The 72,089-nt window shown below is 26.8% G+C and overlaps 2 protein-coding genes and 1 long non-coding RNA gene across 8 annotated transcripts in view; 1 reads left to right on the forward strand and 2 right to left on the reverse strand.

Moving 5' to 3' along the window:
- Positions 1 to 8,185: 8,185 nt before the first annotated feature.
- On the reverse strand, positions 8,186 to 36,687 carry LOC135925012 (mitogen-activated protein kinase-binding protein 1-like). 6 transcript variants are annotated; one of them, XM_065460144.1, is made up of 28 exons: positions 34,985 to 35,054; positions 34,750 to 34,793; positions 24,880 to 24,971; positions 24,311 to 24,431; positions 15,549 to 15,641; positions 15,248 to 15,499; positions 15,004 to 15,192; positions 14,676 to 14,924; positions 14,450 to 14,569; positions 14,229 to 14,406; positions 12,279 to 12,405; positions 12,151 to 12,239; positions 11,870 to 12,108; positions 11,679 to 11,821; positions 11,562 to 11,637; positions 11,333 to 11,508; positions 11,149 to 11,280; positions 11,001 to 11,085; positions 10,875 to 10,950; positions 10,749 to 10,833; positions 10,293 to 10,701; positions 9,886 to 9,954; positions 9,758 to 9,836; positions 9,644 to 9,712; positions 9,137 to 9,601; positions 8,932 to 9,096; positions 8,815 to 8,879; positions 8,186 to 8,773 (listed from the first exon to the last, which is right to left on the reverse strand). In XM_065460144.1, coding segments are annotated over exons 1-28 (4,191 nt in total). In that variant the 5' UTR covers positions 34,986 to 35,054; the 3' UTR covers positions 8,186 to 8,470. The 6 variants fall into 6 exon arrangements, with proteins under 6 accessions (XP_065316216.1, XP_065316215.1, XP_065316214.1 ...); XM_065460145.1 differs by lacking the exons at positions 34,750 to 34,793; positions 34,985 to 35,054 and adding an exon at positions 36,532 to 36,687 and having other exon boundaries at positions 8,426 to 8,673; positions 8,714 to 8,773; XM_065460143.1 differs by lacking the exons at positions 34,750 to 34,793; positions 34,985 to 35,054 and adding an exon at positions 36,532 to 36,687 and having other exon boundaries at positions 11,007 to 11,085.
- Positions 36,688 to 38,706: 2,019 nt separating this feature from the next.
- Positions 38,707 to 51,912, forward strand: LOC135925014 (uncharacterized). Its single transcript, XR_010571495.1, has 5 exons — positions 38,707 to 38,793; positions 43,505 to 43,750; positions 46,408 to 46,545; positions 51,649 to 51,727; positions 51,778 to 51,912. It is a non-coding gene; the product is annotated as an uncharacterized LOC135925014 (long non-coding RNA).
- Positions 51,913 to 69,403: 17,491 nt separating this feature from the next.
- The window catches only part of LOC135925013 (elongation factor G, mitochondrial-like), a 24,608-nt gene continuing 21,922 nt past the window's right edge, over positions 69,404 to 72,089 (reverse strand). The window contains exon 17 of the mRNA XM_065460148.1: positions 69,404 to 69,728. Coding sequence (XP_065316220.1) covers positions 69,549 to 69,728 — 180 coding nt within the window. The 3' untranslated portion in view covers positions 69,404 to 69,548. The remainder of the gene's footprint in view (positions 69,729 to 72,089) is intronic.

Below are 72,089 nucleotides of genomic sequence, written 5' to 3' on the forward strand. Positions count from 1 at the left end.
TTACAAGATATGGACGTTCTAAAATTTTGAAGAGAAAAAAAGAGTGAACTTCATAATTTTTCCAGGCTCGCCAAAAAATTCTTTGCATTCGGGTAATTAGGACACCTAGTGAAAGAGTTTTCTCTACCGCTGGATTGACGTTAAATTCAAGTGGATGATTATTATCTCGAAAATTTAAATAAAATAATTTTTATACATGATAATTATAAAATTACGAAATCGATTTTGGATTTATAATGAGTTTTCTATTAAATAAATATTAAAAAATATGCCGAGATATCTGTAGAGTAGTGTATATTCGTTTTTTTTAAATAATGAGCAATTAAAAAATTTATTTTATAAAAATTTATAACTGCGCCGATATTATTGACGGCGGCTAAAAATCGGCGCGCCGCCGGCCGTCGATAAGATTTTTTGAAAATTGCGCCGGCCGCCGATAGTTTCGTCGGCGCACAGGTCTAAATATATCTAAATTTATCAATTTTATGTTGAATTTTTTATGTAAAATAAAAATATGTGATTTTATTTATAGAAAGTAGACGCCATATAACATATATCGTTTATTTTGAGTAATTATAAGAATTAATTTTTATATTTAAATAAATTCGGGCCTGGGCAAAACATTATAAAAAAAATTTCGGGTTCGGGCCAGGCCGGGCAAAACATTAAAAAATTTCGGGCCGGGTTTGAAAAATTAGGCCCGATGCAGATCACTACTATGTGGCCCTCTCATAATAAAGGAATAATTTTATTCAAATTTCAAAATATCAACCTTACAAAAAATCACACAAATGTAGTTTATAATACTTCTAACTCTAAAGAATCGGGTGAAATTAGTGGGAATGATTTTCAAATTGACATGCCTTGTGACTGAGGAGAATTTGATCCCATTATCATTGATCACTCTACAAGCAAGGCGATTAAATATAAATTTCAATCTTGTTTAACATGTTTCATAGATAGAATGAATCCCAAAGAAAAAAATAAGTTCTGTCAATTGTTTACAAAGTGTATATGCGAGCAATTTACTATTCTACACCACTGAAAATCCCTACATCCAAGAATTTTAATTTTTTTTTTCTATTTACACTTAACCCAGGCGAAGGCAGCTGGCTGGATATCTTCTAGACAAAGCTTCAGGAGATGGCGAGAGTTGCATATATAATAGATAAAGCTCCTCACTTATCAATTGTATCAGAAGGCTGGAGTAACATCAGAAACGAGAGTATTATTAATTTTATGGTGATGAACCCTGTTCCAGTTTTCTACAAATTTTTAAATATTGAGGTAAATCGCCATACGGCAGATTATATTGCCCAGGAATTTAAAAATATAATTCATGAATTGAATCCGGTAAAAGTATATTCTTTAGTTACTGATAATGCCGCTAACATGAAAGCAGCCTGGAGAATTCTAAAATCTGAATCTATTTATAATCATATACAATGTTATGGTTGTGCAGCGAATACATTGTAATAATTCTTTCCCGATTTTGAACAATTGAACGACTTCAGTTACCATGTTTCAATTTTTCAAGAATAAACACATACCAGCTGCAGTATTTTCCAATGTAATAAGAATCAACATGGTATACCATCTACATTAAGTACAATTAGCCAAACAAGATGGGAATCACCTATAAAATGTATAGAGAAAATACAAATATGTAAGATAGCTCTGAAAGCATCAGTTGTTGAAGAAGCTGTATGTGGGAAATTTGCCGGTCTATAAGTATTCACTCTTCTCTTGGATGATATATACCCCCCCCCCCTTTTTTAAATATATATATTTTTTTATAGTCCTTTTTAATGTCTTCATAGATTATATATATATATTTTTTTTATATTTAATTTTTTAATCCTCTGTAATTTAATGATTATGAATAAATAATAAAGTTTAAAAAAAAAATTAATATATTAAATGGAAAAATATTTTGAACGAAAAATTTAAAATTTTTAGCAATTTTACAATCTTTAGCTACCTCATTGTTGAAAATGCAAGGAATGTACTTTGTGGCCTAAGTAAAAAACGAGATTCTTAATTTGGATAACCACATAATACAATCATGTCATGATTCTATATTTCTCCATCTGAAGAAAAAAAAATTAATGTTATGTTTGTAAAGAGAAAAAATGATCTAAATACATGTGCTCACAAAGCTGTTTATTTATTGGACTCCCAATATCAAGGGGAGCATCTTACTAGTACTGAATTCGATGAAGCATGTGATATAATACAAGAATTAGGTATTTTACAAGGTGGTGATATTCAAAATATTTTAAGTGATAAAAGCGACATATCCACAATATGTGGAAAGTGGTAACTTCCATAAGAAACAATCAGATTTCGGCCTTAAGTTGGTGGAATGCACTTTGCCCATTAAAAGAAGTAGCTAATATTTTACTAACATTTCCTAGCTCGACTTATTCTTCAGAAAGAAATTGGTCGGTTTGGGGCGATATTCATATGAAAAACAGAAATCGATTGAAGCCTTCTACATCAGGTAAATTGGTAACGGTATATCATAACTTAAGATTGATTAAAAATATTAAAGAAAATAATTATATTGAATATTAATCGGAACAAGACTGGCACGGAGGGTACATTAACTATGGAAGGAGATTTCATTATAATATTATATATATATAGAATAAAGTTAATATTGGCGTAAAAAATATTTATTTGAATTTGACTGGTCATATATCAGTCAATTGACTGGAATCGTATTTGACCGGTCAAATGCACAACCCTGCCTATAACTATTTTCAAAAGGCCATGTTTTTCTTGAAAATTTAAAATATTTTAAGAGGCTTAGTTTGGTATAAAATTTAGCTAGTTATAAATTTTATGAGGGATTTACAAAATTCTGTCAGATGGTACAGTCTTGCCCTACCTCATCAATACCACGATTAATATTTCAAAAATAGCTCCTCCTTTCGCTATGCATTAAAATTATATTTTAAACTTTATCTTTCCTTAAGTCATCAGCGTCTACATGAGCGGGAGGGGTAGGAACATTTCGCATCCTATTTTTTTGAGGGGGGTAGAGGGTAAGCTGCTTTAATGGGGGTAGGATAAATTTTTTGGGGGGTTATCTATTAAATTTTGAGATAAAATAGGACAAAATTTATTACTGTAAAAATTAATACTTTTATTATAGTATTATTATAATACAATTCATCGACCAAATCTATATATTGCAAACAATCATACACATTGTTTTACAAATAAACTATCCTTTTAAATGTAATTTAAAAGGTTTAGATATATTTCAGCAAGCTCATAATGCCATAATAATTAATTCATTGTAAATAATGGAGGTTTTAATTGAATTTATTATCTAAAAAATAAATTCTTTTTTATATTCACAAAATATCGATAGTTGGTAGTAGAGATAGATTAATTTAAGTTATCCTTTATAAATTCTTTGAAAAGAGTATCAATAAATAAATAGGTGAAAATAATGTAGGGGGATAGGCAAAGGTTTTTGAATGGGGGTTTGCATCCAGTGAAAATCCTGTTATGTAGACGCTGAGTCATATAGTTTTTTCCCTAATAAATATGATCAATTTTGACGAGGAACATTAATAGTAAAATTTTATTACAAAATAATTCTCATGAATTACACTATTAGACAATAAGCGTAAATAAATTTGCGACAGAATCAAGAAATTCGCCTATCGTCGGATCAAAAGTATAGAATAAATTATTCTAATTATACAGGGTTCCCCATTCAAAAAAGGAAAAGTCCCGAAAAAAGGAAAAGGGTCAATCATAAAAGGTTCAATCATAAAAGGAAAGGGTCCAAACAAAAAAGAAAAAGTGTCAATCAAAAAAGGAAAATTCCCAAAAAGAAAGGAAAAAGTCCGATCAAAAAAGGAAAAGTGTCAAACAGAAAAGGAACAATCAAAAAAGGAAAATTCCCAAAAGGAAAGAAAAAGTGTCAATCAAAAAAGGAAAATCGTAATTTTTTTAAATTTCTTGTCAATTTTTCTTAAATTTTTATTTATTTGTTATTCCTTCTTATTTTCTAACTTTTTACGATTTCTTTACGTTATTTTTCTTACTGTATCTTTTCTCAATTTATTTCTAACCTTTTACGATTTTCTTTATTTTTCTTACTATATCTTTCAATTTATTTTTCTTCGCAGTTTTGATAATTCTTTTGCATTTTTAAATATAATTTATAAATTTTGGTCCATTTTTTTAACAATTCTTTATGTTTTTATTTCATCATACATAGAATATTCTTTATGATTTTTTCTTTTACATACATTTCTGACCTTTTCAATCTCTTCATTTTTAATCTTTATTTTTTTTGAGCTTTTCTCAATTTTTTTTCTTCTCATTTTAAAAATAAGAATTTAAAAATAATTATATTTTATTAATTTACATATCGTTTGGTATTACAGTTTAAACTTATTTAATTTAAAAAAAAGGTACATTATAACCAAACGATTAATTTATAATTTAGCAATTGTAATTAAATACAATAATCATTCTAAATTTTTATTTTTAAAATTATCAAAAATGAGAAGAAAAAAATAGAGAAAAGATCAAAAAAATAAAAATGAAGAGATTGAAAAGGGTTAGAAATGTATGTAAAAGATTACAATAAAAAATCAAAAAAAGAATATTGTATGTTGATGGAAAAAAACATAAAGAATTGTTAAAAAAATGGACCTAAATTTATAAATAAAAATACAAAAGAATTATCAAAAATGAGAAGAAAAAAAATTGAAAAAAGATATAGTAAGAGAAATAAATTGAGAAAAGATACAATAAGAAATAAAACGTAAAGAAATCGCAAAAATTTAGAAATAAAAATTAAAAAAAATTACGATTTTCCTTTTTTGAATAGGAATTTTCCTTTTTTGATTGACACTTTTCCTTTCCTTTTTCGATTGACACTTTTCCTTTTATGATTGACCCTTTTCCTTTTATGATTGAAACTTTTCCTTTTTTGATTGGGACTTTCCCTTTTTTGAATGGGAAACCCTGTATATACCCGTTCAAAACACATTAAATTTTTTTGTATAATTGGGGTATTTTTGTCCAGGACATTTTTGTCAGTAATTCGTTTAAAACATTTATTATTACACCTCTGCCTGTTATATATTTAGCAAATAAACTTTATTGATTTAGATTATATGATCTCTATACTCTTCTTTTTCATTCACAATTCAATAAAAAAAATCATTTTTCGTTCACAATTCAATAAAAAAAATCATTTTTTAATATTTTGATTATGAAATTTATTTAATGATACTTATTCTCTATATAAATTAGATTTAAAAAATGTGGCCTAAAATAATTAATTCTAGTAAAAAAGTTAATACTTTGCTATACCATTCCTATTTTAACTTTTACAAGGACTTGTAAAGAATTTAATGTATTCACTTTAACAGGGACTTATACACCTATGCCAATGATATCAACCACCTCAAAAATTTTAACTTCTTTCTACCAAATCGAAATAATAAAAAAAAAGAAAATTCAAATTAAAACTACTTCATCCTTCTCCAATTTTATTCATAATGATAACTACTGCATAACTAACTACCCCTTCTAATTTCAATGACGATCTTGACTGATCTCCCCACCCCGCAGTGGAAGTCCCTGCATTCTAATGAGTTCACAGTTTAAGTAAAGCGCTCTTGTCTTCTCTATAAAAGTTTAGTGGGGAAAAATTGGCGGAATTAATTTCGTTCTAAAATTGCTTCGCGATAAACGACATCTATTGTAAAGAAAATTAAAAAGTGTTTCGGAATTGTAATTGGTTTAAGTAATAGCTTTTTTTTCTAAATGGGATATAATAAGGGGGGGGGGAGGCGTTAAAGGTTCATAATTTATGTATTGGCGTTTGGTTACTAGTATTGTTAAATAGCGCACTATTTTTCAGAAGCGGTAGCTTTAGCACGCTAAATTTTTAAAAAGATAGCGGTAGCTCGTCTAATTTTTAAGGAAGTGAAGTATCGCGCTATTTGGCTACTTTCAAATTTATATAATACATATCAAAATTATTAAAATATATTTATAATTAATTCTAAAATCATATTCTTTTCTTTGAAATTTCAAAATATGCATTATAAATCTAGTTTTCAAAATAATTTAAAATGTCGACAGGTATTTATAATTTTGATACAGATCATATCAACATTTTCCTAATTTTTCAAATATTTCAATCTTGATAAAAAAAATTAATACAGGGTTAAAACTTTGTTGTAAGATGTGCCAGAGGTTTTATCATCAAACAAAACTAATAGCTTCAACTTGAGAAAACATTTAAAAGTAATATAATAAATTTAATATCACAATCCTTAATCTTTAAAATAAAATTTGAATCAAAGGTACTATAATAGTCTTCGAGCTTAATGAGTTTATGTGAAAGTTGAATTTCTGGCCTAGTCCAAACATGATAAATTTCAACTGGACATAAGATATTAGGTTCCCGTTCTAAATCGCTAAAACAAAAATCGCTAAAAATTGGGAACATGGCTTATATCTCCTAGAAAATTTTTAAAGTAAATTTGAAATTAATATTAATAGATACTAGGGGATTAAATACTTGTATTTAAATTGAAAATTTAAAAAAAATAGCTAAAATGTAAGAAATATCATCCATATTCCCAATTTGATTCCCAAAACTGGGATTTTGGATGATATTTTTTCCATTTTATTTTAGCTATTTTTTTTAAATTTTCAATTTAAATACAAGTATTTAATCCCCTAGTATCTATTAATATTTAATTTCAAATTTACTTTAAAAATTTTCTAGGAGATAGAAGCCATGTTCCCAATTTTTAGCGATTTTTGTTTTAGCGATTTAGAACCTATCCCAGATATTATTTAAGAAGTTTATTATAAATTAAAAAATAAATAATTAATATTAACATCTCCCTTTATTATCATTCATCTGTTTATTTATAATATTCTATTAAATTATTATCTGAATGCTCTACTCCTTAGGGCTCGCATTGTTGTGCTTAGGAATCACGAGCTAGTAAGCATCAAAAACAAATGCTCTTTTATTTTACATTCTTGATATATTGATAATGGGTTGATTTTAAATGATGAGGAAGTTTAAAAAGTGATAAATATTAAACGCCTCCGAGGAAATTGAATCATATATTTCAATTGGGATCTTTGATTAGCAATGAGTAGTAATCTAAAATTGGATTTTTGGCTTGGCCTGATCTAAGGCGGGTGGTAAAAAAGTTTAGGCCCATGTTTTCTGTGATCTACACCTTTATAATTAAGAAATATATCTTAAAAATTTATTATTTTCTCTATAGAATAAAATAAATTCTTAGTTATTCATAAATCAGGTCCAAGGATATTGTTTGATATCATGTCACACTGTCACTCAGATGTGATCTTAGTTTAAGCAACATTATCCATCCCAATCTATACTTTTATCGAAAGCAATTTGCGATCATGTCCTCGGTCAGTTTTATGGTTAAAAATTAGTTGAAAAAATTTCGTAAGAAAGAAATACTTGGATAAACTGCTGGTCAAAAAATTCGGACTTAGTTCGAGTTTACATAAGGTTAGATCCATATTTAATATCAGGAACGAGGATATAGTTAGAAGTTGTACCATCCAGAAATCATAAATTGTTATTATATAACCAAGAATTCAGTTATGCGCTATAGTTAATGTAATAACCGGCTTAATATACCTCTTTGTTCACCATAGAGTAGATGCAGCAAATTTAGAATTGATGATGACAGTTTGGCATTCACTCTTAATCTGTTATCGTAATCCCTTTTCCCAAACCTGTATTTTAAATGAAATAAAATATTAGTGCTCAAGGAAATCAGTTGGCTTTCATACTACATTTCCTATTTAATGACAAAAGATATCCTGGTAAAGGTAGACGAATTGAAAAAGGAAATATAGGATTTTTAAACAAGGATGCTATAAATAAAGCTCAAACAGAACTCATAAATTGCCAAATATTCAGCCGACTCTTAACTATATAATAGGAAATCTTAATATAATATAGAAATGAATGACTGATATGTATGTATATAATTAGATTATATATTTACCAAACGTTAATAAAATATAAAGTTGTGATTTAGAATATTTATGTGCATTAGAAACTTTGGATATAATTATTTTAAATCTGTCTATGCATATGGTCATAATAATTAACTTTTATTAAAATAATAGAGTTCATAAATAAATAAATAGGAAAAAAACTTCGTAGACATATCTACAAATAAAAATCTCTAAGTTTATAATAATAATTTGGATTTTGTCTATAGATTAGATTTGTTAAGTTTAAAAATACATTTATTAAGAGAATTAAAACTACCAGATAGGACTGATAATTCTATATAGATTTATTTATCCAATATTAAACAATTGTATAAAGTTACCTTCATAAAAAATATATATGCATAAAAATAATACAAATGATTTTATAGGAATGCACGTCCCTGAGTATAACTATAAAATTTTTTTAATCGAATATATTATCGCATGTGTTGAGAATGGATTGATTTAGAGTTTTGAGTTCATTCATATATGATCGGATTAATTTTATTGTACTATCACATGATTCACTTGATAAATGAGTAGAAAAGGGGATTGTTGAAGAGTATGCACATCCCTTACATAACATTTCCAAAATATCAAAAACAGCCTTGAAATGAGATTTAGCTTCTAATTCAATCATTAATAAAGATTGGATCAATATAAGTACATTGTCGTGTATACATTTATTCTGGTGGTTGTTATAGATTTTATCGTGTATCAAGGACATCTTAAATAAATTAAATTATTATTAATTTTAGAATAATTAACTTGGCTTTCAACATTTTTGATAATTTTAGTGCAATTAATAGTTTTACCCAATTCTTTTAAGGGATCTGCAAATGTTAAATTTTTCGTAAAATAGACTAATGATATTTTAAATGTTACGTTTGATTTGTAAAAGCATTTGTATTAATTGATGGTTTTCATGAATTTGAATTTTGCAGGGTTCTTCAATGGCGCTCATTATACCATCAGGACTTGTTCGATTATTTAAATTTGGTAAGGAAGTGTGAAAATCGGAAATCTCATTCCCATTATCACAATTTAAATCTTTAAAAATAATCATTATTAAAATTTCAGGCATAATTACTTAAATCTTGATTTTGTTTATTTAAATTAAAAATTGAGGTATATCTGTTAGGATCGAAGTTGGGAGGTATATTATAGTCCCTCTTGTCATTTTTGTTTATTAAACATGCAATATTGGGAGATAAATTGGTAGCTATATGTAACAAATCTTTAAAAGATGGCGACTTATTCAAACATTTAGTGCGGGATAATAGAGGAGCATGTAGAGTGCTATGAAGGGATTGGTGAGATTTATAACGATCTAAGTGGGTATGGCTTTGTTCCAAATCGCAATGATGATTATCAGACCTCATCAAGGATACCATACTTTTCCATTTGTTATGATCGCTCATGATAATCCCATCTTCTTGATCCAAGGCTTCTAATCGTGGTGACATATGAACTTTAGATGATCGACGTGATGTGCATAAATATTCTAGCCGTTTGGTATTTATTAAAGCAGCCGAACTAGAAACTAATACTTGACCTTAAAATATTAAGAATAAGATATATTATTTTTTAAACCTACTATATAAAGGTTGGGAGTATCGTCTTGCTGTAGAATGACTGCAATGATTAAGAGATTTATCTTCATCACCTAAATAATGTATTTTAACAATTGTAGTGTATTCATTTTACTTACATGTATTAATCCCAATCGAGTGTATTGGTAAGGAAAAATTATGGCGTGATTGCTTTTCTGGGGTTAAAACTAAACTTTGCTATATAAAATATATATTAAACATGAATATAATTCAAATATACTACTACCATTGAATTTAACAAATTTTTTGTCCGATCGAGGGCTAAGGACAAATTAGCTTTATTGCGCTTCATTACCTTTTATAATATAATATTTTTATATATTAATTGTTTTATGCAATTAAATTAATAGACAGATGCATGTAAACCAAGTCGAAACAAGTCTATAGTAACGAAATTGATATCTTGAATGTATGTACTTTACAAAAATATTATAGTTTATATAATAATTTTAATATAAAAAAATTAAAGAAATCAAAATTTCGCACTTTATACAAAGTATTTCACTCTATGTGATATTAAATATACATTTTGCCTTATTTACGTAAGTCCGCCGAACGTTAATTTGGTTTCATAATATGAATAAAATTGTATTGAAACTTATTAATTAATTTAATAGAAATTAAGTAATAAACTGTAATATTGTCATTTGATTGTTGGTTAAAATATTTTTTGAAATTCAGATCATCGAAATTGCCAAGATGATTATTGGTCCCATTTTCATAACTAATTTTAATATTGTTTAAATGAGATACGGATTGACTCATCTTAAAATCCCTGATTTTCTCAGTCAATAGATAAGATTTAGTAGTATTGTTGCCTATGATAGTTAATTTATTCATATTTATAGCACCACTTTGGGAATGGGGGGTATCGGATTTTGTAAAATTGATATTTGAGGAACATTTCAAAAAAAATTTTGATGACAAACTCTCCCTTGTGTTTTCAAATATTGGTGGTATCGCATCTGGACTTGTGTAATTTAGTCTACCATTATTATCTTTTGGTAAGAGGGGTAAGTGGTTAGATATTTGGAAATTAATTCTTAAATGATAATCAAAATAAATTATCCCATTAATTATAATTAAAACCTATTAAGGAATTGAGATTCTTTGTTTACTGTTAAATGTGATGAATAAGAAGACAAACTTTCCATATCATCTGAACTTAAGTTATCTATACATGTAAATAGATTGTTACTAATAAAATTGATGTACCGTATTTAACAAAAGGATTTAACTTAGAAAAAGTTGATGGTAAAAGGACAGGTTTTATTTGATCTGTCTCTGTCAACTTGTTTGAATAAATATGGTAATGTTTAATTTACATTAAATTTAATATACCAGTACTTGTTTTTGAGCCCAAGAAGGCAAGTGATTAATATTGAAATTATATGGCGAGGATGCTTTCTCGGAAGCATATTTTTTGCTAATAGATTATAGAATGTAATTTTTTTTATAAAATGATAAATATATAAAAGTATTTTAATACTTCTCTTTGTGTTTATTGAGTAAAATTGAGGAATAAATAGGACTGATAAATAAATTCATATCTTGACACTCTGATAAATTTAATTGTATTCTTTTTATCAACTCTGATGATAATTTCCATGCATATATAGACCTAAGAAGTAAGAGATATATTGGTAAAAAAAAATCATTAAGGATTAAATCACCCATCAAAAGTAGCAGTGTAAATTTTAGATCCATCTATGGAAAATTTGAAACATACCACAATTTCAGAATGGCCATTTATATTAGCCATAATTTCACCCGTCTTGAAATCGATAATGTTTACAGATTTATCAGAACAACTAACAGCGACAAATTGAGATGATGGATCGAACACAGTCTATTTTTGTTATGTTTATATGTTAAACGAGTTGTTGATTAAACAAAGCAAACCTTTATCAATATGCCTTCTTCATTTGGAGAGCCCTTACATATGTATTTTAACTTCCCATCTAACACATCATATATCCTATTAAGAGATATGATAAAATAAATCAGAAATTTTAAAACCGTATATTTCTATCCTGGCAAGCTGTAACAATAAATTTACCGTGTGCATCTATATCCAAATCATATAAATAACAGGAAATGTTGGTTATTTGATATAATAGAACAAAGTTGATGGCCTTTTGTTTTAAGTCATCCCTATTTCCCTATATTAAAATGATAATATAATAATTAAAAATATTTAATATTTATACAGTGATAGCTTCCCTAACCAAAATGGATTTATCGGCAGCGCAGCTTAACAACAACAGAACTTTAATATTTTGGTAAGATTCCGAGTTGATGCAAATAAATTTGACGCAACATATAGGAGCCGAATGATCGTTTAAAGTTTGAGATATAACAAAATTAATGTCGGCATATTTTTGGTAAATATGTATTAATCTATCTTTGCTGCCTGAAGCCAACAATTGTGAATATTCTTCATACTCACCTAAATAAATATCATGTTTGTAAATATATGAATTCAATAAACTATTTAAAGATGAGAAATCAAGAGTCACAATTTCCCCATCATGTGCTTCTATAAAATTAACTTCTTTTAAACCATTCGTTTCAAATATTCTACAAAATATTAGCTAACACATATTTTAAATATTCAACCTTATATTTCCAATTTTGTCTCCGCACGCTAGGTAATTTCCATCTTTACTTAAAGTTAAAGAACGAGCTCCGTAGTCGGAATTGTAATGGCTATTACTCACAACATTGTTTGGTATTTCCATTTTGTCTAAAATTAAGAAAATTTAATATTGATTTTAATACATAATATAATAAATTATAAGGACATAGAAAATATTTTTTGATGGTGTTCCTATTTAAATATTTTTACCTTAATATTAGAATAAAAAGTCATATTTTTGAAAAAGTATAATGAATTTTCGTTATAATAAATGAAATTCCAAATTCCTGACACCTTTTGACATAATGTTAAAAACAAACAGTACAGTAAGAATTAATCAAGGCGAGCAAAGAGATCAAACGAGTTTACTATTAGCTTCTACTTTGAATAAATCTAATTCACTTGACAACGATATTACTAAATCATACTATGATTTTTATTTATTAGTGAAGCAAAATAAAAATTGTTTAAATTGGGTTAACAAATATACACATCCTTAGGAAATACAAATATAGAAGTGAAGAAAGATATTGGAGATAGAAATATTTGCGGGATGCAGTTTATGGGATTTAAATCTTAGTTAATTCATTGTATGCATAAATAAGCTAATCAAGAATTAATTAAAACCCTGAATCAAGTTTCAAATTGACAGGCATTAACGATACTAATAAGACAGTGCTGATATAAATAGAATGTTATTAGCAGGAATTCTTAAAATACTTCCCATATTGACACAGAGATAACGAAGTTTAGCTCTAGAAAGAAAGATATATGCCAATCGATGACCGGTTAGGCAGTAACATGAATATATGTATATTATATAAGCGATAATTTGTATCTTAAATTTTCTGACATTTATAAGTATTTGGAACTGCTTGAATTTTTAAAAATTATATTGTATCTTAATTTAGCGAAAAAACTATAAGGATGTTTCTAATATTTAAAATTTATACCCCTTCCCCCCACACATTTTATTAACTCGTTGGCAACTGATGCCTAATCGAGTTTATATTTTTACCGACCGCGGTTAGGGTCAAGAAATTGTGATTATTTTTTTATTTCGTGTTGAATTGGGTCAGGAAATATATTTTTTTCATGTAAGTCGGGTTAGGTCAGGGTTGGAAGTATTTTATTTTTATAATTTTGAATTAAATTAGTGATATAAATAACTCATGGATTGAATATTATTTTACAATTTTGCTCATTTTATATTTTCTTATAAAATACTGAAAAGTAAATAAATTTTAGAGTAAATTTATTTATATCTTGATTTTAGGGTCGGGAACCTGTAATTAATTATATGTCTGAGTTGGGTCGGAAAAAATACTTTATGAGCATCGAGTCGAAAAAATGTTCTCTTGTTCTATCCATTTTTTTTTCAACCACTTTCAATCTGTTAAGCTTAATTTTGATTGATGTTTATTATCGCAAAAATGATAGAATTTTAAAAAATAAATGATAAAATTTGAATAAGTGGACAAAATTTTATTTGCGTTGAAATTTTGTAACATAAAATATAGTCATTCATGAGAAAATCTTTTTAAATTTTCACTATAGATTTTAACTCACCATTCGACTCGCTCTGTCAAACTCTATTTCACATATACTACGATCCGTGTCAGAGAGCAGTGTGAATATTAACTAACAGTGTATTTGTATTATGATTATAAATGTTATTCACAGTTTAATTACTGTTCACACCAACGTGTTGCCAACGAATAGTAATCTCTGTAAATTCAGATGTATCGGATTTCAAAAGAAATAATTTATTAAAATTTAAACTTACCTAAAATATGGAAGAGTTCACCTTCGCCCCCCCCCAAGATTTTTTTTAAATATTAAACTCTGTTGACAAAACAAGATAAGAATATCAGATAAAATATTTACATAATTAATCGGAGCTAAATTTTATCATTTATCAAAAAGTATACTATTTGTGGAAGAGTAAACTGTTGAATGTGCATATTTTGCATGGAGATAGATTATAAATGTTAGAATTGGCTTATCGGTAGAGTCCATGGTCCAAAACCGAATGGTTGCATCATATGAACATGTAATCATTAGGGGAGTTATTTGATTTAAATCATCTTTCAGCGAGAGAGATGAAAGCTAAAAAATTTTTATGATTATTGTAAAAGTGATTTAATCGAACCAATATTTCCCATACACAGCAACTATGGTAAAAAAAATTCCAACTAGGCCGAATGTCATCCAATATTTCATTTGACATATCCCAAATATAAATTCCATGATCATTATACATTGAGATCGCCTTTAAGAATAAAATATATATATGCTCTTATATAAAGAAAGGCGTGTAGTTTAATAGCTTATGATCTTATATTAATAAATATTTAATGAGAACTTGTCGTGAATACTTGATTTGTGCCAGTATCTATAGCACATGCGATGCAATCTGGGAAAGTAAGATCAAGATGGCTTTTTGGGGATATATTTAAACTAAAAGGTGTCGGGTCAAGAAGAGAACGACTGATGCCTAAGGCGTAAGGTTTTGGAAAATTTGTCATTAATTCCAAAGTACTTGCATCGTATATTCGAATAACGCCATTGGAACAGCCACATATAACTTTAAGCTCACTCACGGATATACAATTACCAGTTTCACACTTTATCAAATATAAATATAAAAAATAAGCCAATCTCAAACTTTACATTTGAAAAAGGTCAAAATATTTATGTACATACCTCGACATCGACAGTTATCTCTAGTTGTCTAGAAGGAGGCCTCGAAAACAAACATAAAATACCATTATTAGTGATAGCATATACTTTGTCCATATTACCTAATATGCCGCATTTTATATCGTTAAATATTTCATTTCTCAAATCCCCTAATATGGCAGATCTACCTATTAAGGGAATGGGTTCCGTCGTCTAAAAATTTATATATTAACAATTTGTAATAAATGTTTAAAAAAATCAATTATACATGTGAATTGATGCTATCCAAGGTAGAATGGCTATTCGAAATATTGAGATTAAATGTGAGAGACCAAAATTTAACGTGCTTATTTCCCGAAGTAACAAAATACTGGGAATCTTGACTTATAGACAAGGCTTTTACTTGTGAAGAAATTTTGTTACAGCCAATTTTGAATTTATTTTTCCAATCCCAAACATTCACCGACATGTCATGATGAGACCCAATTGATATCAAATATTTCATATCGGGAGTAAAAGCCTATATTATAACCAATTTAGATTTTTTCATTGAATATGAGTTAACTTACCACACATGCCACTTCATATTTATGACTGTAGAATTGGGCTAATTCTATTTTATCTCTGATATCCCAAACCCTTATAGCGGGCTGATGTCCACACTATTAATGTATTAAATTAAATAAAAGTGAAAAAAATAATCACACAAAATCAAAACTAATTGGTGCTTTAATTTTTTAAGAAATTATAATATTTAAAAAATGTGTATATTATTCAATAAAACTCGTTAGATTTTCATTCCAAATATTTAATTTATCATTTATAGAGATATTTTAAACTTGACAGGTGTTTACAGCATTGAAATTTAGTATTCACACTTTATAAAATCAACCAATATATTAACTTCAACTCAGTGGCCCCAACAACGGGAGGGGGGGGGGTCCGAAGCAACTGCTTCAGTAAATTTAAGTGGGGGTACTTTTTTTAAAAATTTTTTTTTATTATTTAATTCTTTTACTGTTTTGTTACATCCATCATGATCAAGTGATTTCTGGTTTATAAATGTAATAATAAGACACCCCCCCCCCCCCAACTTAATATTTTTTGGTCGATGTTTAGTAAATTAGGTTGTTATCCGAGATTTCTTTTCATAAATTATTTTTCCAATTTTAAAATATGCCTAAAAATATTAACCAAAAAAAATACAAATGCCTAATTAAAAATTGCAAATCGCACAATATAAGAGATGATAAATGGATAGATCACATTAGAAAAAGACATGGTAGGCATTTTAACGATATAAAGAAAAACTTTAATAGTAGCTTTTAAGAATGTTACTTAAAATTGGACAAATAGCAAAGTAATTTTTTTATTAAATATTTAATTATTTATACTTATCTTATTATAAAGGGTATTAAATCGCAATTTAAGAAAAAAGAAGAATTGGGAATTCAATGCTGTTGGTATAATAAATATTTTTAATTAATATAATTATCTTTTAAAAGTGTCCTAATAATAAAGAAAATGTGTTAGAAGAAAATATAATATCTGATGATTCTGATAATGATCATGAAATTAGTGAACCTGAGGTCATTTAATTACTCTTATTTTTTATCTCTCTATATTTTTTATAGGCAGACACAGAGCAGAGATTTGATAAAGTAGAACAAGAAATTCCTATTATCTCTCTACTTTTAATAAATATTAATATAGCTTTATTAAATTTTAATGAATACAACATATGCAGTTTAATGAAAGATTTAATAATGATTCGATTACATCAAACATCATTTTTTACGCCAAAGGGAATGGCAGAAAGATCAATTATTAAAGGAGATATCGAGGATATCTGTGAATTTTACAATTTAAATTCAAGTCAAATTTTCGAAGAAATGTTGAAGTTTAGAAATATTTATAAGATGGCCAAAATGGGGAATATAATTATTACTCATGATCTATAGGTTCAAGAATCTAAAGATTTATCAGATTCTGATAATTGTAAATTTATTTATTAAAATATTTTTACCAATACATTATTTAGCTTCTTCTTCTGATGATGATAATTCAGGGACTTACGATTAAGATTGGAAAAACTATTCATTTATTTTACTTTATCGTCTACTTTAAAATTTTTCTGCTTTCCCTAATTTAAGAATTTTATATAAATATTTATTAACCATTCCTACAACCTCATGTACTGCCGAAAGAGTCATGAGTAAAATTAAATTAATTAAAACAAGACTTTGTAGTACCATGAAAGATTCATTTCTCAATAATTTAACATTGATGAAATTATAAATTCTTTCGCTTTCTCTTCCCCTAATTTATCTAAATTATTAATTTAAAAATAATATTCATAAAGTATATATTTTTTGCATTTTATTTATATTATATATTAAAAATTGATGCAATAAAAATTATTTTTGAAATTTATGGGTGTCATAAAATAATTATCATTTTTCGAGATGGGGGGGGGGGGTACTTTTCAGGGGGGTATTCTGCTTCATTCGCTCAGAAAGTTTAGGGGCCACTGCTTCAACTTGTGTAATATAGAGGTAGACGGATTATAATATGTTTAGAATGGGAAATAAGGTTAATCATATAATTCACATAAATCATAACGGCAAAACTGGTTAAATACTTTATATAGGTTTCTTATTTTTAAAAAAGGCATAAAAAAATAATCTTTATTAATAAATTTTGACCAATACAAGCCAAAATAAAAAAATATAAAATCTATAATTTACTTAAATAATAAAAATTTAATTCTTCTAAGTTTAAAAATTTTAAATTTTTGGATAGTAAGTGCACGAATTGCCCAGCTCCATCAGATTCTTAATTCAGATCACATTCTATAAATATTTTATTCTTTAAATTAACTTTAAGCATTTGATATAATCTAATTTGTAACTACTTATATAGTACAATAACATATAATGTCGTATTTGGATTGAATGCATGGGAATTCGGAATCTCCCAGTTTTTAAGCATTTATTAAGGGCAATTTACCTTATTTAACTGAAAATATATTCCAATTCCAGCATGCATAGTGTACACCAGGGGTGGGACCAATACCATTATATTATTGTTTGATATATTGTTTAATACAATATTAACCAATACCAATCCCAATATTAAAAATAGATAAATACATATAATTATTTGGTTTTATCGAGGATGATTATAATGTGGTATATTTTTTTATCTTTAAATTGCCTAAACTTATTACATCCGATATTTAGTGCAAATACTAACTTTTCTGTACTGTGATATCAGTATTGGTGTTAATTATAATTGTAGTTTATTTTTATTATGGAAGTAAATTTTTTACATGATATCAATTTTTATCTATTCATCTAGGATAAAATAATGAAGGAAGATCAAATAGTGTTATTAAATATAGATAATGCTGATGACATTAATAAAGATAATGATCATAAACAATCATCAATATCTGATAAAAGAAGAAATACGGCAAAAATCTGGGAATTTTATACGAGTTGCGATAACAAAAAAAAGGCTATTTGTAATAAATGCAAAAAAATATCTCTTTCCAATTTTGGAACCTCATGGTTATGGACACATTTTAAATCCATCCACCCAACATTATATAGTAAATGTGAACAAACAAATAAAATTGGCAGTAAAAAAAATTAAGACAATAAAATCATTTTTAGTGATCTCATTTCTTTTATTTTTTAAAAATATATATATTTAAAATAACATGTACACTATTTGTAAAATAAAATTTATATAAAAACTATATTAAATAAAATAATAATTAAACATTTAATTAGGTATGATCAACAGGGCTTATAGACCCATTAAATAATAAAACTAATTTAAATCATTATAGACTTTTTTATTCAAAATAACTTAACCGTTTCAAAGGTTGAGGATATCACTTTTAAAAATTTAATAACATATTGTAACCCTTCATTAACATTAGTTAGCAATTTAAAATCTGTACTTTCTAACATTACATCTAAATTTTCCTAAAAAATGGACATATGATCCTCTCCAAATAAAATACCCTTTATGGGCATAACAATTGATTATATTGATAATGATTTTAAATTAAATAATCGTTTATTAGATTTCATTCCTTTTAAATCAGCACATAATTCTAGTAATACATAATATTTTCTATATTTGTTTCGGTTCCAATGTTTTTAATTCTGTATTAAAAGTAAAATTTGAAATTGATTTTTTTTGTATTACATTAGACAATGCAAGTAATAATTTAGCATTTCTAATAATTTTAAATCAAAAAGATAATTTTAATTTAAATAATGTGTGCAAATGCTTTTGCCATGTTATACATTTGGCTGTTATAGCCGCTTTAGAACCCTTAAATAGGAAAAAATCCAACCTTAAAATTTCCTCGATTTTGGATAAACCAACACGTTGGAATTCAACATACCAAATGCTTGAAAGGGCAATATTGCTCAAACCCTATTTGACAATATATACCAATAATTTACAAAATAACAGAAGAAAATTATATCATTGCCTAGCTGAAATAATATAGAAATATATCGAGAATTTCTGGAACCATTTAATTTTGCTACAGAGAATCAGTTTCAAGTTGAACCATCATTCCTACCATGTTGAGAGTTACAATAATATTCCTATTACTATTTTAAAGAGGGCTTTTTAGCTGCTTAGCAAAATTTGATAAATACTATAATTTTAATAAACACCTGTATATTATATCAACAATGATTGACCTACGGTTTAAAATATAAAGTAACCTATTAGGGTAATAGTATAGACACTCTCATTGAATACTTAACCGAAGAATATAATATTTATAAAATATAATTTCAATTCATATGAACATATAAATGAAACAGAAAATAAATCCAAAAAATTGTCCTTTTATGATAAAATATATCTAAGCATATAGTCATAAGAGTAATCGCTTAGAAATAAGCAAATATGAGGATGAAGTCTCAATTTCTAATCATTGAATACTTAACCGAAGAATATAATATTTATAAAATATAATTTCAATTCATATGAACATATAAATGAAACAGAAAATAATCCAGAAAATTGTCCTTTTATGATAAAATATATCTAAGCATATAGTCATAACAGTAATCGCTTAGAAATAAGGAAGTCTCAATTTCTAATGATACAATTCCAATAGACTGGTGGAAATCAAAATAGATATCCAATATTATCGAAAATTGCCAGAGATTATCTTGCAATTCCAGCTACCTTAGCTAGCTCTGAAGGGAGTTTTCAGAAGGACGGTATGTTATAACGGACCAACTTTTTTTCTAGATGAATACACTATCCAAGCTTGCCTGTGCCTAAAAAGTTGGATGCGCACAGGATCCTTCTTAAAGACATAAAATTATTTTCCCTTATATTAAATTTATATCAATCTTTTCACTGTATTTTATATAAACAGACAGTTATGTTATATTTTAGTGTACTTATTTTCCTATATTTTTTGTGCTAAATGAAAATTTTCAAAATCAATACTTTTATTATTTGATTGGTTTCGCTAGATTTGTTGATATAAAAAATTTATAATTAAATCAAAAATTTTTATATTCACATCATCTAATAAATTCCTAGTTTAAAAAAAGAATTTGGATTCAGTAAAATTTTGGGAGATGGTTCTTAGTCCTGTTTTTATGGTAATGCTTCATGATGTTTTTCCATGTTTATTTAAAATTAGAAATTACTGGTTTTTTAAATCACTATTTCTATTCTTTTAATTAGTAATTTAAACCAATACCAATACAAGAAATAAAAAATATTGTTTAAACCAATACCAATATTTAAGTCCCAATACCAATATAATTTTTCGTTTATCTTAGGTTTCTAATATTGATTCCCAGCCTTAGTTTACCCACGCTGTGAATTTCAGACAATTTTTGCCGTGAACTTTTTAATTAAACTTTTTTTTTAGCTTTCACCTTTTCTGGTGGTAAGTTCCTTCACTCTATTATATTATTACTCATGCTATCTATTTTTATCTAATTTATATTTGTATTTCTGATCGGTATTGATAACCGGTGTATCATTTTCGAGGCCAAAGTATCTTGATCTCCCACCGGTGTATCAAATCAATATCGATCTGATATCCCAATCCTGACCTCCCACTGGTATCAATCCTAATGGATCTCCCACCGGAGTATCGTATCAAGTCCATTGTAAGTAGATATTGAGCTTGAGCGGCCCCCGAGGTCACCATCATCCCATCATCCTAGCGCTGGCCAAGAAATCGTTATCATCGACCCACGAGTTCAACTGGCCGTCTTTTTTGGTTTAATGGACAAGTATCCTAGCACCCGGCTGTCCAAGCCTGTCGATGACCGGGATGGCATTTCTCAGCTCAGAAATTTATCATGTCATATGTTTAAAGCCATCCATCATCGAAGAAAAACCCGAAAATTTTTGGCTCCTTACCAGGAGTGAACCTGGGACCTTCGGTTTACAAGCATACATCACAAACCACTGGGCCACCCCGGCGATAACTTTTTAACTAAACTTAATTATATTAATTTTTAAATAGATTCTTTATTAAATTAATAAATAAGCAATGTTCGTCGCAAAAATTGTCTAAAATTTATAGGGTAGGTATACTCTACATGGTGATACACATTTCCGGTCAAATCAGTTTCAAATTTTAAAAAAATTACCATCACCAAATAATTGGTTCTGATAACCAATGGATTCCACATCCCAATCAGAGACCTTCATGGGCCTTAATTTTTTGACAAAACCCAGCCCAGGCCTGCAGTAAAAAATTTTTCTTGGCCCAAGCCCGGCCCATATTTAATGTTAAAAAAATTCCCAAGCCCGACCCAAGTCTATAATAAGTTTCACAAAAATTTGATGAACAAATTTAATTGGTAAATTCTACATAATTGGTATCGATTATATTTAATATTACTAGAACAACTTTAAGAATTAAGAAAAGCTATAAAAAAAATACAATGAAATTTTACAATATCTTCATATGGAATGGATTTAAATAGATTAATATTCACCAAACCTTATTTAAAAAGATTATATAATACAAGCTAGCAAGTTATTCATGAAGTTTAGAATAAAATAGTTAAAACTTTTACAAATGTAAAGAATTTTTTATGATATTAGTTATTATTATAAAAAGGATATTAGAATTAATTGTTAGATAATTAATTGTTATAGATTTATTAATTATATAAATTAAATATTAATTATATATTAGAACATCCTTATATAATTAGATATCATAGATTTAATTATATAAATTTTATATTTTATGTTATAAACCATTTATTTTTAGATAAGATTATTTACCCATGATTTAGCAAAATAAAAAGAGTTATTCTAAATTTAAAGAAGAATAATGATGAGTGGATGTGCATTATATGCGAGAATAAATATTCAAGAAGCAAGAAATGGGAAGAGTAGATAAAATGCAACATTGTATAGAATGGGCTCATGCTAAATGTACCAATAATAATGATTTATTTATTTGTTATTTAAATAAATATGTTAAAATTTTCTCATTTATAAATTAATAAAATGACTTTTAATGTCTTTTCTTCATAATATATAATAATTATGTCTTATTAAGTATATTAAATATTAAAAAAATTTAAATTAATGAATGGTTTAATTAACATTTTAATGTTCTAGATAATTCAGATAATAAATTATAAAATGTTATCATTAAATAGAGATCTGATGATATATTTTAATATTAATTAAATTAGTGTATAATTAGATTTTTAAATACTTAAAAATTGAAGATACTTCTACAATTATTTTATATTGTAATATTTCATATTTATAATAAAATTATTAGAAGGCCATTTAACACCTACCATATTTTGACTGGCCAGATAAACAACTTTCGCATAACCTAATCTAGCTGAAAAACTATTATGAATAAGACTTTGATTCAAAAAAAAATTTTCCAAACAAATTGTATTTGACCATGGAATTTTTTAAGGGATCTACGGTAGTTTTCTTAATTATAATAACTATAAAAGTATACAGAATATAGTGGAGGTACTAAGAGAAAAGATATATTTTAATGAGAATAAACGATAAAGTTTATATAAAATTTTTTCTAATCAGTGGCTTATGAATTCTTTTTTAAATTTACTAAATTGATAATAAATACTTGAAATTTAAAAAACAATTATTTTTATGTTTTTATTTATTATAAATAATAATTGATCTACAGTATTTGATTATTTTTATATTTTTTTGAATAAATTTTAAATTATTATGAAAAATACTTGTCTATTTTGTTGTATTCCCTTTTTAAAAAAATCTACCTTGTCAATTTCATTATGAAGAAACAATCATTAATTTATTCTTATTTTAACATATGTTACGCACAGGTATGCTATAATTTTATTTGACTACCTTTTTATGCTGAAACGTTGATACAAAATAAAGTCTCATATTTTAAAATATTATAGGCTTTTTTTTATAATGATAAATAGTAACACTTAATTTAATATTTAGTTTATTTAATTTTTTTAATTGATTATGTGCTTCTAAAACCTTCGTTCTATCCTGAATCGTTGTATCAATTTTTAGTAATTTTCGTATTTTGCTTATAGCCTTTTTATTTATGCTGTTTACTAAGCGGATTGAAGATTAAACTAAAATGTATTCTTTAAGCACATATTAGCCTATGCTTTAGAATTAGTAATTTCGAAAGTTTGGAAAACTTCATGCTTAGAACTGCGTCTTAATATCATATATTGATCAAATTTTTAAAATATAACTCGATTTAAAATTTAATGAGATTAAAATTACTTCCATAATTTATTAAATAAAATGAAAAGAAAAAATAACATCTATGCAGATCATGGAATCATAAGACTAGAAAATATTTCGAATCGGAGAAAGAGACGTTAATGTATTCAGATCAAATTGATTTTTAATAATTTAAAATTCGATATTTAAGATTTAGCCTAAGACTTTTTAATATTATAATCTGTATAAAATATCTACATTTTGAAATTTATTTTAAATAAAAAATAAATACATGATTAAATAAAGGAATGTTATCTATGCTAAAGTATTTTTATATAATAAATAAAATCTGTAATGAAATACGCTCTAAAATTTTGTTATATCCAAATAATTAAAATAATTTTAACATAGCCTAAGATATAAGCAATTGAGTGTTCATAAAAAATGAGATTTTAAACTCCCCTCCCCATGAGAAATCCTGGCTACGACACTGTTCCTAATAAAAATATGAAATATGTTTTTTTAAATGTCTTATATTAGAGACCTATAAAATAAAAGCAACTATATAGAAATATAATAATTTGATCAATTAAAAAAGGGATACTTCTCCAAACACGATAAAATTGCCATCAGTTGAGAATGAGCATGATGAAATTGATTTTTTGCAATTCGTAACAATATAATCGTTTTTATTAGTTTGTACATCATGAATCACCAATATTGAACTGAGAATAATGTATTATGATAAATAAAATTTTTTATTATATTAGGTATAACCTTTGTTATTTATATCAAAAGTTATGGATTCGATCTTGGAAAACATAATAAACATGTAGACAGATTAATCGTTAAATTTAGGGTCAAGCACATAATCAGAATATTAAAAAATATTCAAAATTATAATTCAAAAAGAATGGCATGGATAAGTTATACTAAGAACTATTTCGATAGTGGGTGTAAATATTTTGAATGTTCAATTAAAAAGTTATCTAACTAATTATAACCTTTAGACCATAATGATTGTACAGTAGACTGATTTAAAATATGTTTATAAATGTATTATTTCAGAAATTTAAAAAAAATATGAAAACTTAGCATTAGCAAAGCAATATACATATGTTTGAAAAAAAAAATTCTAGCCCTCGCTACTGACTATATAAATGAAATTATAACCCGGATGGATATGACATTAACCGAGTTTCTGTATTATAACTGAGAGTCGAGTTGTTGAACGTCGTAAATCCCAGTACGCTTTCCAATTTCAACTAATATAACAAAAATTTCATAATATAATCATTGAGAAATAAAAAAACAAAATAAAACTTATCTAAAAAACTAAACACTATTTCAAATTTATAAAATTTAATCAAAATGTTAGCATTATGTGATAAACGTTCTAACCCGAAATAACATTTGCCCGAGATTATAGAATTCAAAAAAGAGCAATAGTTTATATATTTTTTTAAAAAAATGTTTAGTACCACTTGAATGCATGGCTTCGAGCTTAGTTTTTTGGCAGGGTTCAGGAATGTAAATAAAATTTTATCTATTTTAAAACCTATCTTATTTTTAATAGTGTTGTTAAACGCCTCATTTCGAGCCGATTTTTAAAAACGGCTAACTCAATATTTTATTAGGAAAAATATTATACAAGCCTTAAGATTTTGCTCATAGGTGGCACAAAGGTTTGAACATCTATTAACGAAATCGCTTGGCTTATTCAATATTTTTCTGGCTAAAATATTGAGTTAGCCGTTTTTCAAAATCGGCTTAAATCGAGCCGTTTAACAAATAAATTTTTAATATAAAAATATATAGTCTATATCAGAGACTTGCAGGCCTGGCCCTAAGCCCGGCCAATTTTAAATTTTTTTTTTAAAAAATATCCGGGCCGGGCCGTATTTTTTTAAAAATTTATACAACATGAATTATTATATTCGTCAATTAGATATGGTTATAATGATTATATATAGTTATGATTAATCTAATGTTTGGTGAAAGTTAACACTAGCTAACACTCATAGCATCTATTACATAATATAATTATAGTTTTCCTGCCATGGAATAAATACGCAAAGGATTAAATACATTATTATATAATATGTTATAATTTTTATTAATTAAAATATCAGTTTTATTTTTTTTATAAATACAATGAATATAGTATATTCTTAAAATATTATTTACACAAATTTTCTATAGTATCAATTTGTAATATACTAAATATCTGTTTAGAATAAAAAAAATACTATTTTTCCTGAAAATTTTGCTCATAGAAGGAGCAAAGGTCTAGACATATAGTATCGAAATTTCGAGGCTTAGTCAATATTTTTCTGGCAAAAATATTGAGTTAGCAGTTTTTAAAAATCGGCTCAAAACGAGCCGTTTAACAACATTAGCTAATATACTTGCTTATTAAATGATAATACTCGCCGAAAAATATGATAAAATACGAAATAGATGAATTTTTTGTATATACCAGGTCCAATATAATTTTAAAAAATTCCGAGCCGAGCCTAAAATTTTTAAACCCGGGCCGGGTCGGGCCGTAAAAATTTTTGAAAAAATATCCGGGCCGGGCCGAAACTTTTTAATCAGGGCCGGGCCGTGCAAACCTCTGCAGGTCTCTGGTCTATATATTAGAGTTGTGTTGTTAATTTGCTTGGTCATTAATAATATGCTCAGGCCTGCTCTGAGCACGAACATGAGGTTCAGAACCGTTGTTTAGACCCGGGGTTCAGATAAGTCAAAAATAAATCTCATTTTCTTACTTTAAATATTTTTTTAAATTGGGATGCTTTTGATTGAAATGAATTTGACCTAGCCATTTTTTCTCTTCTAGACTATGATAAATTCACATATATATTAATTTATTTTATATATTATATAGTTAACAACCCTCTTCAAAACTTATGTGGGGTTTAAAGAATACAATTTTACAAAATTTCTTAGTTATAGTATCGATAATTAATTATTTCTTGAACATATTATTTTTTAAAATTTGACATAACATAATTATCCTTAACAATCAAAATTTTTTTTTTCTCTTTAGCTTTCACCTTTTCTGGTGGTAAGCTCCTTCAATATATCTCTCCACTTTATGTTATTCATACTATCTCGTTTATCTAATTTATTTCTTCAAATTGGCTCTAACTTTATGGCCCCATTGAAGTTTTGGCCTTCCTCTTTTAAGTTTACCCATCACTTTCAAACTCTCAACCTTATTTCCTATGTAGTTCATAGGCCTTCTCATTGTATGTCCATACCACCTAAGTCTGTTTACCATTATCTTATTCTTGATGGGCACTAGCTTTAAACTTCCTAGTATTCTTGTATTTCGCACCTTATCCTTTCTTGATACCCCAGCAATCATCCTCAGCATTCTCATCTCCATAGTTTGTAGACTTCTCTCGTCTGATTCTTTGGTTGGCCATGTTTCCGAACTATATAGAATAGTTGGTTGAGCTATGGAACTGTAAATTTTACCCTTCAATTTGTGTGGGATTCTTTTGTCAAAGAGCACCCCAGATAGAGATCTCCACTTTAACCACCCTTGATTAATTTTACTCTTTATCTCTTTCTCTATTGTGCCGTTTGTTTGTATAGTGGAGCCCAAATTTATGCAGCTTTCAAATGCCGATATCTGCCATTCATTTATATCAATGCTCTCTGTTTTATCTCCTCCTATCACCATATACTCCGTTTTTTCTCTATTTACTTTTAGTCCGTGCTTTTTTAGGATATTTATCCAACTCACTAATCTTTCTTTCATTTCATCCTTGGATTCGGCAAGTATCACAATATCATCTGCAAATATCATATTCCAAGGGACTGTTTGAGGTATAGACTGTGATAATACATCTCTTACTGTAATGAAGAGAAGTGGGCTGAGAGCCGACCCTTGATGAACTCCCTCGGCTATTGTGAAGCCTGCTGAAGTACCTGTTGTGTTACGGACCATTGTTGTATGGCCCATATACATATCCTGTATTATTCTTATATATTTTTCGGGAAATTTTTTCTGGCGTAGCGCCCACCAGATAAGTTTTCTTGGGATTCTATCGAAGGCCTTTTCTAGATCGAGAAAGACCATGAGTAGCTTTTTGTTCTTTTCCCTGTATTTTTCACTCATTTGCCTTAGTCAAACTGAGTCTCTCCTATTTCGATTATGTCTCTTAACCTTTTTTCCATTATTTTTTCGTAGAGTTTAAGAGTGTGACATTAGTTTTATTCCCCTGTAATTTTGACAAATGTGTGGATCTCCTTTATTTTTGAAGATAGGAACTAGATAGCTCTGCTTCTATTTTTGAGGGATCTCGTCATTCCCCAGTATTTTATTGTAGAGATTTGTGAGGAGATGTATTCCATCATCTCCTAGTGCTTTAAGGCTTTCTATTGGAATATGTTTTTCATATGCTTGAGGCATGTGATTATTTCTTGTTCTGTTATTGGTTGTATTAGGTTTTGACATGGGGAGTGTTCGTCTAGATGTAGTATGTGGGGATTAAAGTTGAGAAGATCCTGAAAATATTCTTTCCATCTATTAATTATTTCTTTTCCTTTTTTATCAATTTCCCCTCTTTATTTTTGATTATTTTTGGAGCTCCGTTTATTTTCTAGAATTCTTTTCTCGCTGTTTGGTTAATCATTTTATTTTGCCCTTCTTTGGTATGCAGTTCTTCATACATGTCATCGTATGCCATAGCTTTGGCCCTAGCCACCGCCTTTGTAGCTATTCTCTTTGATTTTTTGTAATTTATCTTGTCATCTGGGTTTTTTGATTTGTACCATAATAGTGGTTTGTGCATCTTCATTCCACCACCATAGTTCTATGATTTGTTGCCTCCCATTGTTAAGCCTAATGTTGATTTGGCAGTTTCCATTAATCTGAGGAATCTATTGTTTCAATGTTTGCATTGATTGAAAATGCATCTGTCATTGTTTTTAATTTACCCCATTTGATGCATGGTTCCAGTTTTATCTTGTTTTGAGTGGATTTATTTATGAGGTGTAAATCCATGACTAGTAACTTGTGTTACGCGGCAATATCTTCTCCTGGGATGACTTTGCAGTCTATTACATCTTTTAATCTTCTGCGAGAGATAAGCATGTAATCTATCTGGGTTTTCCTTGTACCACTTTCATATGTTATTAAATGACTGTCCTTTTTCCTATAGTAGGTGTTGGTTAAGGCAAGGTCGAAGGCTTGCGCAAATTTCAGTACATGATTTCCTTCATCATTTCTTTCTCCATATCCAAAACCACCATGATGCCTTTTGTAGCTATCTCTTGCTTTCCCCACATACGCATTTAAGTCACCACCAATTATGACTAGGTCATCCTTAGGATTTCCATTACAGCTTCATCGAGGATAGCTCAAAAGTCATCTTCAACCCGTTTGAGGAGCATATACTGAAAGGATGTGTAGTATTGATTGACCAATGCAGAGTTTTATCTTCATTAATCTATCAGAGATCCTGTTGACTTCTACTATTGAGGAGGTTAGATCTTGACTGAGGATGATGCCGACACCGTTCCTAATGCTAACAATTCCACTATAGTACAATTTATACCCATCTCCAATCAAACCTTTCCATTTCGTCTCTTGTATGCACGCTATATCAACTTTTCTCTTGTTCAACATTGATGCCAATTCTCTCGTCTTACCTTTAAGTGCACCAATATTCAAACTTGCTAACCTTGTCTTCTTTGCTTTGACTTTTATTTTACTTTTCGAAGGATGGAGGTCTACACCCTGCGCGTCGCTTGGAAGGAACGCCCTAGCTTTCATATTAATATTAATATTCATATTTTCATTTTTGTTTATTGGACAAGTATCCTTAGCACCCGGCTGTCCAAGCCTTTCGGTGACCGGGGTGTCATCTCTAAGCTCCGAAATTCATCTTACCATATGTCTTTACACATCAGTCATCGAAGAAAAATCCGAAATTTTTACGTTCCTTAACAGGATCGAACCTGGGGCCTTCTGTTTCCAGGCCTACATCATAACCCACTAGGCCACCCTGGCAATCCTTAACAATTTCAGTGTTGTGATTATTTAAATAAATCCTTTCTTTTATTAAGTTTTAAAATAATTTCCGGTATTAAAAAAGGATTCAAAACAACAGACCGGTCGATGGGCCATGGAAACTTTCTTAAAATGTGTTTCAGCATGCCCAGGCTAAATAAATTAGTATCGCTATGCCCCATCCTGGTTCAAAATGAGGTGCGAACTAATCGAGTTTGTTTAATTTCATCGCTATTTTTTAAAATTGATTTTTTAAATAATTTTAGAAATGTATCTTAGCAAATAAATTTGATAACAATAGTTTCTAAATTCGACAAAATTAAGCTTGAATGGGATATTTAGAATACTTTTGGATATTCGTTTTTATTGGGGGGAGGGGGGGGGGGTTATCAGAAGTTTTTAAAAAATAATATTTTTCTCAACATTTTCTTTCAACTTCAAGTTTTTAAAAATAAATGTGTTATTTTAATTATTACAAACAAAATATTTTTATCTCAATGAGTTTTATTTTTAATTTAATCAACATGTTTATTAAATCATCACAACACTGAAAAATAATAATAAATAATTAAAAATATAAACAACGTATTCTGATTATTAAGGATAATTAAGTTATGTCAAATTTTAAAAAATAATATGTTCAAGAAATAATTAAAATAGTAAAAGCCATTCCTACTATGCAAATTTATATACTTTATTTAAACATTTCTATTTGTTATGATGCATATATTTGATCAGAGACGTCAAACTTTAAGCCAGGACCAAATTATTCAAAAAATACATGATATAATTCAAAAAAATAATAATTTTAAATTCAGCTCGGACTAGCCCAGGTTTTGTAAAATAAAAGACAAAGTCCAGGTTTGTTTAAAAGTCCTGCAAATTTTTAAAATTCATTTTACAGCTGCTTCGGGACTCAATCATGGTTTTTTATTATTGTAAAACTTTGTAGATTTCGATTTTCTAGTTCTAGTTTTAAAAAATATTATAAAACTATGCGCTAATACTATAACAATCAAGAAAAATGGCCATTCTATGTCAAATTTATCAATGAAAAGACATTTTCGACCCACCCCTTTTAAAATTGTTAATTTTTGAAATTATTTAGTTAGGTAAAAAAAAAGAGAAGGCCAATTATTTTAACTCGATAGCACACCTGCCCAAGATATAGGGGCTCATAGGTGCAATAAAGAGCCACTTTAGAATCTCTAAAATGCTTATATCTCAAAAACTATTTTTAATAAAAAACATATAAATATTGTAAGTAAAAAAAAATCTCTAAAAGTCTATCAAATTAAAAAATTTAGCGCTAATTTAAGTCTTCAACTTCCGGTTTACCTATATTGCTTTACCTGTGTTTTAAGAAATAAAGGGAATTTGTTTTCAAAAATTTTTCCAAACAGCTTTTATAAATATATATATACGATGTCAAAACCTTGGCGACTCTATCGGCTTTTCCGAAATATACATTTTTATCAAAAATTGAAAAGGCGCTATACGAAACTAGGGATTATGGTTGAAAATATATTATTCTTAAGGAAAGTGAAAATATTGATATATTTAATGTGATATTTTCCAGTTATGCTACCCCCCCCACCCCCCGCAAAAAGATTTGCATCATTTTTTAGATCTCTACTTTGCTGCTATATCGAATGATTTATTAGCTCGATAAAATTGTAAAACAGCTAATTTAAATTTTTTTTTTAGGCTCATTATTTTACGAGCTTATTATTTTACAAAATAAACATCGAGCGATCTCTCTCTCTGCATAATATTCTTAACTTACCCGTTCAGATTAATTTTAAATAATTCAACTCGTCTGCAAGCTTATTATTTTAACTTGTCTGTCTATAGTGGGAAAACATTTATTATAGGCGCAGATCAATTAAAATTTTATTCTATATCACAGATGGAAAATTAATGCTGGGTTTGCCTAAAATTACTTTAAATGAAGATTAAATTTAGATTACATATAATTGCCAAAAATAATTTGTAATCCAGCATTACAAAATTTAATTTTGATTATTGTGCTCAATGCCCTAGATCTTCTAATCTAAAGGCCATGATAAGTGAAATATTATATACAAGTGATGTCGAATATATTATATACAAGCAATGGGTGAGATCATACAAATCTTGTGACCACACTTCACCAACCTTTAATTTTATAGAAACTCTTTTCGAAAGGCTAAATATCTTACTATTACACTCATTTAACAAAACAGAAAACAATATTCATGAATTCTATTAAAATTAATTTAAATGAAGGAGAATATATCGTTCAGGCAGATTTTGCTGAAACGCCATTGTGGTTGAAGATGAAGTAAGAATTTCACTAAAATAAAGCGCGTTATCATTCATCCTTTTATGATCTAATACAAGTCGCTTAATAATTTAAATCATTAAAGTTACGTATTAATAATGGAGCAGCATCACAATATAAGAAACGCAAAAATTTAAGCAATCTTTGCGAAGATGATTTAGGAATACAAGCTGAATAGCATTTCTGGGCCACATCTCATGGCTAAATAGCTTGTGAGGGGTTCGGATATACAGTCAAATGTTTAGTGGCCAGAGCTAGTTTACAAAGGCCTGTTTCAGAACAAATAACTTGTCCTAAAGAGTTTTTTACCTATTCTAAGGAAAATATTAAAGGTATAAGATTTCTAATTTATTAATAATTTTTTTTATTAAGGAATAGATTTCTCCTATATTATGGAAAGCGAATGTGAAAAAGAGCAAATAATTTTAGAAGAGAGATTCAATAAAGCGCGTACAATACCAGGAACGAAAAATTTTATACTTTTCATCCAATTTCTCAGGATAGAATTGGAGCTAAATTTTATTCAAACCCAACAGAATCGCAAATATTAAATATAACATTTCATTCAAATATTAATGCAAATTAAATATATGAAAAAGAAATGGAGGTATAACATGTATCTATGAAAATAAATAGTGGGTAGCCGATGTTTTAGAAAAAAAATCGAAAAAGAGGTGTTAGTTAATTTTTACATCCTCAAGGACCCTCAATTCTTATACATATACCTCCCTGGTTGACAAATTGTGGATACATAAATCACAAATTTTAGATGTAATCAGTTCAACTGCTACCGGACGAACATATACCTTACATTAGAGATCTGCAAAGTTAGACCCGGCCCGTACCCGGCCCAAACGGGCTTCGGGCCGGGCCCAATTATCGGGTTCGGATCGGGCCGGGTCGGGCTTGAAAAATTAGGCCCGATACAAATCACTACTTTACATAAGGATGAGACAATTAAAACTATTTATCCTTTTAATTTATTTGCTTAAAATATATAATTATATAAATATATCTAACTAAATTTTGTTACAAATATATTTTAAATTATGGGATGAATATTATTATCTATCTATACTTCTATCTTATTAATAAAAATGAATAATAATAAAAATTATATGAAGGATATTTATTATTGGAAATTTGTTATATTATTAAGTGTCTAATGGGCATTTGCCCCACTGCCTCTCAGTTTAATAGGTATATCTAATAGAAAACAAACTCCCTTTATTGATTAAAACATAGGTAAAGCAATATAGGTAAGGAAGTTAAAGACAGAAATTGAAGCTTTTTTATTTTTTGATATTAAAAAGTGTTTTACCTACAATATGATATATTATATTTTTTATTATAAATAGTTTTTGAGATATAAGCATAAAAATTTTACAGATTTTAAAATTACTCTTTTTTGCATCTATGTGCCCCTATATCTCGAGAACCAGGTGTGCTAGCAAGCTAAAATAAACGACTTTCTCATTTTTTACCCATCTAAATAATTTCAGAAATTTTAAGGGATCGGCCGAATCGTGATCGATTTGATATGGAATGACCTAAACTCTAAAAGAATTTGGTGCTAAATATAATGAAATATCCATTTATCAATTACATAAGAGGTTATAGTAGGAGTATTAACAATAATATAATTTTTCCAATTTTAACTAATTATTAGATTATCAGTGTAATACAAACTTTGATTATTTGATATATTCAATAAATTCATGTTATCATAATAAAATAAATTAACAAGTTAATTTAAAATAGAGAAAAAAGTTCATAATATATTGTTATATTCAAGAACACATAAAGCATAATTGCTATAATTATAGTTTAAGGTTTTAGAAACAAAATTTCCTCTTATGGAAAAACATAAAGGCGTTGAAATAAAAGTCGAAAATTTTATTATGAATTCTCCAAATTTTATCAATTGTTTAGTGCTTAATTGTATATTATTTTAATCCCTTTGGCAGATAGCATTAAAGGAAAAAATGATTAGTTAAGAAAAATTGCTAAAATTGGCATTATGCCAGAATAGAAATCTTTGGTAGATGTTTAATTTAAATGGGAAAAAATATCAAAATTTCACGCCAGAAAGGAGAACACATAAGTTGCAATATCTAGTTTGTCTTAATATTTAGTACCTTTAATTCTTCAATCAATTTCGCCAGCCACAAAAATGTAGCAGACCTAGAAGCTAAATAAAAACTATGATATCACGCCTTAAGCATCAAGTTAGATAAACTTCTGAAAGTATTGACTTTGAAATTATATAAATAAATTAATGCATATTTAGTAAATTTAATATTCAACCCGTTTGGTAGATAAATTTTTAAAAAATATATAATTGATAAAAAAAATTTGCTAAGTTTGATTATGCTAGAAGAAAAATTAAGCACTGAATATCTAGGTGAGTCTGTATTGCCTAATCAGAACTTATTAACTAGTCAATCATTTTTTCAGTTATAAACGAAATAAAAATAACAGCATGCCATAGGCTAAGTCTTAAATATTTTAATGCAATATAAAAATTAAGTATATCTAAATATATTAAGGTTTCTTTCCCATGATTCAATATTTGAATTTTATTATTCTCTGATCTTTATGTATGTTTATTTAACAGATATAGAAGTAAAATAGTTTAAATCTTATTATATTTTGATTCGAATTATATTTAAAAAATATATATAAATCCAACTTGAAGCAGTCCTAAACATGAAGTTTGCCAAACTTTGAAAAGCACTATATAAATAAAAATGCTATTAGCAAAATAGGAAAATTACTCAAATACAAATTAGAGTGTTTGAAATTAATTATAAATACAATCTGGTAAACTCGAAAGGTCTTGGATAAGGCTTCCACTATACGAAATAATAAAAAAACTTACTTATCATATTTATAGAAAAGTAGATACAAAAACAAATATTACCTACTTTATCAAGTAGCTTTTTACAAATCCCATTTTAAAAATGACAAAATCAGTTATTTTAATTTTTTGAGCTTAGGTAAATTGGAGAATGATCAAGGGTCGTCAAATTCATTCCTGTCTTAACACTAAAGGTCGTTGAATGGCTATAGTTTATAGTAATTTTTCCATAGATTTTTTCAAGCCCTTGGAATAGAAGAAATTTCCAAAATTATTTTATAGAATAAGAAAATTAAGGAGGATGATTTATCAATTTAAAAGAAATGAAAGCAGATTTTTGTTTAGATATCAATATAAAAATATTATGAAACCTCTAGTAATTATTATAGGCATATTTTTATTTAATCATTGATCATATTATATTATACTATATATTATTATAAATATAAATTAAAACATTTATCCACAATATTTTGACCAAGTAGTTAAATCCAACTTTTAAAGTATAAACTTATATTTAAAATTGCAATAATAATTTATTAAATGCAATGAAGCAAAAATCTAATAAAAAAAACTATCTCAATTTTTTATTAAAATATTATTTAAGGAAAACATCATTTTAGATAAGCCATTTATATTATTTAATAAATATATATATATAATAAAAATTTGGTGAGGTATAGCAACATAACAGGTAACCACCATGAGGAATGCTAAATTCTATTGGTTATTATTACTTATTAACAAATATTTAAATTATTTACAAAATTAAATGTAAAAATAAATATTAATTCCAATTTTATTGAAAAAAAATTTGATAGCAGACCAGACCAAAGCCTCATATAAGGTATGAGTATAAAAATTTAGACTTAGAAAAAAATAAAAAGAAATTATAAAACTGGGTCTAAAAATAAATAAAAATATCAACAACAGCCAGGTAATTTTTTAAAATATATGTATATTATATCAAATGACGGATAAAATCTTGAAATTTAAGCATTTATTTTCTTTAATATTTTAGATTTATCTTTGCAATCATTTATAAAAGGCTGCTAAAAAATATTCAGTGAGGCCAAATTTTAAAAATGGCTGAGCTTGAAAATGGGAAAAGAAATTATATTGTAACTAATCCTGAAAATTAATAATTCTTCAGGTCTCAAAAAATCTTAAATTACAATTTTATTAAAAACAATAAAATTATATCAAATTGACCAGTCATCTCTAATTAAAGATATATATCCCCTTAAAAAAATCAACCTAAGGCTATTGTTTAATCAAACTAAAAAATTAACTGTCTTACCAAAATATGATATAAAAATGTTGTTTGTTTTAATTAAATAAGTTTATCAATACAAAAATTTCTAGGTAATTTATTGCATTAAAGTAATAAATAGATTTTCTTGATTATATGCAATATTAATTTATTAATTATCAAATTACATTTAATAATGATAGAATCAAAATGTATTTTATGTGACATTGCCAATTTTTTTTAAATAAATTTTAAAAAACATTACACAAATTTTTAAAAAAATTTGAAGTGATATTATAAAGTTATAGTAAATAGTATAAAATATCTAGAAAATTAATATTATATATCAAAACTAAAATAACTTTTTTGCCACTTGAGGTACAAATTGGTTTGGTATTCTTTCGCAATATTAATTTCATTGAAGGTGAACGGGAGATATATGGTTTGGGTTTGCGATTATGCATATCAATTATTGTTCAGGTCTATGGCTCATTCAGGTGTACAAAACATATGTAAATGTTTTCTTTAAACATCCACGAATCTTTTAATTTGACAATAATAAATAATCACTGATATTCAATGCTCAAAAATCTTACCTTTATCATTAAATTAATATTATTTAATATATAGATGAAATTTTGAATAATTTTTATACTTTAAATATATAAATAATAACACAGATCAGTAACTATAATAATATTATGCAAACCTGAAGATATTACAGATGGCAGACGTCTATTTACAAAATCTTGTGGTTCATAATGTTATTTTGGTCAAAATCTTAATCGGACCTTTTTAAAAATCGACCCAAATCGGGCTTTATAACAACACAGCACTACTACTTACATATTATAAGAAATATAAAATATGCATTTTTAAAAATTGCGTAAATATTTCTGCTCCCCGTATTTTATGTACGAATCCAGTGATTATTAATTTCTTTGTTTGTAATCTATAATGTTTGTAATCCAAATCAAAATTGTGGAAGTAACCTAAAATAATTAATATATAACATTTTTTGAGTAACGTCATTTAAAATTGTTGTGTTTTAATGGTACTATAATTATATGTTTTTTTGTACGATATTCGTAATGTAATTTTATACAAAGCTTGTTTTTTGGTCCTAGCCAGTTTTCGAGATTGGCCGGCTATTATATGAAATTAATATTATAACAATACATCTATATTTTTTTTATTATAGTTTGATTAAAATCTTTGATATATAAGGACCCTCTAAAATGTATTATAGATCATTAAAATAATTACGTTCTTTTTCTTTTGCTATTTTTTGGTAAACTAAAAGATATTGTGATAGATTTCATTTTTTACGGTTACCTATTTAGTTTAAAATAAATATACAAGTTTTCAGCTTAAAATCCAGTTTAATACGATGACAAAAATGCCTGCTAAGTCCGGGCCTCAGTCTCCTCCTCCGACAATCCCGGATCCATGAACTCCGTCGATCTCCCCCACCCCCGATGGTTAGACGACTGTCCAAACTTTTCACTGGCGCCCAACATGTATTCGATAATCTACGATATAAGGTAACCGATCAATATCTCGAACGTTTTATGCTCATCACCGAAACCCGACGGACAAAAATCTGTAATCATTATTCTTATCATCTTGTGGTAACAGGTTATATACAAAAATAAAAATGGCTTTTGCTACAAAATCCATGGCTGAACTATTAATGCATGACATAAAGTTGATTCTAGGCAACTATAATAGTAACCAAGGGCGATAAACTTTGCCATTGTATACAACAGGATGGTGAAACCATTACCATAAATGCAAATGCTTTAATAGCATAAGCTATGCAATGAAATCTAGGCTCCAGCTGAAATCTATTCCTTTCATCCCACTTCGGAGATTCGAGCCCCACGTTGTGCGGCGGTGAAAGGTTTGGACAATCGAGTGCAACCATCTTGGTGGGGGAAAGATCTACTGAGTTCGTGGGTCCGGGATTTTCGGAGAAGAAGACTAGGGGACCGGACTTAGCAGGCATTTTTGTCATCGTATTAAACTGGATTTTAAGCCGATAACTCGTATAATTATTTTAAACTAAATAGGTAACCGTACTAAATAAAACCTATTACAATATCTTTTGGTTTACTAATAATAATAAAACAAAATAGCAAAAGATAAAGAACGTAATTATTTTTATGATCTATAATTCATTTTAGGGGGTCCTTATATACTAAACATTTTACAATCAAACAACAATAAAAAAAATATCGACGTATTGTTATAATATTAATTTCATGTAATGGCCAATCTCGAAACTGGCTAGGACCAGTTTTGAATAAAATATAAAAACAGGCTTTGTATAAAATTACGAATATCTTACAAAAAAACATATATTTATGTACCATTAAAACACAACAAAAATGTAATCCGAAATCTATTATAATAATCCTCAAAAATGTTCAAACAAATTTAACAAATAGTGTTTTTTAAAAAATATTTATCCAAAGATAATCATCATAGCAATTTTAAGCCAATAGTAATTCCCATGTGATTTATAGTATGGCGAATATACAAATGCATAATCCAGAGGTATGTGATGCTATATGGAAAACTTTAAAAGATATCCTGTTCCATCTAGAGAACATTGTGAGAAGGTATTAAATTTAGATATTAATATATTTTTAGATTGCACAAGAATATTTTGAGAATCATGGATTTCCAAACTGCCTGTCTCATTAGATGTTAAGTACATAAAAATAAAAAGTCCTTCAAAATCTGGAACCCATTTTTACAATTATAGATCTTTTATAAATTGTATGGTTTAGCTGATAGAAATTACAAATTCATATATACAGATGTGAAAATGATTATGGCACTTTCAGAAATAGTAGTTTATATCAAAGTAAATTTTTGATATTAATAAATTTTTAATTATTTTGGAGTTAGAAAATCAAACACTTTTTATTCCTCCTCCTAAATCCATGCCAATTAATCATTGTTCCATATGTAATTATATGAAAAATATCAGTCCAGGAGAAAAACTAGAATGTGCATTGAATGCACTGAATACACACCTAATATTATACTTATTCCTGAATATTTAGGGTTCAGTAGAACTTTAAATGCATCAAGTACCAATTCAAAGGAATAAGAGATTTATTTAAATACTATTTTAATTCTTGAATTTATGTATAATTTAAAATTTTAGATCATTATATTGGGGAATCAGAATTTTCTCCTTTATTTGATTTTGAATGAATCAGAAATTTTCCTATCTTATGATAGTTATTTAAAAAATTGTATTTATTTGGGGTTATTCTAAAATTTTCCATTATTTTTATAAAATATGTTAATAAAGTATATATTTAGTATTTTTAATTTATGTGCACAATTAAAAAATCTCTTAAACTAAATTTTTATTTAATTGTATTTGTAATTTATAATCTAAAAATTTATTCTTGCTAGATGAGAGTTTTGTGTTATCAAAGTGTGCTTTGTGCCTTCCATTATTAAAAATTAAATATTTGAATTTTATATAACTATAATATTTTTTAGTTAGGTAATTTTTAAGCATAAGTAAATATTTGCATCTCTTATCCTTTCTGAAAATTTGGCCTTTCTACATGCATTATATAGTTTTGTATATTTTCTCATAACTTCATAATTGTAGAATGTATGTTATTCATAACTTATTATAACATTTTTGATTAAATGTATAACCTTTTTGTTTTACTTATATATAATTTATCTATGATTGAAGTTAACCTATTTGTTAACTTAGAATATCTTTTTATTTTTTCTATTGTAATTTAATAATAATGTCTTAAATTTAATTTTATATTTTGTACCTACGTAATAAATCATTTGGAGGGTGGTGGTTTGTTTAAAATATAAATTAGGATGAACATATTTTCACTGATTTTTATAAGGTATGGTACTTTAATATGTATCCATGAATTTAACCAATAGAATGATGGGTAAATCAGATATTTCCCCTTCATTTGATGATAAATTATTTTGAAAAATTATCCACCAATAATATCAAAAAAAGTACATATTAGACTTTAATTTTTGTAAACCCCATACATCGAACATATTTTTCTGGATCCAAGGAAAAAATAAATTATTATGGGTTTTGCTGGGCTTGGGAAATATTTTTCACAATTAATAAGTGCTTGGACCTGGTTTGGGAAAAATTTTTCAAAATTATTATGGTCTTAGATGCTTGAAAATTTAATTTTAAATATGGGCTAGACATTAGCCTGATATTTTTTTTGAAGACATGGTCAGGCCTGATCAAGGCCCATGCAACTTTCTTATTCTGCTTGTATTCTTAAATGCATTATGACTTTTTATTATTTTATTTCAGTTCTCAACTACCAAAATTATTATGGTCTTTGGCGGGTTTGAGAAAATTTTCCCAAGTGCATGGACCTGCCTTATTAATTTTTTTAATATTAGGCATAGGCGTAATATTTAACACTGCATATTTATCTGGCTCTCAGGTAAAAGCTAATTTAAATATATTTTTACTCGAAAAATAGTATTCACTTTTAGTCTTAATGGGTTGGCATTGGTCTAAATTAGGTAAAAAGAATAAAAAATAATATGGTTTTAGAGATTTACCTGTCTCCAGGTTTAGGAAAAAATTTTGAAAATTACTATGGGTTGGCCAGACTTGATAAAATTATTATAAGTTGGGCTGGGCTTGGAAAATGTTTTTATAAATTATATTGGGCTGGGCTTGGGGAAATTTTTCAAAATTATTATCAGCTTGGACGCTTGGGAATTTTTTTATTATTAACTATGTGTCAGACATTGGCCTAAAAATTATTTTTGCAGTCCTTGGCTCAGTCTGATCAAAAAACCAAGGCCCAGGAAAACCTGATTTTGATTGTATTTTTAAATTCATGATGATTATTTAAATATTTTATTTTAGTTCTTACCTACCAAAATTATTATGTAAAATTCTTTATAAAATAATTCGGCTTGGAAGAATTTTTCAAAATTATTATGGCTTCGTACTTTGCCTGAGAATTTTTTATAATATTAAATATTAAGTGATCAGCAGGCGCGTACGCAGCGAGAAAGCCAAAAAATGCAGTTGCCGGATATATTTTTCAATAATATTATTGTTTATATTAATTTATTTTTATTAATATTTATTCCTATCTCATATTAAATATATATTTAATTACATTTATTATCATATTCATCAACTAAGTTATTTATTTTATCAATTAATTTCGATTTCAAGTTTTCCGTCGTAATATTTATCTACCATTTTCAAATTTCTAGTCAAAGGGAGAAAGAAATTACAACCTTGTCCAAAGAGATAGAGTATCCGTCATCAAGGAGTAACAGCTTTTATGGAGTTAGAAGAGCCGATTATTTGCTATTACTGAAATATCACAATGGCCTGAAAGAAATATTTTCTCAGAAGCAAGAAAATTATTGGATAATGCTTATTTCAAAATTTTTTTCTCATTAGAATGTATTTTATGTATTACTTTTCAAAAACATGCCATTGACTTGATTAAGAAAATGAGAATAGTGGAGAGCATTTTATTAGAATTCAAAGAAATTAGGGCTAATGTTGATGAAGAATTTTATATTTTATATGATATTGTTAAGTCAAAAGCAGAGCTCTACGTGTTTAATATTTGTCTCCCTTGACGTGAAGCAAGGCAAGCTTATAGTTAAAACATTAATATAGGATCAGTAGAAGAGTATATCTTAGATACAGATACATTTATAACCCAAATAAATGAATGGTTTTTTATTCATCATGCAGCACTTACCAATCTGCAAATATTACTTCCATAAAAGCCTTCCCAATCTTTTTCAGATGGTGATAGAAAAAAATATTTGTTGGATTTTTATCATGAAGATGTTAAAGTATCTTATGTTGCCTTATAAGCTGAATAACTGTGTTTATAAGATTAACTATGGTTGATATAGTCCCAAAAAATTTTTATGGATGCTCTGCATTATTTCAAACACATTTTAGATTATATTCCCAATGTATTAAAAGGTTTTATATATTAGCAACTCTCTCCATTAGTAAACTGATGAGAGAATATTCTCTTTTTAAGAAGAATAACATAGCCCTGCAGAGGTGCCATTTGCAGGACACTGCCCGGATTTTTTAAAAAAATTTTACGGTCCAGCTAGGATTGTCTTAAAAAGTTTTCAGGCCCGGCCCTTCTTTTTTTAAAAAAATTTCCAGGTGACCCGGCTTTTTTTTAAAAAAATTTTTAGGCCCGGCCTGGGTGTTTTTTTAAAAAAATTCATGCCCAGCCCGGGTGTTTTTTTTACATAATTTCAGGCCCGGCCCGGGTATATTTAAATAAATTAAAATACGGTTCGGCCAGGGGGCCGGGCCTGCAGGTCTCTGAAAAACATACCAAGAAGTACAACTTCTGAAAGTAGATAAAAAGGTTTGGATCTTTTGAATATTCATAGACATTTGACGACAAGCAAGGATGAGGTAATTGATAGCTCAATCCCAATGAAGATTGGATTTTACGTTGTAAATATATAACATACAAAATACAATTATTCCTAAGAAACTTTTTGTGTATTAATTTATATTTCTAACATTTAAATTTTTTATACTTTATATATAAATTTTAAAGGCTCAAAAAATTCAAATTTCTATTTTGGGTCATTTAAGTTATTTTTTACATATAATTTTTTTATAATTCACATTAATTTAAAATTGTGTATTAGAAATAGATTAGTCCTAATAAATTTATGCTTGATATTTTTAAAAAACAATAATATTCTTAAAAAATTTTATTATCCCCCCCCCACCAGACCAAATTCCTGCGTACGCGCCTGGTGATCAGTAATATTTAACAAATATTACTGGCATTATAAAGTAAAAGCTTTAAATTTATTTTTACTCAAACCATAGTATTTACACTTAGTTTTAATGGATTGATCCTGGCCTGAAGGGGGAGGGGGTAAAAAGAATAAAAATTGGATATTATTTTCAGTAACAACTATCATAAAAGTAAGAAGAAAATTCTTATTCCCCTTCCTTTTTGACAGGTTATCTACTAGTTTTTACAAAAATCTAAATAAAAAATTAAATATAAATTAATTTTTTTTATTCTAATAAATATAAAACACTCAAATAGAATTCTTTTTTCTATTGGCAAAACTAAAATTTTAACCATAAGAATCTAATAAATAGAGGGATTTGAATTTATTAGGACATATCTTTTGAGGTGAGGGTTTGTAGAATGTCTCACAGCAAAATACCAATAATAGATATTATTAATTTTAGTAATAGTAGTGATATTGAAAGCGAAAAATTTTTTAACGAATATGTTATCTAATAAATGTTTATTTATAAAGTGCGTCCAGGTTCGAGTCCTAACTGCAGCATCACTGATAAGAATCTATCGAAATTGGAAAAAAATTTGAAAATGTAATCTTCCAAACTTAAAACAAGCGAAATATAAATTTATAAAGGGATATATATCTAATCTAACACCAATCCATATTACCGTGGACAAACTACTATACCAAAATGAGTCCTATTCTGAATACCTAGCAGAGACCTTATGGCACATAGACACCCTGCCCATGGGCGTGGTAGAGGTAAAATATAATCTAGCGGGCCTGATCTGAGTATGAGTTTTTGAAATGGAATTTTTTTTAGTGGACATGGCACTAAATTTTTTAAAATATATTTAGCTTATTTAAAAAGTTGCTAACTTAAAAAAAATATTATTTTCTTCTTCTAATAATAATAAATTTCAGTATTATCAACAAAATGATTGCTACATTGAATATTATTTATTTTTATTACAATAAATTAAAATTTTAGGACTTGGACCGATCTTCGGCAAAATTTTTGAAACTTATATGGGCTTGAGACAGGCTTGGAATTTTTTTTAATATTAAATATTGGCCGGGTTGGTGCCTATAAAATTATTTTATTGCAAAAATAGAAACAACTACCCTTACACATTATTCATCTATCCTGAATCCGATTTTAAATAGATCGCAGCTGATATGATTAGAATTTCTTTTTTGCGACATAAGTCTTTAAAATTTTCTTTTTCTTTTGGTTTATAGTTGCGGTTCATCTGGTGCAACAATTTTGGAAGATTCAACAAGGGCTCTTAATTATATAAATATATCCATTTTCTAGATATCTTCTACATTCATTACATTCGATTTATTTTAACTACTAACATCAACATGATATAAAGTTATTTGCTCAGTATTTCCAACCATCGGGATCTACTCATTTAACATAGATATATAGTAATTTAAAATTAAAATCGGTTCTTCCCTGGCCTTATAAAGTATTAAAATATATATGAAATTTATGGGTGTGGGCTATGTTTCTATGCCCACCGTCTTAATAATACTAAGCGGTTTTCCCACAAACGTGTGAAGGGCTCCTTATTTTCCCCCCTATATTAAATATCCAGTTTGATGGATTTGAGGATAACCTAGAGTAGCTCTGTTGCTTATATACTAGAGGGCTTAGCGCTGAAATCACGTAATTCTTTTTTGCATTTAATTATGATTCTAATTCAGCTATTTTAACCTCAATATCACACCCATTTTACAAATTTAGTATTCTTAATTAAGCTTTAGCACTTAAAATGAAATCGCTAAGTTCTTCTCCAATTACAATAGTCAATAACGATCAAGCGTAGGATGATGAATATTTTTCATTTAAAGATTCTTTTAACTTACCAGAATAAAATATTAGCCAAAAAACAAATAGAATTGAAAGTTACATGTAAGAGATCCTTCATTGATGGATATAATTTTAAAGTTTTCGTTAGTTAGTGAGATGTTAGGTTTCTCCGTTTAATAAGGTACCTCCAACTTCTCCAATATAGTGATGGAGAGATTAATAATTTGCATGGTTAATAATAGGTTTTTGTTATTGTATTTTACATACTCCGACTAAATTTTGTATTAATTTGTTATAATATACTTTAAGAAAATGATTACAGATGATAATTCTATTTCCTCAAATTTTTTAACTCAAATAAATATTTATTCACAGCTTTTCAATAATTTTAATTGAAATATTTTTTCAAAAACAATTAAATGCATTTAACTATTTAATAAAAATAAATTACAAATATTTTTTTTTTTTCAAAAATGTAATACATTATATTCGAGAAAATTAAACTTTTAAAAAATAAATCATGAATAAATTTAAGAAACCTCATGAAGACGAAAAAGTCGAATTTGAAGTAAAGAAAGTTTCCAACGCTTTGCATTTAAACTGTTTAAAATGAATAATACATGTAATCCAAGGTAATTTTTTAAAGTAGTATAACTCTTGTAATTTGAAGTATATTTTGAAAATAATATATTAAATTTGTTAGAGTTATTTTCACATCCCTATATGAATAAGACATATACAACCTGAAAACAGAAAAGCTTGAGACGGGAAACTTTGTTTTTATTCTATTAAATAATAAATAAAAATGTTCTAAGAAACTAACGATTTTTATGATTAATCATAAAAATATTTAAAAAATTTTGCTAGCAAATATAAATTTTTTATATAGCAAAATTACATCCAAAAGTTACGCAACTAACCTTTAGAGAGTTTCATATTGGTATAGGCTCAAAGTGATACCGATATTCTATATATGAGCCAAAGACCTTCATGGGTCTTAATTTTTTGATTAAAACCGGATGAGGTCCTCAGAAAAAAAATTTAGGCTCTGGCTGGACCCGGATATTTAATTTAAAAAAATTCCCAAGCTTATAAAAAGTTTAAAATTTTCTCCAAAGCTCATATCCAAAAATTTAATTTATTGTATTTAAATGAAAATAAATATTTAGTATATTTGGCCAATCATTTTGTTTACAATATTGTAATTTATTGTTATTAGAAGAAAAAAATCGCAATATTTTTTAAGTTTGAAACTGCTTTAATAAATAAGCTTAATTTATTTTTTTAAATTTAGACTCGGACTAGGCCCAAGCCCATTAAAATAAATTTAAAAAGCCATGCCCCCGCCAGAAAATATTATATTAGACCCATACCCGCCCCATGGGGCAGGTATAGGCCGAAGGTCGGCTCGGCCCATGTAGGTCTCTGATATATGCATTTGTGACTACAATATTTTAATCGTTTTAATAACATAATTTTATCAACAAATTTTTTAAATTGGAAGTATTTATTGAATTATATAGATAAATTGTAAATGAGAGGATCTGTTTCTTCTTGGTATATATTTTCCTCATAAGAATATCCCTATTTAAAAAAATAGAATATTTTTAAAGCTCGTTTAATCGCAAACGAAGCCTGACTGTGGAATCTCTCCAAATACCATAAACCAAAGGTGGAATTGAAAATTATCGTGTAGATAAGGATGCATCTTAGATATTTTAATGGTGTCCCAATAAACGTATCAAAACATATTTTACTAAATATTTAACAATTATATATACCAAATTCATTAAATCTTCTTATAATTTCTTAGTGGCTTCATGAAAGTAGATGGGTGAGGTGGAAGTGGAGAGGGGATTGGAACTATTCGCCTCAATATATCTTTGAGGGAGGGAAATAAGAAAATTTTGGGGTGTAAATCTCAAGCGCGTTGCCTCAAATTTTATTTATTTTTCTTTTAGACGCTGATTCCACTCTATTCTCATATTCGGATCTTTTTAGTTTCTAATTCACTCTAGGGATGTTCAACAGGATCTTTTAGAGACACTGTTCTGCCTTGCTATCCATCAACTTATTTTCAGTTCAAAGTCGATGATATGAACTTTTTCGGCAAATATTTATAGCGAAACAAAATTAAAAATAAATACTCAATTTTAGATTCATCAATCCAGACCAAAATTTGCATTTTAAACAGTAAACCCTGTAATCTGACTACAGATAATATCACCTAATATATTAAATCCCTTATATAAAAAAAATTTTAAAGCATTTTTATAAAATAAATTCTCAAATCTGACGACACTTAGCATTACAATCTAAAATCAAGCTACTATAAATTATTTTATAACAAATTAAAGAAAAAGATAAATTGATAATATAATATAAATTTTAATATTATAACACTATGAAATTAAATATATTATTGATTATTAATACGAATTTTTTTATAAAGATTAATTTATTAGCTAATTATTTTATATTTCAATGCAAACATTTCTAATTTATTCCATAATATTTATAATGAAAACAATTATATATGTTGGTTCAATCGATTGCTATACTTGTGGAAGTTTTCCAACATTCTTAACAAATACCATGCCAAATCGACCCTCAACTTGTCTAGAGCCATTTAATAGTTCTAAAATTTATGGCAAGTCATCTTGTGATGGGTATTGTCGAGTAAGTCACTTTATAATAATCTTAGAATCTTTTCTGATATAATATCGGAATCCTGACCTCATATACATTTATAAATAAATAATACCAAATAAAATATAATTTGAAATGCCAAATATGATATTATATAAGTTTTTGAGCAAAAATAGGAAATTAAATAAAGTATCTCATATCACTCGCCCATAAGCATGCCTTTAAATAACTGGTAAATTTAAAATCAACCTATTTTTTTTAAAAATAACTAATCCTAAACAATTTCTGATAACCATAACACTAAATTACCAATTGATTCCACTTGACTTCGTTTCAGCAAGAACATTTTACACACTGGAATTTAAACCTAGGTCAAAAATTGGAAGTTAAGATATAAAATGGACAGTAGCTAGATACAAATGTAGCTAAGAGAAATGTATTAATACACCTATATCTAGATAAAAATCAGCTGATATAATAAATGCCTTAGGGGAAAATCGTTGTAAGGTATATGATAAATAATTTTTCATAAATTCAATGAATCTAATGATATTCAAATATTAGGTATTAATTAAAAATATTCCAGAGATTTAATCGAAATTTTGAATTTCATTCCCGTGAATATGCCCGAAATTCCCGAGAACGTTTTCGACTTTTATAATAGTAGGCCATACATATTTTTCATCTGACATTTCTTAAAATTTCAAATTAGGAAATTGTAAGAAAATAATTTCTCAAGACCATGGATCAAATCTAGAGACTTTACAGCGTTCATGCCATAAAGAAATCGACATTTTAATTGATTTTTTAAGATTTAGCGATAAAAGCAAAGTATCGAAATAAATTTAAAAAAAAATATGAATAATTACCCTATATAGCAGACATTAAGTTTGTTTGCAGACCAAGCCATTTATAATAGATCTGATTATTAAAGACATAGGAGGAGATTTAGCAAATTCAAAGAACATTGAATCTAATGATAAAAAAAATAGCAACAGAGAAACAGAAACGTGATATCGGGGGTACTTTTTTAATTAAAGCTGTTTGCCCACGGTATGATTTTGTTACAATATAATTTGTGAAACAAGGCCATATCACAGAGAGCAATTTTCTAGCGCCACCTTCCCGCATAAATTTATTAAATATATATTAAAATGGAGTCCCTAGGGAAAAACAGCGCTATATGTAGCGCGACAAAATAACGATAAAAATATTTAATGTTTTCGCGAAACATATTAATAATATTTTATGTAAAATATGTTAAAAATTAATTTTCATATATAATTATTGGCTTTTAATTTTTATAATTACTAAATCAATTAATTTTTCTATCATCTAATATGTTAGGACAAGTGTCTCAAGATATATAATTATAGTAACTATAAATCGCTATCTAGGACAGGGCTTAATTCTATGGGCTTCAGCGTGGAAGGTTTTTTAAAAGATTATTTATTGTTGAAAAGGGTCCTAGCGAATATATGCAATTAGGGTGATGGGGTTTGAAGGAAATCTGAGCCCATAAAAAACACTTTTTAAGGGATACTGAAAGTTGAAATTGTTTTATTACGATTTTAGAGTTGAAAAATGTTGGTTTCTTCTAATTGCCCGTTTAATAAAAGGTAGGCAACACGAGTAACTTAAGGAGCATCCCAATATACTACCCACTGACATGTAGTTTTCCAAACAAAAATATTGTAGAAATATTTTTTATTTAATACTTTTTATAGACTTTTATTTTGCACAGCATAAACACTGAAAAGCTAAGAATTAATGCAAAGTAAAAATTTTGATTTTCTCAGAATTTTTTTATTCAACTTCTCGGAAAAAATAGTAAATCGCTTAGAAATATTTGCTATTAAAATAATTCATTTTCAAATTAAAGGTAATCAAATGAATTGTTGAATTTTATTAATCTATGCTCTTGCTAAGTTTTATTAAACTATGCTCTCGAGTTTTGGGTCATGAGAGGAGAGTAGGGGCTTTTTTAAACATAATATCATGTCATGGGTATCAAATGAAAGCTAATAAAAAGATAAATCGACTACATTGATGCTCTACACTCTATGTCATCAAGGTAGGTGCTGGGAGGAGTGGGAATTTCGATATGATATGTCAACATGGGTATCAAATGAAAGCTAAAAAGATAAATTATTACATTGCTACTCAGCAATATATGTCAACAGGTTAGGTGGGGAAGGGGGTAAAATTTTAAACATAATATCTTGTCAAGGGTATCAAATGAAAGCGAGTAAGAAATTAATTGATTATACAAATACTCATCACTCAATGTCACCAGGAAACTTGTTGGAGTGGGAATTAATTTTTTATATATAATATGTCATCATGAGAATCAAATGAAAGTTAATACAAAGATCAATTAATTACAGTGATACTCATCACTATGTACCGAGGTGGTGTTGGGGTGGGGGGTATAAAGTGCATAGTAAAATATCTCAACATGTGTATAGAATGGAATCTAATAGAATTGATTACATTAATACTCATCATTCCAGAGTTAGTATGGAAGCTGAGGGGAAGGGGGGAGAAGGTTGCTAAATCGGGTAGCAAGTAAAACCTTATAAAAATCGTTTGATTTTTTAAATACTCACCTCTTCAAAATGGGTATGGTAGGATTGGGGGGTTAAAAATATCCTAGCATAATATATCAAAGTGGGATTAAATGTAAACTAATAAAGTGATCGATTGATTACATTGATGCTCATCACTCTACCATTTCAGGAGGAGGTGCAGTGGGGTTAAAAGGTTTCTAGTATATAATCTTGAAAGGGATAAATTTATTATATGATAATTATAACTCTATTATTCAGAGTGGGGTGGCGGAACTAACAAATTCCATAGACCTGCAAATGTCCCACCTGTACGGCCCGGCCCCGATTTTTTAAAAATATATTCTATTTATTTTTAATTTTTGTAGCTAATAATGGCAACTGGCGATTTAAAATATTTGGTTTAAAAAAAAAATATAAAACCTAGCCCGGGTATTTTTAAAAATAAATTTTTAGGCCCAGCCCGGGTATTTAAATTTATTTTTAGGCCCGGTCAGGGTATATTTAAAAAAATTATTGGCCGGGTCTGCAGGTCTCTGACAAATTCTAACATAATATTTCAATATTGGTATCTTATAAAAGCTAATATAAAGATCTGCTGAATACTTTGGAATCTGTACTCATGACTATATCTTTAAGAGCTTTCTGATTTTCTAACATTTCAAACATAAGTATTATGCGAAAGATTCCTGAATGTTAATTTACATTTTTATTTAGTCAACATTTTTAAAAATCAATAGATTCACTTAAAATAAGCCCTCGTAATTAGTTATTTTTATTTTAAAGAACAGGATAAGACTATGATAATGGGGGGGGGGGGGTGACTTAAGATTGTTATTGAAATTAGAGGGTGCAGAAGTCCATGGGAACAGGTTTTTTTGAAAATTTATAATCGTATACTAATTCTGAAAATAAATAGTACTAAGGAAAAATATTTCTGAGCAATTAAGTGACCACTTCTAAGTATTTCATATATTTTTCTAATAGATTCAATTTTTTTCAATCTGCACCAGTTTATAAGCAATTAGTATTTTCTCTGGGCAATTAAATTTTTATCTAAGCACTAAGACATAATTCTAAGCATTCAGTATTTTTTCTAAACCATTAAATAGGAGTCCTTTTTATATCTTATATAAGGATAATCTATTATTGAAAAAAATAATTTTTATTCATGTTGATTAAAAATTATATAAATGGAACATTTATAATTCAAAATATTAATTTAGCGATTCACAAAGTTCACCATAATATACAAATCTGCTTCGTAACATATCTTTACCTTGTAGGTAGAGCTTATATCAAGGTCTGAGAAATTTATTTTGGGACATTTACCTGCAATTAATATTATTTGATTTATCATATTCTAATTGCTTGTATTTAGTTTAGTGTTTAATTTGCCTAATATTTATTATCCTAATCTCAATTACTCTAGTTTATGTTACTTTCTTCGTTTAGTGATTTGGTAAGATAATTAATTTATTTATAATCATTTATCACTAATTAAATAATCGATAATAATTAATTTTATTTAATGAATCCAAATTCTTTTATTTTAAAAAATATAATGTAGTATATTAAAAAAATATGTGGCTTAGTTAAAAAACAAATTAAAAATTATTTTTTAGAAGACAATCTATCTAGACAATTCACGACAAATTGTTGGAAAAGGCTGTAGTCCGTTATGCTATGACCAAAGAAAAACAAGTCAGTCATATTGCATTTTTATTAATAATGCTTATGGTTATTTTTTTAAGGAGAATCTGAGAAGACATACTGTTGTAATACCAACTATTGTAACGATGCCTTCATTGTATATTCAAGATCAAACAATTTTCTGATCCAGATAACATTTTTTGCCTTGATATATACCCAGATATAAACATTAGCAGCCTCATTTTAAAAAAATTTCTATATTTAATCATTCTATTAAATATATAATTTATTATATAAGTATGTTATTTATTATATTAGTATATTAGTATATTATTTATTATATTAGTATATTATTTATTATATTATATATAATATATATATATATATGAAAAGATAAAATAATTATATTATATTAAACTTTATAAGATATGCTTTGCAATGTATACATTCTAAATGAAATCGAAGTTTTAATTTATACGTGTCATAACAAGGGTTGCCAGATCTCCCGTTTTTGGCGTAATTCTCAAATATTTTACTTTTATTAACGCCAAAACACGCCGTCAATTGATTTACGCTTTCGCCCAAATTTTTCGAAAACTTTCCAATTTAAAATATAATAATAATATTTAATATCTTTTAATTTTAAAATGAATTGTTATGATGATAAATCATTAATCATCCTTTGATTCTGATGTTTCTTATGTAAATGTGAAGTATCTTATATAATTTTTAGAAATAAATCTACATAATGATATTTAGATTATTTAAAATTTTTATATAGCTTAATAATAATATTTGATTAATTAAAAAAAGTCTTCATATGATGTTTCATTTCTTTTCCAATTTTATTCCATTAATTTAAATTATATATAAATTACAGTTTAAATAGAAGTTTAACATCCAAAAAAACATGTAAAGAAAACTTAAAGAGAGTATACTTAAATGCAACTTGTATAATATGCAATGCAAAATTTAATATCAGCTATGGGAGAAGTCCATGTTGTAAAAAATAATTCAACAAGGTTAAAACATATTTCCAATTTAAAAAATAAGGAATCATCAAATAATATCCAACCATACTTCAAAAACAAAAATTTATGTGATTATAATACTGCAATATCCGAAACGACATTCATCTATCCCACGATAAAACATTTGCTTAGTTAATTCTCCACAAATTGGCTATCCACTTATTGCCTATACTCTTTCCTGATTCAAGAATATAAGCATAAAATCTAGAAGAACAAAAGTCTCAAAAATAGGGTTGGTCCTGAAACTAAGAAACGCATCTAAAAGGATTTGAAAGAAAATAATCCATTTTCTCTATTAACTAATGCATCAAATAATTGATATACTAAAACATTCCCAATAATGGTGCGCTAATTTTAAAAGAAAGATGTGTTTCAAGTAAACTAATGGTGCGCTAATTTTAGAAGAAAGATGTGTTTCAAGTTAACTTCTAAAAACAATTCCATCGGACTATGAAATATTCTGAAAAATATAAATAAAAATATGTTCTGATTTTTTAAATATTATCTATTCATTTTACAATAAAATATAATTATATATGATCCTCCTTTATTTTACTATCGTATTAGGTATATTCATTTAAATAAAGAAATAATCACCAAAAAGGAAATAACGGGGATATTTTATTATAAAATTTTACCTTTTGAATTATAATTAAATTTCTCCCGTTTTGTTTGATTGAATCTGGCAACCCTGGTCTAACTCATAATATAAGCTCAGCCAGAGGTAGGCATGAGGACGTTTCCCCTCTTCGAATTTTGCCATTTCGTAAATAATATTTAGGAAATTGAAAAATTCTCAACAGCCATCACCCCTCCCCTCCCAGTAACTATAAACGATAATTTTTAAGTTATTGCTAATATAATAAAAACTTTAAAATGGCTATAAATCAGAATTTTTAGATAAAATGCATATTAATTTTTTTTAAATATATCCTGGCGCCAAAATCCTGCTATGAACCTCTTAAAAGTGGCCCCTTTCAATAGTAGGCCATGCCATGCGTCGTAATAAATAAGTGTGAAATATTTGCTAAAATGACGTTGGAAGGCTGTTTTGGGGTAGGGGAAATATTTATTTGAAAAAGAATGAATGAACAAGGCTATCAATGATTTATGGATTTTTAAATTTTTAAGCAATCTATACCCATTTAGTAAAAATTGCTAAAAGATTAAACTTGATATGTTAACAATAAATGAACAAATGTATCTATTAAATTGAGAATACAGGTAAAAATAGAGAAGTAATTTTTTAAAATTTATATTTTAAAGGTTTTATTTTATAACTAGTAGATAGCTCATATGACGGGGGTTTCTCCTAATTTTATTATAGTTGTTACCTGTTATTTGAAAATAATATCCAATTTTTATTCTTTTTACTCCCTCCCCCCTTCAGGCCAGGTTAAATCCATTAAAACTAAGCGTAAATACTATGGTTTGAGTCAAAATATATTTAAAGCTTTTACTTGATAATATCAAAATTCTTTGTTAAATATTATTGTTTACCTATGCCTAGACATGTGCGCCGCCGCCGATGATTTGACCACGCCGACGCCGCGTGCCAAAAAAGTGTCGGCGCTCAACACGCCGCCGCTGATCTAAAAATTCGGCGGCGTGGCGGCGTGATACATATTTTTTATTATTAATTTATTTTATATATAATTTATGAATTTTAATTAGAAGAAAAATATTAAATATTTTTTGAATTATTAAAAAATGCGATTTTATTTTTTAAAATTAATAAATATTATTTGCTATAAATTTGATTTATAACAATCTATATTCGTTCACTTTGGGCAGGTTTGTGACCAACGTGCTAGATAAAATAAGATTAGGACATTAAATTTGAAAAGGTAATTCTATATTTTATTCTATTAATTTTTGATGCTTCAAATAATTTACAACTCGTTGTATAAAATTTATTTTTTATCATAATAGGAAATTTTAATTAATGATTTTTATTTTGTTGGCATTATAACATATATAAAACTACCAGGACTAAAACAATTATAATGAATGCAGCATTGCAATATCCTGTAACAAAATATAGTATATCCTTCCTAGCAAAGCCTTCTTTTGGATGGAAACATTTTGGATCCTTAATATTAAAAATTGACACAAATAATAAGAGAACCAGTGTTGCTACAGATAAAATCTTTTGTAATATATGATTGCAAATAGTACTTGATAAAGATGGTGAGGAAGAAAATAATTATTCATTTTCAGAGTAAAATATTTGATTATTTTAAAAATATTTGAAAATTTTTTAATTACTTTTCCAATCAAATCTTTTTCAAAAAATATCAACACATCAAATATAATAAAGATTTACTTGACAAACATGATTTATCATGTAAAGAAGAAATATTTAAACAAAATTTAAAGTTATTTTTCAAACCCATTGTAAAAGAAACTGACCCTATAAAAGATAAAAAATAGATTCTGGTAAGGAATTATGTTTTCATGTGTTGCAAGGATTTAATGCCATTCTCTTCTATAAATAATACTGGAATGCAAGATTTTCTAAAGGTTATTTGTAAAATCTTTATAGTTTTTTATAGGGCAATCTTAATTTTTAACTGTTAAGATATTTAATTATTTTAAAACATTCCACATTTAGAATTTTTTATGGCATAATATTTTTATCATTAACTTTTTATTATGTAGAAATATGGCATTATTTCAGATACCAAAGAATTACCAGATAGAACTACACTTAGCCGGAGTGGATTAGATGATATGTATTTATCAATGAAAGCATATGCCAACAAATTAATATAGGTCCTAAATTTTGTGCTATAACTTTTGATATGTGGACCGACAAATATAGACAGCAAAATTATATCACCTTTACATTTCACGAAATAGATAATAATTTTAATATTGTATTTTATACATTGGCGACACATCATGTCGCTCAAAAACATACCGCTGAAACTATTCTTTCCGAGATAGAAAAAGTTAAAAATGAATTTGATTTAGGGTCCAAGAAAATTCAAATGGTTACGGATGCAGGACCCAAAAGAAAAGTAGTGTTCGTCTTGGAGAATATGACCATCATTTATGTTTGGGGCATGGATTACATAATCTAGTGACAGTCGATGGAATAAAAAAAAGTTAATAAAATAGAAAATCTCATTAAAAAAGTGAGAGCAGTTAGAGTTGCCTTAAGATTCAAAACAGCGGATTTTGAAAATAAGAAAATATAAAATATTTTGAATCGATATCATATACATCAGATATTTTAGATTTGGATGATAATGATCCTTTTTATGAAGATCGTTTGTGGTTTGATGATGATAGTGAAAATCAAAAATCATATGATCTGTCCAAAAAGGAGTTACTATAAATTTAGCCTTATTATTTCGTAGTGAAATTAAAAATCATTTAATTGTAAAAGAATATGATAGTCCTCCCATAGCATCCCTTAAACAAAATATGCTTACTAAATTTGATCATAGATTTCCAATAATCGATCTTCAGGTAGTATTTTAAAATACATAAATTATTTTTTATATATTATTTCTCTTTCTTTTATTTTTTTTACTTAGGTGTTAGGAGCACTTTTGGATCCTCGTTATCAATCTATAAACATAGTAAATGAATATTTAAAGGAAAAAAATATTACTCCGGTTGAATTTTTATATCAACACGATACCTCTCTACGACCTTACACGGACGAATTAAATGAATCTGAAACGACGGAAGTTGCTTCAAAACTCGATTATCTTAAGTCATTGGCTACGAAACATTCATCTATTCAAAACAATAACCTGGAACAACAACACTATTTAACTAGTTTAGAAAAAGAGTGTTATTCATTATTTTCGCCTTATAATTTGGAGATAAGAGATGTCTTAGATTTTTGGAAGGTAAGAGCATTGGATCTTCCTAAACTTTCAATATTAGCTAGAAAGGTCCTGTGCGTTCCAGCTACGAGCACATCCAGCGAGCGTGCATTTTCTATTGGGCTCACTCTGAACTCTAAAAGATCATTATTATGTCCTTTAAATCTTAATAAAATATAATTTATTCATGATAATTATAACTTAATGAAATCATTAAATTATAGTTATAAACATAATAAAGTATAAATTTTATTTTAAAAGTCTTTCCAATGAATTTATAAATTTAATTTAAAAAATTTAAGTTAGAAAAATATTTGACGCCGCGGCGCCGCCTCCAATTTTTGTCGCGGCGTCTGCCGCCGCCGAAAATTCTATCGGCGCACATGTCTACCTATGCCTAATTTAATATTTAAAAAAAATTCCAAGCGTACAAAGCAACAATTTGAAAAAATTCTTCCAAGCCCAGAACTGAAATAAATAATTTAAAAAATCAATATGAATTTAAAAATACAATCAAAATCAGATATTCATGGGCCTTGGTTTTTTGGATCAGACCGAGCCCAGGCCTGCAAAAAAATTTGTTTTAGACCAATGTCTGACACATAGTTAATAATAAAAAAAATCCCAAGCGTCCAAGCTGATAATAATTTTAAAAAATTTCCTCAAGCCCAGCCAATATAATTTATAAAAATATTTTCGAAGCCCAGCCCAACACATAATATTTTATAAAAAGTTTTTTTCTAGCCTGGCCAACCCATACTAATTTTCAAACCTGGAGGCAGGTAAATCTCTTAAACCATGTCTATTTTTTATTCTTTTTAACCCGCTCACCCTTAATTTAGACCAAGGCCAACCCATTAAGACTAAAAGTGAATACTATTTTTCGAGTAAAAATATATTTAAATTAGCTTTTACCTGAGAGCCAGATTAATATGCTGTGTTAATACACTTATTCCTAATATTGAAAAAATTAATAAGGCAGGTCCACGCACTTGGGAAAATTTCAAACCCACCAAAGACCATAATAATTTTGGTAGTTGAGAACTGAAATAAAATAATAAAAAGTCATAATGCATTTAAAAATACAAGCAGAATAAGAAAGTTGCATGGACCTTGGTTTTTTGATCAGGCCTAGCCATGTCTTCAAAAAAAAATTCAGGCCAATGTCTATCCCATATTTAAAAATAAAAAATTTTCAAGCATCTAAGACCATATTAATTTTGAAAAATTTTTCCCAAACCAGGTCCAAGCCCCTATTAATTGTGAAAAATATTTCCCAAGCCCAGCAAAACCTATAATAATTTATTTTTTCCTTGGATCCAGAAAAATAGGTTCGATGTAAGGGGTTTATAAAAATTAAATCTGTCTAATATGTACTTTTTTTGCCATTTTATATTATTGGGATAATTTTTCAAAATAATTTATCATCAAATGAAGGGGAATATCTGATTTACCCATCATTCTACTGGTTAGCTCCTGGTATTTATATGAAATTCATGGATACATATTAAAGTACCATACCTTATAAAAATCAGTGAAAATATGTTCATCCTAATTTAAATTTTAAACAAACCACCACCCTCCAAGTAACAAATGATTTATTACTTAGGTACAAAATATAAAATTAAATTTAAGACATTATTATTAAATTACAATAGAAAAAATAAAAAGATATTCTAAGTTAACAGATAATAGGAGGTTAACTTCAATCATAGTCAAATTATATATAAGTAAAACAAAAAGGCTATACATTTAATCAAAAATTTTATAAATTATATGAATAACATACATTCAACAATAATGAAGTGATGAGAAAATATACAAAAAGGCCAAATCTTCAGAAAAGATAAGAGAGGTATTCAGTTGAAAATTGCATGCATAACATGAATATCCTATACGATAGTCAATATGGTAATAAATGGCAAAAATTTAAAAGTATCCGCTATGCTAACGGCAATTGAGTTGTATTAAATAACAAAACTAAAATATGCTTCCATGATAACAATTTAATTGATTTACCAAGTTGCAAAATTACATTGTTCTCCAGAGTTTTAAGTAAGTTTGCTCTTTTCATGACATGGATCCACTTTTCAATAAGATCTTTATTGTAAGAATATATTTGATAATTTATACATTGATATTGATACTATGAAAATCTAAATATTAACCCTTTGATGAAATGGCTAGGCTCTATTTTTTAATTTGAGAGATTTTCATTTATTAATAATTTATCTGAATCTGAGGCATCTTGACCTTGAGGATACAATGTGAAATATTTATTTAAATAAAATCATATGTAACATAAATTACCAATATCTTTAACGTCTTCTGGTGAGGTATCTTAGGTTTATATTAAATCATCATTAAAAATATTATATAAAATCACATGATAGAAATTCAATTGGCCTAACATTTGCATGATGATTTTTATTGGACGAATACTTTTTAAAAGAATATGGCTAAATTTGTAGCTACACGGCTTTTATATATATTATTATAGATTCAATAAAACAGTAAATAAAAAGAAAATAAGTTTATAGATATATTAATATTTTTTAAACAGATAATTTATATATAATATAAATATATTAATAGTTTCATAAAATGATAGGATAATCACCGATAGATATTAAATATAAACGGAGTATAATTTTTTTTCGTATGAATTATAAGATGCAAAAAATTCGAGTTTCCATCATTTTTTTAAGAATTATACAAATAATAAAATTAAATTTCAGTCAAGTCATTTTTTATAAATCTAAATATTTTATTTTTTGACTAATTTTATAGATATTAACTAACATTGCAATAATGCAAAAAAATGAGGTTTCCAGTATTTATTTAGGAATTATACCAAGAGTATAATTTAATTCTGAGTTTTATTTACTATTTTTTTGTATTATTAAAAGTTTCCTTTTTTCCACTAATTTTATAGACATTAACTTAGAACAATTATAAAATGCAAAAAATTAGGTTTCCATCATTTTTTTAAAGAAATATACATAAAAAAGTCAATTCCGTTTTCTTATAGTGGACGGTACAATTATGTAACCTGTTAGAATGGTTTAAAAGAAAGGATATATATAGTGGTTATATATTAGTTCCGTAACCGGTGTATTGTGAAATAATTATTATTTAAAAACACTACTGTAAAAATTCTACAGTTATTTCATAACTATATTGGTATACTGTTGAAAATTGGTGGTGTTAATTAAATGATTGCGATTAATATGACACATATAAATATTTCAAAAACATTGTGGACCTATTAATAAATATAATATTTAAATTAAATACGAAATGCAGATATTTTTTCTCTATTCCAAACATTTTTTCATTTCAATTAAATATATTCCAAGTATTAGAGATTTTTTAATTTCTTTATTTTCAAAAATAAATCTCCTTTTAGAATTTTATTTTATTATATATGTCGTATTGGGATTCGGAATCGGTGGGGATTCGAAATCTCTTAATTTTAAATCCTTTCCCGAGAGCGATTTAAAAAATTTTAAAGTCCGATTTAACCGGAAATGTATTCTAGCATGGGTAGAGCACCCAAACTATAAACTCCAAACAATATTGCCATGAACTTTAGAACTACTTCTAATTTACATTAATTTTTATATGGATTTTTCATATAAATTAAAAAATACAAAAATGTCTATCTCTGAAATTGGCTGAAATTTATAGGGTAAATACTCTACACATGCTGGAATACAATTCCTGTAAAATTAGATTTTTAAAATCCAAAAATCGTCCTTAGTAAATGATTTAAAATTGAGAAATTCCGAAACCCCATACGACATGTATATTATTTTTTATAATTATCTACATATATACAATTTAAGAAAAGAAGAATTTTATAAAATTTAAGAAGATTTATCTTAAGGTTAAAGAAAAAGAATTTAATTTAAAGTTTTTACATATAAAGAAAATTTACAAAGTAAGAAATGAAATTTAAGGTTATATAATTTATTTTAAGAATTTGCAATGACCTTTTATATTTAACATTTTATTTTTATATTTAACATTTCCCTCTTTTTTTAAGTTTTTCCTTGTTTTGATTTCAGTCTTCAGTTGATTATCTTATCTATTCCTCCATTAGTCATTTGTTAGTAAGGCTTGAGTTTGTTTGTCCGTTGAATCATGTTGATTTGATGTTTGTATTCGATCATCTCCATTTCGCTTTCAAATTTTTATATTTTATATCAAAAATTTTTATTATTTATAACAATCACTTTATCTAGGTGTAGGTCATAATTCCGATGTTGAACTTGACTTTGAACTTGTAAATTTTAAACTGAACTTGATCTTCAATTCTTCCCTGTCTAAAAACCTGTGTAGTATTTTCATTTGTTATTATATTTGTTGTTTTGCCTCAGTCATATCTTTTTCATTGGTTTGTTCGAATCACTAGCTTTTTATCCTGATCGTCTAATCATTAGCTTGATCATCATCATCCCATTAGCTTGTTCATCTCGTTATTATTATGATTTGTATTTAGTTATCATTTATCTCGAATAATATTGGAATAATGATAATGGAATAAATAATTTATCGGAATAATTCATATAATAAGAATATTGAATCAGAGAATATTTGTGAATTGTCGAGTTTTATATAATAATTATTTTTATTAAATTTCATTCATTTTTATTTTTAAAATTTGAATTTTACTCCCTTATTTTTCAATTTAAACAATTTCTTCATATCCTAATTTATCTTCAAATTGTTCTTTATAAAAAAAAATTCCTTTCGCCTTCCATTTTTAATATATGATCTCCATATCACATTCTTAAAAACTTTTCTAACATCAAGATATTTAACTTTTACCTTACCTCTCATTATAATATTTGTTTTAAGTTTCTTTATTTTCAAAGTTTTTTTAAATTTTTTATTAATTATAAAAGTTTGGTACTAATTTACAGGATTTGATTTTATTCAAGTTTTTATTATTATGAGATTTATAATTATAACTAGTAGATAACCCGTCAAAAATTAAGGGGAATGAAAATTTTCTTCTTACTTTTATGCTAGATGTTACCTGTTATTTGAAAATAATATCCAATTTTTATTATTTCTACCCCCTCCCTTCTTCAGGCCGAAAACAATTTTAATCCTAAAATACATTTTAAAATATTCATAGGAAGTTCAAAAATAAAATATTCCTCTTATAACGCGCACAAAAAGAACGTTTCAGAATATTTAATATTAAAAAAAATTCCCATGCAAAGTACAAAGGCATAATAATTTTGAAAAATTCTTCCAAACCCAATGAAAGATCATAATAATTTTGGTAGTTGAGAACTAAAATAAAATATGTAAATAATAATGAATTTAAAAATACAATCAAAATCAGATTTTCCTGGGCCTTGGTTTTTTGATCAGGCTGAGCCAAGGACTGCAAAAAAATTGTTTTAGGCCAATGTCTGACCCATAATTAATAATAAAAATATTATCAAGCATCCAAGCTCACAATAATTTTGGAAAATTTTTCCCAGACCCAGCCCAATATAAAAATATTTTCCAAGCCCAGCCCAGCCCAACCCATAATAATTTTATAAAAAATTTTTCTAAATCTATAAAAACCATAACTATTTTTTATTCTATATTAACCCAGCTCACCCGATCAAGACCAATTCATTAAGACTAAGAGTCAATACTATTTTTTTGAATAAAAATATATTTAAATTAGCTTTTACCAGAGGGCCATATAAATATTCTGTGTTAAATATTACACCTATGCCTAATATTAAAAAAATTCCCAAACCAGGTCCTCGCACTTGGAAAAATTATCTCAAACTCGCCTTAGTAATTTTGGTAGTTGAGAACTGAAATAAAATAATAAAAAGTCATAATGCATTTAAGAATACAAGCAGAATAAAAAAGTTGCATGGGCCTTGGTTTTTTGATCAGGCCTGGCCATGTCTTCAAAAAAAAATTTCAGGCTAATGTCTAGCCCATATTTAAAATTAAAAAATTTTCAAGCATCTAAGACCATAATAATTTTGAAAAATTTTTCCCAAACCAGGTCCAAGCACTTATTAATTGTGAAAAATATTTCCCAAGCCCGGCAAAACCCATAATAATTTATTTTTTCCTTGGATCCAGAAAAATAGGTTCGATGTAAGGGGTTTATAAAAATTAAATCTGTCTAATATGTACTTTTTTTGCCATTTTATATTATTTGGATAATTTTTCAAAATAATTTATCATCAAATGAAGGGGAATATCTGATTTACCCATCATTCTACTGGTTAGCTCCTGGTATTTATATGAAATTCATGAATACATATTGAAGTACCATGCTGAAAATATGTTCATCTTAATTTAAATTTTAAACAAACCTCCACCCTTCCAAATGATTTATTACTTAGTTACAAAATATAAAATTAAATTTAAAACATCATTTATTAAATTAGAATAGAAAAAATAAAAAGATATGTCTTATTTAACAAATAATAGGAGGTTAACTTCAATCATAGTAAAATTATATATAAGTAAAACAAAAAGGTTATACATTTAATCAAAAATGTTATAGGTTATGAATAACATACATTCTACAATTATGAAGTTATGAGAAAATATAAAAAATTTTCCTATCTTATGAGGTGTTATTTAAAAATTTATATTTATTTGGGGTTATTCTAAAATTTTCCATTATTTTTATAAAATATGTTAATTATGAATATATTTAGTAATTTTATTTATGTGTTATTCATTTGCATTTGTAATTTATAATCTAAAAATTTATTCCTGAGATGAGTTTTGTGTTACCAAGGTGTGTTTTGTGCCTTCCATTATTAAAAGCCCGGAAGGATCCATTCCATAATCTATTAAATATTTGAATTTTATAAAACTATAAATCTTTCAATTAGGTAATTATTATGGATAAGTAAATATTTGCATCTCTCTTATCTTTTTGAAACCTCAATATAATGGTATAAAATTCTAAATTATACATATATTCAAGAATTAAAATAGTATTTAAATAAATCTCTTATTTCTATTGAATTGGTACTTGATGCGTTTAAAGTTCTACTGATCCCTAAATATTCAGGAATATGTATAATATTAGCCATGTATTCAGTGCCTTCAATGCACATTGTTGCTCTTCTGGACTGATATTTTATAAAAAATGTTTGATTTTCTAACTCTAAAATATTTAAAAATTATTTATTAATATTAAAAATTTACTTTGATATAAACTACTATTTCTGAAAGTGCCATCTGGATACCATTGCTTTGATATGTGAAGTGAATGAAATGGTAAGTGTATGAATGTTTAGTTTGTAAGGTGATTACTATTGGACCGATTACGCTATAATCATTTTTATAGGACAAATATATTTTAAAAGAACATTATTGGCTTTGATTGACGTTTTTTGAGGATTATTATGATCATGCCTTTTATTGTAATGTGTTTTTTTATAATATTTATTATCTAATTTTCTATTTTCATTAATTTTTATTATTAAATTGATTTCTGATATAATAATTGACTGTTTCACGCGGTTTCAAATCGAACCGTTATAATTTTCTGAACCGTAACCGAACCGTTATAAAGAAAATATAAAAAGAGCGAACCGAACCCCTATAAATATTTTAAACCGGTTTTAGCCAGTTCAAAACGGTTTTAGAAAATAATTAATTTTAAATTGTTAGCCTAAATTTGAAATTTTAAATCCTTGGCGCAATTTTTAAATTCATGATTTCTTTTAAAATTAAATTTTTTTTATTTTATCTACATATCAATCAATACCAATTTTATTGTTTTTTACTTTAAATACTCAATTTAATAAAGATTAGGCAAATTACCAGTTAATTAGATAAGATATAATCTTAAACGCACAAATTATTCTTGGCTAAATTAACAAGTTTATTCTTATATGTATATATTAGTTATTAATTAGCTTTTATAATAATACTTGCTAATAATTTAGGGAAAATTATATAATTCTACCTTTAATAACTAAAATCTAATAAAAATCAAGTACCTATTTTTAACATTCGAAAAAAAAGCAATGGCCAAAAAACTTCTTCTAACTTGGAACTTGATACAAAATTTAAATAATTAGAATATTGGAATTCTAGGTACTATGCTGACGTGTTCACATTCAGATAATTAAGATGATGATTTTGAAGATTTATTAAAGTCGCTCGAAAGCCTTAATAAGAATAATTCTCAGAGAGAAAATTATAATAAATGTATAGAAATAGAATATATAATTCGATCATTCGATAATATAGAGAGATTAGAAAAAGATACTAATCTTTTAAATTATTGGGAAAATGTAAAGTCTAGTATACCAGAACTTTATAAGTTAGATATATTTGCGCTAGGAGTTCCAGCTACACAAGTATCCGTAGAAAGAGCATTTTCTAGCCTTAAGTTTATACTCTCTTGGCAGAGAACTAAACTAAATCGTGAAATATTAGAAAATATTTTAGTTATCCGTTCTAATTCTCTTTTTAAACTTAAATAATATAAATTCCATTATATTTATGCGTTATTTTATTCCTCGTTGTATTTGCGCATGTTTGTTTTTATCTTATTTATTTATGAAATAAAAAAAATTAATTTATCTAATTTATATTTACTAAAAATATCTATTAGATTATCATGGTTAAATTAAATAAGAAATTATAAAATTATAAATTAAAAATTTCTCTAAGATTAATTATGGTTTATGATTAATTTTTTTTAAAAATCAAATTTATAAAAACCGAAACAAACTGAAAAGAACCGTTATAAATTATAAACCGAAACGAACTGATATGAATTTTTTCAAAAAAAAACCATGGAACAAAACTTTTATAAAATTTTAAACTAAAAACCGAAACGAATCGAACCGCTATACTTAACGTATGATTATTTTTATAATTTTGACATTGAAAATTTTTATTAGGATAATATTCTTTTATCTCCGTTACCGATTTATAATTACATAAACATTTTAATATAAACATTACTTCCTCATAAGTTGAACTTTTATCTCTCAGTACCATTGCTTCCATAGCCAAAAATAAATCATCTGGTAAATTATTTAAGCTTAAAGTATTTTTTACTATCATAATATATTAAATAATTTGTAATTTATCTATGGATTTTGTTTTATTATGGTCCCTTATTAAATTTTTCAATTATTTTTCACTTTTTCTTTTTATCATCTCTTACGTGTTTTATAATTAAATAAACATAACCAAAGTTGTTAAAAGATACTTTTTAAATGGATCTAGATACAGATAAATCGTCTAAAAGATTATCTAGATACAGATACATCGTCCAAAAAGTTATCTTGATACAGATACAATTTTTAAAATATATCTAGATACAGATACAATTTTAAATACTCTAATAAAAGCTTTGCATAAACCTAAATTATGATTCTATTGTGAAAATGTATGAAATGGGCTAAAAATCTTATTGACTAAATAACACATTAATCAAAATTTAACTAAAATAATGATTTTTAGATTTTAATATAATATATGAAAATATATGATTAAATGATTATAAATATTTATTAGATTTCAGTAATAAAATATTTTCAAAATTTTAGTCATTAAGGCATCCTCGTTTATATGTAGACATTTTTAGCTACACTAAAAAGTCTTTCTACCAGGGTGTTTAAAGGATTGTGGTATTATATTTTATGAATAACAATTTTATATCAGTGTATTCTTTAAAAATACTAAAATCTCAACATTCCTTCTCGAAAAAATGATTTGAGTATCAAAATTGAAATCATTATTAACAATCATATATACTGCTGTGGAGTACTGGAAAAAATCGGATATTAAATTATTTGTTTTTTCACAGGTTATTTGTTTGCAAAGTTGAAGACCTTTATTATTCATCAACTAATCTTTGAATTGTTTTTTTCATTAACAGTCTTTGATTTTTTCTCTTAAAATTACAATTGTAAACATTTAGTTAGAAACTTAACCCTTAAATGTTTTACAATGATGCAAGTTGAGGTAATGCTAACTTATATTTTTTTGTAGAAATGGCAAACATTTTACTATCAGAGATCTGTTTTTTTTATTTAAAATATGCTCTATAAATTGTCCTTGAAAAAATAATGTCTGAACTTGTTGATGCTTCATTGATTATTACTTCTTCCTCTTCATCACTATTAATTTAATATTAATCTAAAATAAATTTTTAAAATTAGCATAGTAAAATAAAATTAACAAATTCCATTGAAAATAAAAATGGCAGATTCCTTGAGTTGCATTGTATTATCAAAATTTGTCTGGTTTATTGATAAAATCGCATATAATATTTAATGAATATTTATATATATTTTTTTATATTTAAGTTTTAATATTATATATATATATAATTAAATTATATACTCATATGAAATAAAATAAATTTTGCATTCAAGTTTATTTATATAACAAAAAAGCGTTAATTAAAATATATCAATGTATCTTAAAAGTATCTAAAAACAGATAGAGATACGTCTAAAATAATATCTAGATACAGATATCACATTTTTATATCTAGGTACTTCAAGAACTCTGAACATAAAATTCCAGAATCCTCTTTCATCTAGTTTGACCATGTTCCATTATCTAAAGTCATATATAAAATTTGTCTTTGAAAAATATCTAAAAATATCTCTGAAGTAGCTTTGCTGCCACCATGAACAAGGAAGGCAGATTTTAAGATTTAAAATTTTTTATTATACAATTTTTCTATATTTATTTTACAATTTCCAATTATATATATTATTTTTTTCTGATTATTTACATATATACAATTTAAGAAAAGAAGAATTTTATAAAATTTAAGATTTATTTTTAGGTTTTTACATATTAAGAAAATTTACAAAGTAAGAAATGAAATTTAAGGTTATATAATTTATTTTAAGAATTTGCAATGATCTTTTATATTAAACATTTTATTTTTATATTTAACAAGCAATTAAATTGGAGCAATTGATTTTTTATTTTAATTAATTTAATCTAGAGTTTTAAAAAAGTTAGAATATCGTATAATTATGTAAAAAATTGATACAATCAAATTGTCCATAAACTGCTTTCCAAACTCCAGCTAATGTTAAGCAACTCTTTCTAATTATAAAAGACATCTTTTATCTTATTATAAAAGACATATTCTATCAAATAAACCTTAGATAAAGTATCTGAAGCTATTAAATAATTTTTGATGGACACCGCAGGAGAAATGAATGGTATCAGACCAGTTTTTTACGAGATCTTATAGATAGAAACTTTAGCTCTCTGATTGCAGGCATTGATCGATCTTTGTACCCTAATAGTTAATGAGGGGTCTGTAGCTAATTCCACCCCCAAGTTTTGAAAAATAGTGACACTCCAGGTGTTTTTGAAAAAATAACAGTGATTGCAGCCATTATTTTATTTTCAATAGTTAATCTTCTTGTTTATGCCTTGAATTAGTATTAGTGTTGTTAAATAATTCAGACGAGAGGGATTGGTCACAAATCGGGATTAGTGTGAAATACATTTTTTTTTTATTCTCGCACATTTAAACCTTATTAAAATATAATTTTTTGAATGTAACTTTTTTAATAATTTGTTAAGTTATTTTTTAAAATGAAAAGAGGACTGTAGCTAAAAGATTTTAAAAAAATGATGTTGAGCAAATTTTTTAATAAACTATTAACAACAAAAACCCATTGCAGACCTTAAACATCATCCATAACTATTTTATTCTCACCAACATGTAAAACATTGGAATATTATTTTTTGGTATACAAAGTAAATTCAAATTACATTTTCATACCGGAGACCACTCATACATTTAAGCATGCCTATTTAGCATCTTATCTTAATTACAAAAATCAACGAAAAGGCAAAATGTTTATAAAAAAATGTAGAGTAAAAAAAACAAATATTTAATTTTGTTGATTAGACAATAATTGGGATGTAAGCTAAAGTAAACTTTACCCAAACTCAGGTATAAGTGATATTATATTTATTTAAATATCATTATAGTGCAATTAGGTAGAAGAAAAGATTCCACTTAGTGTAAGCGGAAAAAACGATCCTTAGGATTATTATTTAAGGGTGGTGCCTGAATGGGTGGGGTGGGCATAGTCATTTTAGAACGAGCCATGAAACCCTGCTACTGAATTCAAGCCAAATCTGAGCAAATAATATTAATTCTTATTTATCGAACCCAAATCGTTAAAAATTTGTCACCCAAATCTTAACCGAACTCCAAAAAATTAAAGCATACAAATTTTGATATTCTGTTTTAAAGATATTGGTCAGTCAGCATCAGTCGCCATATTTAGAATTGTTTATTACTGTAATTAAAATTTATAAATGAGTGTATAATAATAATAGAATAAACTTTATTTAGTAGCTTTATGTATGGGGTTTTATAATAAATATTAAAAAAATTTTCTTCTTTATACATATTCTAATAAATTTGCATGCGAAAGGGTACAAACCGATTTTTAAATAGAACACTATTTTTTACTAACAGAACCCAAATTGTTATCTTTTTGACTAAAACCTAATTCCTGCATTTTTCTCTTAGGGCCTATAAATTTTCAGGAACTGAACTAAAAACCTAACCCCTACATTTTTCCCTTATCCATAAATTTTCGGGAACTTTGGCCTCATTCTCTCGCAGCAGGTCTTTGTGTTACGCCATTTTAGACAAATTATTACATGTAGAAAATGAAAATGCCTAAAAAAATAATTATTAATAATTTTTTAAGTTCATAAATTTAAATTAAAAAATACGGTAAGAAAAAAAAGAAAGACTAAAAAATAATATGAATGCATTAGCATGAAAAGCTTTACCAACAATACAGAGAAACATTATTTATATTTATTGGAGTTTATTTAGACTGATCAATTTAAAAAAAGTCATTCTCTGGGATATGATAAAATAACGTGATATGAATGTAAACATAATTGGCTAACTATAAATAATTTTTTTAACCATGTTTAATTATAATTTATATACAAAATTGTTAATAAATGATAAGGTGTTTATGAAGTTCGAGAAGATTTAATTTGTTGACTATTAGAGTTGCTATAATTTTGAATTAATTTATTTTGAGTTTCGGGTAAAGCGGGAGCATATTTAGAATATTCCATGGTAAATTCCCCTTTACCTTGCGTTATAGAACGAAGTTCCGAAGCAAAACCAAACATGTTATTCAAAGGGACCTAAAAAATATTTGTTATATTTCTCCAGCATTTAAAAAAATATTTTTAGTATATCAATAAAATTGTTAGTATTTCATTAATTTTACCAGTATAAATAAAAACATGTGATTATATTTAGACTCATAAATTTTCAGTAAATAAATCATTTTCCTCGGTATTTAAATAGAATTACCAGTAAACATATATTTTTCCAAGCATTTAAATTGATTTATTAATAACTATATTACCAGGAAAATAGGTATATTATTTAAATTAATTTAACACTAAAATATATATTATATCTAAATTTTGAGATTTTTGATATGAAAATATAAATTATAATAACAAATGCCAACTTGCGGGTTAGATATTATAAAATGATATTTTATTATGCTAAATATTAATTTATATTTTTTTAAGATGTACTTATTAGATTCATTGTAACTTCAGAAGTTTAAAAGGTGGGATTGATATTTATGTTAAAAACCTTAAATATTTCCAGTGATTTAAATTTAATGACATAAGAAAAGAAATAAAAAATAAATAAATAAAATGTATTATAAAAATGTTTATCAGCCAAATTTGAAGTAAACTTAGACATATTATAATATAATCAAAGCATACCCCTCTAACCTTTTCTAGTCCTAAGAAGTTAGTTTCAAAAAATTGTATCCCGTGATGGGGAGAGGCTAACCCTCTGCTGATCGTTAAACCCTCAATAACCCCTATAACTAGCCAATTTCATTATTAGTTTTATATCTGAAAGGTCAATCCTTTAAAAATATATATATTTAAGCAGGGTTGCCAGATTCATTCAAAAAAAGCAGGAGAATTTAACTATAATTAAATTTTTTTAACAAATAATATTAATTTTTTCCTCGTTATTTCTTTCCTGGTGATTATTTCTTTATTTAAATGAATATACCTAATACGCAATAGTAAAATAAAGGAGGTCAAATATTATTATTTTTTATTGTAAAATGAATAGATATTATTTAAAAAATCAGTACATATTTTTATTTATATTTTTCAGAAGATTATGAGTCTGTAATTTTTTTAGAAATGCTCTTTCTCTATTAAATTAGCGCAACATTATTGGGAATGTTTTTATATCCATTATTTGAAGAGAAAATGGATTATTTTCTTTCAAATCCTTAGATGTGTTTCTTAGTAGAGGTCTGCAAAAGTAGGCCCGGCCCGAACGGGCTTTGGACCGGGCCTAATATCAAAAAAAATCGGGCCGGGTGGGGTCGGGCCTTAGAAATTTTTTAAAATATATCTAAATTTATAAATTTCATGTTGAATTTTTTATGTAAAATAAAAATATGTGATTTTATTTATAAGTAGACGCCATATAACATATATCGTGTATTTTGAGTAATTATAAAAATTAATTTCTATATTTAAATAAATTCGGGCCGGGCAGGCAAAATTTTTTAAAAAAAATTTCGGGTTCAGGGCGGGCAAAACTTTATAAAAAAAATTTCGGGCGGGGCCAAAATTAGGCCCGATGCAGATCACTATTTTTTAGTTTCCGGATCAACACTATTTTTGAGGCTTTTGTTCTTCTAGATTTTATGCTTATAGCTATTCTTGAATCAGGAAAGAGTATAGGCAATAAGTGGATAGCCAATCTGTGAATAAATAACTAAGCGAATGCTTTTTCGTGTGATAGATGAATGTCATTTCGGATATTGCAGTATTATCATCACATAAATTATTGTTGTTGAAACATAGCTGGATATTATTTAATAATTCCTTATTTTTTAAATTGAAAATATGTTTTAGCCTTGCTGATTTTTTTTTACATCATGGACTCCTCCCATGGCTGATATTAAATTTTGTATTGCATATTTCCTTATCTCTCCTTACATGTTTTTTGGATGTTAAACTTATATTCAAACTGTAATTATTATAATTTAAATTAAAGGAATAAAATTGTAAAAGAAATGAAATATTTAATGAAAACTTCATTTATTAATCAAAAATTATTACTGTTAATTTTAAATAATAAAGTGCTCACTTAATATCATTTTATGTAGATTGATTTCTAAAAATTATATAAAATACTTTCTTCATTTTTACATAAGAATCATTTTCATCAAGAATCAGAGGATGTAATTATTAATAATTCATCATCATAACAATTTATTTTAAATTAAAAGATATTAAATATTATTATATTTGAAATTGGAAGTTTAGGAAATCGGAAATTTTTTTTAGGAAATTCGGGCGGAATCGCAAAACATCGAGGGAAAGCGTAAATCAATAGATGGCGTTTTGGCAGAAATAAAAGTAAAAAATCTGGAAATTATGCCAAAAGAGGGAGATCTGGTAATCCTGTACTTAAGTATTATTTTAGGTCAATTTTTTTAATAAAAT

This window comes from Gordionus sp. m RMFG-2023, chromosome 2, assembly GCF_954871325.1.
Source record: "Gordionus sp. m RMFG-2023 chromosome 2, tfGorSpeb1-WG-v2, whole genome shotgun sequence".
Lineage (NCBI taxonomy): Eukaryota > Metazoa > Nematomorpha > Gordioida > Chordodea > Parachordodidae > Gordionus > Gordionus sp. m RMFG-2023.

Bases quoted from the DNA above. Each gene is read 5' to 3' on its own strand.
- LOC135925012 (XM_065460142.1), bottom strand. From the start codon at position 36,633: ATGCATAATCGCAAACCCAAACCATATATCTCCCGTTCACCTTCAATG. The intron at 15,500-15,548 runs GTAAGTTAACTC...GTTATAATATAG, and splicing joins AATATGAAGTGGCATGTGTG to GCTTTTACTCCCGATATGAA. The intron at 14,570-14,675 runs GTATTCACGACA...TTATTCTTAAAG, and splicing joins TAGATACTGGCACAAATCAA to GCGATCTCAATGTATAATGA.